Source organism: Cyclopterus lumpus, chromosome 13, assembly GCF_009769545.1.
Source record: "Cyclopterus lumpus isolate fCycLum1 chromosome 13, fCycLum1.pri, whole genome shotgun sequence".
Lineage (NCBI taxonomy): Eukaryota > Metazoa > Chordata > Actinopteri > Perciformes > Cyclopteridae > Cyclopterus > Cyclopterus lumpus.
The window spans coordinates 7,967,517-8,025,167 of NC_046978.1; the positions used below are offsets into that span (position 1 = coordinate 7,967,517).

The 57,651-nt window shown below is 42.5% G+C and overlaps 4 protein-coding genes and 1 long non-coding RNA gene across 7 annotated transcripts in view; 3 read left to right on the forward strand and 2 right to left on the reverse strand.

Annotated features, from left to right (window-relative positions):
* The window catches only part of serpinf2b (serpin peptidase inhibitor, clade F (alpha-2 antiplasmin, pigment epithelium derived factor), member 2b), a 2,346-nt gene extending 964 nt beyond the window's left edge, over positions 1-1,382 (reverse strand). The window contains exons 1-6 of the mRNA XM_034548748.1: positions 1,329-1,382; positions 1,136-1,210; positions 737-1,022; positions 486-629; positions 197-385; positions 1-5 (exon numbers count right to left, since the gene is read on the reverse strand). The exon at positions 1-5 is cut by the window's left edge and continues 138 nt beyond it. Of these exons, the coding sequence (XP_034404639.1) occupies positions 1-5; positions 197-385; positions 486-629; positions 737-1,022; positions 1,136-1,210; positions 1,329-1,382 (753 nt within the window). The remainder of the gene's footprint in view (positions 6-196; positions 386-485; positions 630-736; positions 1,023-1,135; positions 1,211-1,328) is intronic.
* A 1,478-nt stretch (positions 1,383-2,860) lies between these two features.
* On the reverse strand, positions 2,861-15,709 carry wdr81 (WD repeat domain 81). 2 transcript variants are annotated; one of them, XM_034547936.1, is made up of 12 exons: positions 15,406-15,709; positions 14,162-14,661; positions 9,916-13,469; positions 9,726-9,833; positions 9,395-9,594; positions 9,075-9,256; positions 8,631-8,796; positions 8,227-8,392; positions 7,238-8,050; positions 6,988-7,133; positions 6,690-6,872; positions 2,861-4,346 (listed from the first exon to the last, which is right to left on the reverse strand). In XM_034547936.1, exons 2-12 carry the CDS (start codon positions 14,521-14,523, stop codon positions 4,020-4,022), a joined length of 6,207 nt encoding a protein of 2,068 aa, XP_034403827.1. In that variant the 5' UTR covers positions 14,524-14,661; positions 15,406-15,709; the 3' UTR covers positions 2,861-4,019. The 2 variants fall into 2 exon arrangements, with proteins under 2 accessions (XP_034403827.1, XP_034403828.1); XM_034547937.1 differs by having other exon boundaries at positions 15,506-15,688.
* Positions 15,710-21,865: 6,156 nt separating this feature from the next.
* Positions 21,866-27,450, forward strand: slc13a5b (solute carrier family 13 member 5b). The gene is made up of 12 exons (XM_034548548.1): positions 21,866-21,996; positions 22,863-22,991; positions 23,079-23,215; positions 23,488-23,696; positions 23,812-23,992; positions 24,093-24,215; positions 24,344-24,556; positions 24,671-24,777; positions 24,893-25,014; positions 25,556-25,717; positions 26,758-26,895; positions 27,325-27,450. Exons 1-12 carry the CDS (start codon positions 21,898-21,900, stop codon positions 27,448-27,450), a joined length of 1,746 nt encoding a protein of 581 aa, XP_034404439.1. The 5' UTR covers positions 21,866-21,897.
* A 6,627-nt stretch (positions 27,451-34,077) lies between these two features.
* On the forward strand, positions 34,078-46,403 carry slc47a3 (solute carrier family 47 member 3). Of its 2 annotated transcripts, XM_034548743.1 has the most exons (17): positions 34,078-34,283; positions 34,513-34,614; positions 34,707-34,775; positions 34,851-34,999; positions 35,100-35,142; positions 35,233-35,277; positions 36,146-36,243; positions 36,326-36,423; positions 41,127-41,240; positions 41,308-41,375; positions 41,482-41,590; positions 42,323-42,398; positions 42,735-42,804; positions 42,915-43,047; positions 43,189-43,283; positions 43,365-43,407; positions 43,502-46,403. In XM_034548743.1, the coding sequence occupies exons 1-17, from the start codon at positions 34,152-34,154 to the stop codon at positions 43,702-43,704; spliced, it is 1,647 nt and encodes a 548-aa protein (XP_034404634.1). In that variant the 5' UTR covers positions 34,078-34,151; the 3' UTR covers positions 43,705-46,403. The 2 variants fall into 2 exon arrangements, with proteins under 2 accessions (XP_034404634.1, XP_034404635.1); XM_034548744.1 differs by lacking the exon at positions 41,127-41,240.
* An 18-nt stretch (positions 46,404-46,421) lies between these two features.
* On the forward strand, positions 46,422-47,897 carry LOC117741605. The gene is made up of 5 exons (XR_004610751.1): positions 46,422-46,747; positions 46,888-46,974; positions 47,232-47,351; positions 47,525-47,611; positions 47,726-47,897. It is a non-coding gene; the product is annotated as an uncharacterized LOC117741605 (long non-coding RNA).
* Positions 47,898-57,651: the final 9,754 nt, after the last annotated feature.

Genomic DNA, 57,651 nt, shown 5'->3' on the forward strand with positions numbered 1-57,651 from the left:
CTCTCCTGGAGGTAACATGGGTCTCAGTTTAAGTCAGCAGCATAATTCAAACATACAGTAGCTTATGAAAAGGAAAACTTACAAACATTGGGAGATTTCATTGGTTATTTCCACTGTTTTTTTGAGACATGATTATTCTCAACACAAATTATTCTTTAGAAAAGAAGCTAATGACATGACTATGGTGACATTTCACCTTTGAAGTGGACAGCATTGATGAGCATGAGGAGCAGATTTGGTGGTAAAGCAGACAGGAAGTCGGTCATCTTTCCATTTGTAGCATTCTCTACCCAGTTGTTTATCTGCTGCAGGCTCTCCAATACTGCTGGTTCAGAGTCATATAACCTCCGGGATTCAAAGACAAATTCTTGCTTTGGCTCAAACCCTGCATCACATAATAAGCATTAATACATGAATGTTTCTGCAAAAAGCAGCTGTGTAGTCTCAACTTTTAGTATGGTGCAACATTATTTCCAGGGAGTAACCTTGGCGCAGGAAGATGCGTGTGGCAATTTGCAGGTCATTGTTTCTGAGCTGCGCTAAGACGTTATGCAGCGACTGGTGGTAGCACGGGAGAGTGTTTTCATGTAGATGATGCATCAGCAGCTCCTCTGTCTCATTTACTGCGCCTGAAAAGAATAAACAATTCATCACATGTAGTAATGGCATACACGAAGAGAGCTAGTAGTTTTGCTCCAGTGTGCATCATGTAAATGCTGCAGCAGGACATGCGTACCCAAAGCCAGTTGGGAGAGCGCTAATGATATGCTCAGAGGAGATATGATGACATTTGGCTGCTCTGGCGTTGTCTCCAGGTTATGCAGCAGCTGCACACCCAGTCTCTGAATGGCTGCAGCGATGGCCTCCCTTGACTGTTGGCTCCGGCCGACAGACAGACAATCTTCGTCATGTTCTTCCTCTGATGAGCTCCTGTTTGGCCCAATAGTTATGGCTGTTGCAAGTTCAGGTGCTTCTGTGGTATGCACGTGTCCTGGTTGTGCTGTACTTTCATTTTCTACTTTCTAAAGGCAGGAATAGTACAAGGACATATTTTCAAAATTGTGAAATGACCAGAACACAGTGACAAGCACAATGAGAGAGAAAAAAACCTCTCAAACTCTGGTTTGCCTCTAACCTCTCTGTGGTGGCTGGGCATCAAGGGAATAAGAGGCACCAGAGGAATTGACTCATTTTCTGCCACTTGAGCATTCTGTTGAGAAGGAAGTTAGTGTAAAACAACAATCTATACAACTGTTACATATTCAGCACAGATTAAAATGATCGAGCATGATCTTTTGAGTGAAAAATAAGTAATTCCAATGCTTTACAGTGACTCCTGGGCTGCAGAGAGCGATCAACAGGAGTGTCAGACGAAGGTCCATATCCTTAAAATGGAACTGGGAGAGACAGAAATGATGTTGGCTTAAAAAAAAAAAATGGTGGCTTGGTCACTTTTATGAAAAAACAACAAATATATGGTATATGTTTAAGCCTCTTGAACTCAACACTCTTTACCTTTTTTCACTTTGTGTGTATAGTTTCTTAGCTGTATTGTCTGCAGGTTTCCAACACTTCTACTTAGTCGCCCTTTCTTTTAAAAGGAACCCAGAGCATCTGGAAATATACCTGAAGCATGAAAGACACACAAAAGATCTTTGAAGACCCTGCACCAAGATTTCCACATAGAAAGTGCAACATGTGTGCTTTCAGCAGCTATCCAAGCTGTCTCCAATCACATGCGAATACAGCTGATTTTTGGTTTAGTAAAAAGCAGTTACAGGTTTATACTTTGAGGGACCAACAATCTACTTGTCGTCGCAGAAACAATCTTGAGTATCAATGCATTGTGGTGTCTAGACATTCTGTATTCATAATAACATGTCGAAATGTAAAAGAAAATTATTAAAAAGTGGAGTACCACATTTGCAGACCTTACACAAACATGAAAACCATGAATAACTAAGCAGGATTTAGCATATTCCAACAAGTCATCAAATGTACAATATTATCCCAGTAACTTGTTCTTAAAATAAGTTTAATCTTACCTTAAATTTAAATTAGAAAACAAATGTGCTGCTTTGTCCAAAAAAAGAGCGACTGAGTGAACAGAATTCCTGAGAGTCAAAGATTGGCACTTGCTCAGCAAACAGTTAAACATCAACTTAGATTGATTGGGGCCTCACTTATGCCACTACTTGTTTGTAGTTGTAGCTACTGAGACCCATCCAGGGTTAAATATTAAAGACCCAGATGCTTAGCTACTTTGCATATCAATGGGCAGGTGACAATATCATGACAACCTAATCTTGGACAGAAAATATGTCATATTAGTTGCAAAAGTGTGGTAAATCCAACACTGTGTGTGCAAACAAACACAGCTTGCTCCCACTACAGCCCACATTTCCCAGAAACCTCTGGCTGGTTACCAACTTCACAGAAAAGACATGATTGTTCTGCTAAGTCTAGAAACTGAGGCTACATGGAAATAATGATTCAAGACTAGGGGGAAAAAATGAACACAAGAGGAATCACACACAACTGAAACACAAACACAAAACATGGCAGCAATTATTTTATTAATCCAGTTAATAAATAAGCGTTTTCAAAGACTTTTCTTAAATGGTTCAAATAGATTCTGGAGCTATCGTAATCAATTATCAATACGCGACTACAATTTTTATTTCCAAAACAAAGTTTGTCGTTTTATGATCATTGAGCTTTCACTTACAAAAAAACACAAAATATCAAACGGGGTGGTATACTTGTCAGAGCAGTTCGAGCTTTGGGCAAATCATTAGAAAAGTAGGAACGTGATCAACTCATAGAAAGGGGAGAGCTTTGTGATGTGATGCTAATGGCCTTTGAAGTCTTTGATAGATTTATTTAAATTGTGTGGGCATACATCTATACTGCATATTCATTTGCATTACACCCTAGGGAGCAACTTAAAAACACATTCTTATTGAATTACAACTTTTCTCTCAACATATTCATATGCAGTTACATATAAATGATTACATACAAAACAGTGCATCTTGGCATTGACTGTTCTTATGTCAGCTTTTGTAATGAGCAATTAGAAAGTGGTGAGTCTAATAACTGGCATACCCAGCCAAAGTGGCACCTGCTTAGATACACTCAGTGTAATGTTGCTACAGGGTCTGGCCGCTAAATCAAGAATCTCTAAACATGGTTTAAAAATCCCAAAGCAACTTCAAGTAATTTATTAGTGGATAAAAACATTCAATCTTTAAAATCTGGGTGAGAATCTAAAAGTTACAATTTAGGCCATACTTGTGCAGTAGGGTAAAGGCTGTGCATCGGTGAGTGACAACAACTGAAGCGCCTCGACGCTGACAAGATGCACCAAGACTGCCGACGAAACAGCGAATGTTCTTTTATTGTTCATGGCGCATAAACAATCTACTGTGAAACAACTCTTATGAAACACGCTTACACAAACAAATTATTTGATCTACAAATACTGCATAGTTTAATCAGTGCATTTGGGTACTCATGTATTCTAACAGTGAGGTCAATGTTTTTTTTGGTGTTTTTATGCATCTATTTGGAAAGTGTAAACACTACATGAGAACCGTGTCTGGTTCCACCTTCCTGAGTGCGACTTCAGATTCATTCTTTTGAACAGAATAACTGACCTAGTCAAAATATGAAGTTCCCATTATATACTTTTTCTATACATCTATAGGCTTTTTTTTTTAAAAACAAACATGGTGTTCATTGTACATGACAAATGTTAACTGTGGGACACACATGTCTTGGTCATCAAATTCAGTGCCAACAGCCAGAGTGGCAAGATTTGGTTGCCATGAAGCTTATCCGTACAAAGCCTTTACTTGTGCTGCTTCATTCAAACAGCGACTTTGAGAAAATGCCCTACCAATACAGTTGACCTCAAGCACAGGACAGGGGACAGGGGACAGCGAGAGCTCAGACATCGGGTGTCTTCAGGAACAACGTGAAGAGTGTTTAGCGTAGCTGCGAGCCAATGCTCATCTCTAAGCTAGTAACCGGATGGCCCCGTTCTCAGAGCCCAGCAGCAGCAGCCTCTTGGTGGGCAGGACTGCCAGGCTGGTCAGAGTGCCACGGAAGTTCTCCGAGCTCAGCTTTGTGCTGCTAACAGGACTCAAGGAGATATCTGCCATGGAGTACACCCCGATCTTGTTCGCCACTGTTCCGGTCACAATCTCAGAACCGTAAAGGTCAAAGGCATGGATGGGGTCGGACTGCGACTTGTACTGGCGGAGAGGCTTGTGCTCCAGATCTTTCCACACGGCGATTGTGTAGTCAGTGGAGGAGCTGACCACCAAGTTTCCTTCTGCAGCCTGAAAAGTAAAACACAAGAAAGGAAGTCACTGACTGTTGATGTCACATACTTATTAGTTAAGGCATGATATACTCACAATAGGTTGATTGTTTCATTATAAATAGCCCCAAAAGTAACTTCTTATGATAACCTTATTTATGAAATGGTTCATTAAAAATGGTGTGTTCCATCTATAAAGCAATACAAATATGTAAGGTAACCAAATGCAAGGTAAAACAATTGTAGTAAGTTTTATAGCCATTCCAGGAGTTTTAAGCATTATTTGATGATTATTGGGATAGTATTTGAAATCACAATCACTTTTCAAATTATATTGACTCATGAGTCTGGAATAAAAGAAAATATATATGTATTGTCCTGAAATAAAATGTTCATATCATCCCGTGCCAACTATTCATATCCATTTCCCACTCCTATTTCTACAGTTACTGACAGAACCTCTAAAACACATCGCTTCAGATTTAATTAAAATGACTAAAATATGAATAGTAGTGTTCCTGCACCCACAACCATTTACATTTATTTGAGTATCTTTTTCACACACACACACACACACACACACACACACACACACACACACACACACACACACACACACACACACACACACACACACACACACACACACACACACACACACACACACACACACACACACACACACACAACTGTGGTCTTTCTAATGAGTAACCTATGTCCATATTTGCCTAAACCTCTGCCTTTAAAACTAGAGATACAATCCTTGACCTAATTTGGGGTTAAATAAAGTTTGCTCATGCTTGCGCACTGTTGACAACAGACTGGCTGGGTACAACTTTCACCATCTCTGCACCACTCAGTATCACTACCTTTGGGAAATGTACAATCAAAAGTCCCTTGGCTGATCATCTTCTGGAATATTTATCATCCAAGAGTAGAGCCACACCTTCTAGCCTGAGTGTGTGTTGTGGTCAAGGAAAACAACCCATAACACTTATCTAGACAACCAATCAGGAGGTCTGAGTCAGGCAGAGGGACGTAATGTGGGTCACTCAGAAAAAAAAAGAAAAAAAAAAAAGAGTCAAGACAAGTGACAAGAGATTAACTGACTGATCCAAAAGTTTCCACCATTTACCCCGAAGCCTGATTGCGATTTATTACCCACCAGATTCTGAGGCTGATGCACCAAAACCTCCTAACGGAAGACAATATAAACACTCCACTCCTCTGGCTCTCCCATCTTGTTGCTCAAAAGACATTTTGTAAAAACACATCATCCACATATACTGGTTTATAAGTCTTAAGTAAACCACAACAAAACAGAAAGAAATGACCTTCCTTCCAGTAAAAGCCTACAGGCCTGTTGTATTTGATTGTATACTGATGATGCAACCCCCTTAAAATGCAACCCCTATTATTTCAGAAAATCACACCATGCTGACAACTCAACAAAATCATGGAGTCACTATAGCTATAGCTGTTCACTTGTTTGGCTACAAGTTTATCGGGCAGAAAACAAAGTTGGACTACAGCATAGAGAGTGACCGCCCACGTATGTGACACACTGAATCACAATCCACGTCTTGAGTCAACAACTTGACCGTTAATCCTACACATCAGCCCGTGGTTGGAAACACAAAGTGGTGCAACATGGGTTCAAGTTAGTTTGTGGCCATTATTTGATCCAACTATCATTTTCTTGAGCAAAAACAGTAACTTGTTCCTCCTTCACATCCAGGAAATCAGATAATTCTGTTTTGCCTCCCGAGCTGAACAATCATACAAGTATTTAGTATACACCAACTTGGAGTTTTAAATTGTTTAGTCTGTTGGCGAATCGAACACTATAAATGGCCCAATCACATGTTTGTTTTTTTATACCATTCTGAAACCACTCATGTACTTATGCATTGAATAAATATATTGTAACTAATATAACCTCTCGCAGGTAGTAATACATTTTAAAAATAAAAATCATTTGCATTATGTCTTCAAATAGTTGAAAGAACAGTTTTAAATGAATCCTGTAATAAGAAATGCTCTTGAGGGCTGCCCTGCGACTCATGTAGTTGAAACATCCCACTTTAGGTCTTGGCAGGTTGTTGCATGTCATCCTTACTCTCTATCCCTCATTTCTTGTCTGCCATTTAAAGGCCAAGATGCCCAAATACAAAAGAACTTCACTTGTTATACATAACGATCCAGTCAACAGCCAAACGTTCATGGAATCCATTTTATTCAATTTTTCCTTCCAAAAAAAGCTGACCACCCATTTATTGTCCCTTCACTGACTACTGACAAAGATGTCACCCAGAGGCAGCTCTATTCAGTGATCTAGACGTAAGGTAAAGAAAAAGTATACCTTCATTTGGAGGATATCTCCCTCATGAGCCGGCCAGCCCTTCAGAACGAGTCCGGTGCGTGCATCGAGCAGAACAATGAAGCCAGATGAGAAACCTGCAGCCACGGTGCGCCCTGAAGGGCTCACTGCCAGGTAGCGGATGAGGCCAGCATTCACATTGCTGTATGCCAGACGAAATTCATGCTGGGGACATAGGAAAATGTGTCACTGTCTAGTCTGGAATAACTCTATTGCGGAGACATTTTACTATGTTGAAAACACTCTGATAATTGGAGGATGGTGTACGGCAGATTGCTACCTGCAATCCAGGTTTGCGAGGATCGATGAAGCGGAGAATAGAATCTGCACTGCCAAACACAACGCTGGAGTGTGGTGCTGGCATGGTGGTGACAGCTGTGATGGGATTCTTCCCATCCACTGCCTCATATGAGCGGATCTGTTTGCCTAAGGAAAATAGATTGAGTGTAGTTACACAGAATAGTAGTAGTTATTTCATTCCACGCATTTGTGACTAAGCACTTTATGATGCATAGTTCTATTCATCTTACCTGTATACTGGTCCCACAGGTGCACAGTTCCATCGCAGCTGACGACCTCCTGCGACGCCTCTAGCTGTCCAACATAGAAGATTGACTTTCGATGGTCGTTATACGTCACACTAGGCTCCACCTCCTGTGTTCCATCGCCATGGTTATAGAGGGGCCAAAGCTTTACAGTCTTGTCTTTACTTCCAGAGAGGAAGTAATCCTCTCCTGCCAGAGGTGCCAAACACTTTATGGTGCCAGAGTGACCCAGGAAACTCTGCAGACGTATCTGGTGGAAGTGAAAATGTGGATCCTGTTGGTTGAGGCCAATCTCGTACTGCCAGTAGGCCAGCCAGTTGCCCTGCAGAGAACGGCCACTGCGAGGGAGCTCCTGCTTTAGCGCACTGTCCTCTGGGGTAGGGCCGGTCATCCAGGAGGAGAAGGAAGCCGTGCCAAAGGATGGAGTGGTGAAGCTGGAGGCCGTGGTGATGATGGGGGGGGTACGGTTGGAGCGTCCCCAAGAGTTGGCCAAGCCCAGATTCCGGCTACTGTCATAATCAGTGTCCCGGAACACTTGGATACGGTTTCCTACCAGGTGGCTCCCAAACGTTCCCGACTCAATGAGGGAGTCTCCCATCATGGTGGAGTTAGTCTCAGGTGCAGGGAATGGGCTGCAACCAATGCGTCTGCCAAAACTGGAGGAAACACCCGTGGAGGACGGGGGTAGCTCCACCTTCGACATCTCTGAACTCCCCTGATGCAAACTCTGGTGGTAGGACTGGGCCAACTGCCAGACCAGCTCGTGGTTGGGAACCAGTTTCCGTATTGCCATGTCACCTACCGAAATCACAACACAGAACTGATTTATAGTGTAAAAAAAAAAAATTATATATATATATATATATATATATATATATATATATATATATATATATATATATATATATAGCACAGAATATACAGCCTCCTTCCGGCTATATTTTTAATTTGGCAGAAGATGAGCGATTTTCTACCTATGAGGCAGTAGAAGGGGATGTAGGAGGCATGGGCCATCTCAGGGTTAAATACAGTCTGTAGCTCCTCCAATACACCCAACTCATATGTCACATTTGTCTTTTCAGGTGTGCAGACTTCCACAACCGTGACTTCTCCCACAACTCTGCAAGGGGCGCTGTCCAGCTACATTAGAAATGAGACAATCACCACATCAAAAAAGACATAACTACATGAAGAAAACAACCATCCTCCCTCTGTCTGTTTGTATTCAACGTTTCCGTCTCATTTCTATTTATATCTGCCTTACTGTCATTTTTGTAAAGCTCTTTCTGATAGATGTGCTTGTTGAAAGCATTCTAGAAAACAACTTGACATCACGTTTGTCAGTCTTGTCATTTGTGCGTGCGTGTGTGCGTCATACCTGAGGCTGCAAAAAATGCAGCAGAGAGAAAACTGCAAAGAACCGACGCAGAGTGTCAGCCATATGCTGTTGCACCATCTCCCTCCCGATGCGCAGGCAGATGAGAGCCATCAGGCTGAGTGTCTTGAGACAGACGGCAGTGCGTGTCTGCACCCCGCTGGGGAACCTGAGTACAGCAGAATGCTTACAACCAAGCAGAGGACTAATGACAGACCTTTTGTAGCATTATTCTGATTATACTCTAATTTAACACAAAAGTTATAAAGACATTGCACTTCCAAAAATATGAACAGTTCATAAAATGGCAAATTAATGTTTGTAATGTTGTACAATCCTTTGCCCTTCTATTTGGCATGCAGTGTTTGAATATGTGAACAACACTATCATGGGTTGTATCTCAACATACATCTAGAGTATGTGCATGGATGAATGTGTGTTATTTACCCCATGCGGGGGGTGGTGAGCAAGTCCAGTAGTGGGAGGAGCACATCCTGGTTGATCTTCATAAGCATGTCCATTAGAGTGGTGTCAGAGAGAAAGACAATGATCTTCTGTGTAAGTGCAACCGCTCCAAGCAGACTTGCCTCCTTACGCGTGTTAAGACGCTGCGAAGAAGGTGGAGAAACCTGGAAACATACATATTTGTTATCTTACCTTGAAAAGTAATTTGGTGCAAATGTCTTTTCCCCACAAAAAAAACGTGAGTGAAGCTTAATGAGCCAAATGTTTTTTGTTGTTGTGTGTGTTACTGTAATTTGCCTTACCAGATACCCTATATAAGGCAGGTACTGGTAAGTTAGTACAGGCTCTCCATAAAGTTGAGCTATGTAGATGAGACAGTCCAGCACAGGTCCAGCCGTCTGGTCACCAACAACAGGTTTCTTCTCATACACACTGCCCATTCCCACACTCTCCAGACCGCTCTCCTCCGATGCAACGGCCACAAACTGGTGTTTCTCCAGCCCTGCAGGCAGACAGCACAATGAGGAAAAAGAAAGAAGCAGTCACCCTCTTGGCTTTTGTCAATATTGCTAAATATAAAAAAGTATTAATGAGTTAATTAAACTTTTTATGTTATGTTCTGCATGTACGTACCAATGTAACAATTTGTGAGCAATCGCAGCAAATTTTTGGCGACGTATCGAGAAGTCACTGTTGGTCCAAGCTTTGCCGACAGCCACCGAACTGTTTTGCAGACTGTATCTGTGTGGAGAGATTAGTGAAATCATTAGAAGTTATCAATTATTAAACAAATGATTTACATAAACCTCAATCATTCCCTCACCTAGAAGAATCTTTTGCTCTTTCTCCCCAGACTCATCAGATGCATCATGGTCATCCTCCTCCTGCTCTCCCACGATGCCTTTCTCAGTCTGTTCCAGTGCCATTCCATTCACAAACTCACCCTCCAGAGTAGCAACTGTAACTCCTGAGGCTTCTGTGCAACCAGAAAGCGTTAGCTCCAGGTTGGCAGCAGTAGGGTCATCTGTCCCCTCTTGACCCTCAGTAGTCTCAGTCAACTCCTCTTCCTCCAGCTCTCCTCCCTCTTCTCCCTCACTAGCCTGTTTCAGGTCCTGGCTGCTGTCAGCTGATTTGAGACTGACTCGATCTCGCATTGAGTCTCCATCACCCAGTGAGAGCTCACTTGTGCTGCTTTTGTCACTTAGTTTACCCACACTTTGGGACTCCTGGTCTTGATCCTTAACTGCAGAGTTCTGGCTCTGCTGTTTCCCAGCAGCCACCCCTGCTCCATTGTCATAGAACCCATTCTGAAAGTCCTCTGCCTCTGACAGAAACACTTGATCACTGAGACTGATGCCAGAGGAGTAATCGACCATCCCTGTCTCTCCCACTCCCCCGACTCCTCCACTGGCCCCACTGCCACCTCCCATATTCCCGCTAACAGACCCAGAAGATGGCCGCACCTCGCCGCACTGAAAGTCCTCTTCCTCTTCAAGGTTACATGTGCCACCCCTTAGCCCTTTGCAAGCCTCCCCGCTCGAGCCTGAGATGCAGCTCTCAAAACCAGTGATGACCTGCAGCACATGAGGGAGTAGGCTGGATAAAAAGGCCTGCAGGCCGAGCCTCACTATCAGCTGCAGTATGAAACAGTCTGTGTAGAGATAGAAACGTCCACGCAGGTAGTGAGGGTTTTCATAAACAGTGATCAGTGGCTTCAGCAAGTACTTGCTTGCATTTCTGGGACCCAGTACTCGGGAGATGGGCTCAAAAAGGTACCAGGCAGCATAGACGGCAGTGGACTCCTCAAGCATGAGGGCTAGGATGAAGGGCAAGAGAATCTCGAGGCCCTCGGCTGTGATGTTACCCCGCAGCAGTGTCTCAAGCTGCTGCCACAGGTGAAAGACAACATCTCTTCCTTGAAGACTACATGTGGTCTCCATCTTGGCTTGGTAGGAAAAGATAAACCGATGAAGTGGTGCAAAATAGGAAGGGAAGGGAAAGGGCGAGATGATCGAGTTCAATAACTGGCAGGGGTTTGGGGGAGGAAGACCGTCGCAGATGGGTTCATATTTAAAAAGCAGTGGGCGAGGGCAATCTGGTTCTTCGCTTTGTGCTAATCCAGAGTGCTTCTCTAGTAGCAGCAGTGTCTTAAGAGCATAATGCAAAGATAGTGGCACATCACGTAGGCTGGCAGAGCATAGCTTGATAACGGCTTGGAAACGCTGTCTCAGGGGGGTGCCTGGTTTCATTCTTCTCAGTTTAGAGGGGTAGAATATCTCAACGATGAGAACACCGAAGGCCTGCATGTCTCTTTGATAGAGCTGTGTAAGAGAGGGTAGAGATTCAATTATGACACCGTCTCTCGTGCAGTCAGGATGCCCCACTTCAGCGTACAGACTCTTTACCAGGAAATTGTTCAACTTCTCCAACTCATCCAAAGGCTGCAGCGGGTTGAAGCCTTCAGGGAGGAGGATCTTGATTTCCTCTGCATTGGCAGTGGTCACAGTCCCCTCCACATGTTTTTTGTTCGTTGGCCCACCTCTTTGTAACAAGGCACTGCGTAAACCAGGGCCGAAGCCGCTTGTGAATTCACCAGGGAATGAACTCGGGGACTGCGATACAATAAGTGCTGTGTGCTCTCCTCCCATCTTCCCTCCTGCCGTACTGATGCTCGGCACTGGCACAGAGCCGGAAGCAGAGCTGGATGAGCCAGTGGATGCTAATGAGTCCAGCGCTTCCATACCTTGTTCAAGCTCTTCCTCTCTGTCTACCATGGTCCAGCCACTGGACTCACACCCTGTTGACTCTGGCACCAGTCCATCCACAGTGTCAGCCACAGAGTCGATTTGAGGGATGTGTAGCGAAGGCACATTAAGAGCAGCAAGGCCAAGGAGGGGAGGTTCTGCTGGGGCGTACTGGGAAGGAGATAAACGTGGCGGGTGAGGCTGTTCAAACAGCTGAACTACACCATAGGTAGTCAGATTAGTGTGGTTGTCCACCAGGTGCAGGCACACGTTCTTGGCCTTGACAGCTTCTTTACCGGAAAGCTTATACCCAAATGTGAGATCTATCCAGTGATGCAAGTATTGGGACACGTCTCTGCTCTCCAGAAGGCGCCGATGGACCTCAATAAACTCCTCACAGGACTTGCACCAGGAAGGCACATCCAGGTCTGGCATGTCGGGGTGGATTGAGCGGAAAATGGAGGGATCTGTGTAGAACTCTGGAATGCACTCATCGGGGGTCCAGCTCTGCATGCGCTCCATGCTCGCTGGGTATTCATTCGGCTCCCACTGGGATCTAACATGGCTGCACAACACTGACTTGGGTGTCTTTCGCGCTTTGTAGACATAGTAGGTTATGTCCGAGAGCACATCGGATATGTGATGAGGTACATGGAGATGGTCAGACGGTCCAGCACCACCTGCACCTACAGAGCCACCAAGGTCCCCACCTACACCACCTCCACCAACCCCATTACCCACTGCAGCAGCCAAAGCCTCTTTGGTCATCTCATATGTGAAGTCCAGCTGCTTATCCCCTTTGTTCAGCCTGAACTTCGACCTCCTGAGGTCTCGGAATTTTCCAAATGGCACAGTGAAATCAACCACCCATGGCAGCACTGGGTGATAATTAGGGTCTCCTTCTCGCCGTCCTGCTAACTTGTTCAGTTCCATCAAGTAGTGGAAGTTACTGACTCGTCCATGGACCCAGTCCAGAACCAACTTCTTAAGCTCATCAAAGCAGTCTTTGCAAAGTCTTTTGTTTTCTTGGCTCACACATGAGTTGTTCCTTGGCAGAACACTTTTTGGCACTAGTTTGCCAGTAACATCGCTGTTGGCATCCCCTTCTGGCCCCAGTTCCTCATAATGGGCTAGGTTGAGCTTGAGACGACTGCAGAGCTGCTCATCTACAGCGATGTCCTGCAGGGAGAGCTCTCCACAAGACAGACCTGCTGCATGACATCCCTGTAGGGCAATTAGTAACTGGTAGAGAATGAACAACACTTTGGCGTGGCTGTTAGCGAGCTTGGCTGGGCTAAAGGAGACAATATCATGGAGTGAATACTGAGTATAAGGTAGAATAACATAGAGCATCTCTGCCGTCTCCAGCAGACAATCTGCAGGCAGAACATTGGGACACAGATGGTCTGACTGGGACTTGGAAAAGCAAGATGAACTGGATGGCAAGTAGTTTTCTTTCTCCTTCTCTCTAGCTGGAGAAAGAGATGGTGACATTCTGTCAGCTGAGATGAATGTGGAATTGAAGAGCTTCTGTAAAGCCTGACGCACTGCATCTACAGCTGCAACATGCATCTGCTCATTGGCTCCCAAATATGCTTGCACAAGTTTGGAATGAGCGTCACGCCACAGATTCCTGAAAAGGGGAAAAGACAGACTCAGATTGAGTTTACCATCTCAAATATATTCAACTCAATGGCTGCATTTATTATTCACCATTTCTATATTTTAAACTTATATATTACACGTGTTAACTTTTAATTCACAACAAACAAGACACTAAACAGACATTTATCATGATAATTCAATTAACAAGCTAAATAGTTAAGTTTCTGACAATAGCAACCTTCCAAAAACTAAAAGCAAGAGTAAACCGCCCACTGTCATTAAGAGTGCACGATCGAGCGAAGTTAATAATGCAATTAAATAAAACTCATTTAGATTAAAAAACAACCTACACAAACATTAAATATTCCACAAAGCCAAGTCGGTTCAATTGAACTTCTAGGTCCACTGATATTAGGGTTCAAACTTCTGATTAATATATCCATTATTTTTGTTATCAATAATTTATTATTAAAAATCACTTATAAAAATTATTGTAGATTCAAGATCTGCCAATCAACTTAGCAATAAATTAATTGTTTCAGCTCTACCTAATATCATTACAGAAATCTTCTTTAAACTCTTTGGATGAATTACAGTAAATTGTCATGGGAATAGCATCTTTTTTTAAAGGGATATTTTTACTTGTACAAATGTATACTGACATGCAGTCACATTTTACAAAATAGATTGAATAAAAGTATATCAAAGTGTGTATCTTACCTGACATTATGTTGCGACACATACTGCATGCTTTTGACATAAGAATCTTGTGACGTGCACTCTATTTGTTGATGGCATGGGTCTCTGGCCAATCTGTAGCTCAGCTTGCTTTTTCTCAGACCCTGAATGCACACTCGTGTCCAGCCTGGGGGCAACTTTGCCTGGGAACACTGAAGGTAGGTGCGAATTTCTGGCTCACTGACGCTGTCAAAGCGGGCACAGCGCATGATCCTCCTCTCCCTCAGACCCATCACCCAGCGCATAGGAACAAGGGCAGTGAGCTCCCTGGGACGGGGACCCGGGCCTTGCTGCCGCCGGTCAACCCCCAAGTCTTTCTCAACAGCACGCATCAGCCAATCCATGGTGAGTCTCCGATGCTTGTTAAGAGTCAAACAATGTCCCGCTGCATACACCTTGCTGTCTCCCACAAGGACGCCTTTCAGATATTCATGAAGGATGGCATCAAAGTCATCAGGGGCAGACCTAATCTCCTCTTCCCCCTTTGAGGAAATAATCAAAAAGCATAAATGGACATTAGATTAGCTTTTTTATTAATAGTAGCTTCAACAGTGATATTGCTGTGCAACGCTGTGATGACAGATTGTTTTCGACAGGGGTGAGAAGTGGGTTGCTTGCTGCAATAAAAGGAGTGATGTGATGTTGGTGATTGCACAGCACTGAAGTCTAGCCCAGCTCACATGACCGCCTCCTGCTGCTTCCGCCCCACGGACACGTCGAACGTCATACCCGAGTGACAAGTTTACTAAAGAGCCTCAAAGTGCAGTGATTTAAGCTGCAACTTTACCAATCAAACCTACGTAGTGTCGTACTAGCCAGTACCGGAAGTTAATAGTTTTAATGGATTTTCGTTAGCTGTCTGGAAGGGAAACCGTCCAAGAAAAACAATAATACTCATTTAAACCGAAACTATCAATACTGTCAGCTTCAAACGACACATGTACATGTTATTTATCTAGCTAATGCCAACATCTTACGCGTTATATGTAGGAACGGCGAAAGTGAGTTTAACTCTTGAAGACTAGCTAACGTTATATGGGGAAGTAACGTTAACTTAACGCGACCAGCTAACGTTAGCTCGCTAACGTCACGACACCTCACCTACACACCGTGAGGCGGGTTACCGACACACCGACTTGGAGCTGAACAAGAGCAGCTACACTGGTTACATGTAACTCCGGTGTGAATACAGCACGACAACATAAACTGTTCAATCGTTAGCTCACCTCTTCCCACTTGTAGCAGTTGACAGCTAGCTAGCGGTGGCCCGCGGACTTTACGCATGATCGGTTTGTGCGACAGTAACGTGACGACACGAGGACGTACAGCGGGGCGACGTTCACTTCCACCATGCTCCCCCGAGGTTCACTGATGCGTGTCAGCAGACGGACGACAGTCAATCAGCGGATGTTTGGTTCTAGCTGCTAGCTGCAGCCATGTTGAAGAGGAGACACCTCACGTGACACAACACCGGCCTCATCTCATGTGATCACTGCTGCTGAAGCTGCGAGGACGCGCCTCTTCTTCTGTGACGCGTGAAGGCAATTCAATCCAATTCAGTATATTTTGTATAGCCCGAAATCACAAATTACAAATTTGCCTCAGAGGGAAAAAAGGGAAGAAACCTTCAGGAGAGCAGCAGAGGAGGATCCCTCTCCCCGGATGGACAGATGCAATAGATGTCATGAGTACAGATGAACAGAGTTACAGAGTTACATAAACACATTACATGAATATGACAGACATATGAATAATTAGTAGTAGGCATGGACCACGATCCAGACCTCCACAATCCATGAAACCAGGAAGAAGTGAGGAGGGGGCATCAGCAGGGGGCAGGACCACGGAGGCAGGAGGCCGACCCACCAGGCAGGAGGCATCGTGAAAGAGGCCGGACCAATGAGGCCAGGCCCTTGAGGCAGGAGGCACAAAGAAGGAGGCAGGGCCATTGGGAGGGAGGCCAGGCCCAGATCAGGGGCTGGATGCAGGAAGCAGGGGCAAGGAGTCAGGACCCAGGAGCCAGGACTAGCTTCAGACACAGCCAGGTCCAATGGACCCTATGAGGCAAGAAGGTACAAAGACTCCGGGGAAGAAGTAGAGTTAGTAATGTGCAATTAAGAGACGTACGTTCCTCCATAAGGAGAGAGAGAAGAAGAGAGAGGCACTCAGTGTATCCTAAAACGTCCCCCAGCCGCCTATAAGCCTATAGCAGCATATCTAAGAGCTGGACCAGGGCAAACTAAAGTTAGCACAGGAGTCCTTCGTCATATTGAGACATGGTATTGAATCAAATGCAGAATAAATGTAGCTACAGCACTGTCAGTTAGACATCTGGTGTAGAAACTTTTGACTAACGTTGTATACTCCGGTAGCATAAACTCAAAAGTTATGAGGTAATGGTCTGACAGAAGAGGGTTCTGTGGGAAGACCTCCAAATGCTCAATGTCAATGCCATATGCAAGAACAAGGTCGAGGGTGTGGCCAAAGCAGTGAGTGGGTTTCTGTACTCTCTGACAGAAGCCAATCAAGTCCAACAATGAGATAAATGCAGCACTAAGGCAATCATTATCAATATCCACATGAATATTAAAATCTCCTACAATAATAACCTTATCAGTTTTAAGGACTAAACTTGATAGAAACTCTGAAAATTCAGATAGAAATTCAGAATATGGACCTGGTGGCCGGTACAGTATAACAAATAAAATTGGCTGTAATGTTTTCCAGGCAGCTGGCATCCGCGATGTTGCATTACTGCCATCCTCTGGAGTTAGCCAGCTCCTGCAGTGTCCAGTTTGTCAGACGTTTCCCATCAGCCCTGCTCCGAAATAATAAAAATAAATCATATCGTTTTTTATTAATTGAACAATTTCACCTGTACAATTTCATAAATTGTCAATAAGAAACAGCTAAATACATCCATTCAAACTAATATGCAACTGCAGAGTATACAAAATATAGACAGAAATGAAAACAAATGTAAATAGAGAAACGTAAATAAATTATATAAAGAGAAAAAGCAGACACTAGGCACACACTGATTGTGTAATTAGATACATATATCACAGGCAATGCTTGCCATTACTGTTCATATGGCCTTTTTGTTGTTACAGCATTTAATAGTTTTTTAAATACAGTTTAAACTATTTGTAAAAAACACAAAAAATATGTCTTTGGCTTGTAAACTAAGACTTGTGTATATAGAATTTGGCAAGGATATAAATAGATTTGTGATGTACGCCCTTTCCTCAAATGTTCTGTCATTGGTAAAGAATCCAAATATAACATGTTCATAACATAGTGTCAAATATGTGTACAAAACATTGCTAATAAATGTTTAAACATTTCCCCATAAGCCATTTCTCCAAAATAGACTGACCAAACAACTTCTGCCTTGTCTTTATCCACCACTCTGCTGCACACTGTGCTTTTTAATCTCGTTAATCCTAATCTTTTAATTTCTTCCATCGTGTCCTTTTTCTCTGAACTTCTCCGCAACCAGCGGTCTCACAATGTGTCCCACTCTAATTTGAATTTAATTTAGATCTTGCTCCTCTTTTCTCCTCAGGGCCATTTCCCCAAAGTCCTGCAAATAACGTTGGATTAATACCAGAAATTATTTGTGTGGACACTTGACAGAGCAGATAGATAGTGTGACAACCACAGTGGCAAAATAGATATTTCTGTGTTAGAGGTTTCCTTTCATTTTATTTAATTGAATTCATTGTTACGGTAATGTAGTAAGCAAAGGGCTGACCATCCTCCTGGCAAACACATAGATGAGCTAATGTAGTGAATGAAATTAACATGTTTCTTTTAAGGTACCGTAAAAAAAAAAAAAAAAAAAAAATATATATATATATATATATATATATATTATTTTTAAAACCCCATCATAGACCATTTCCCAAATTAACAATATCTCAAGGTCACAACATCTCTATTGTGTCTATTATTGTGTCTAATACCTGACTGGGGGTGCCGTCAGAGTCGTCTCCACAAGGTGGCGGTATTATGTCTGTAATTTCATAGATACATCCTTCAGCAGTGTTGTCCAGACACATACAGTTTGTAGATTCAGTCTTTCTTACATAGTATGTTTAATGATCATGCCTGATTCCTCTTTGACATTACTACTATATTTAATGTTTTTTTTCCCACAAACTCACTCCAAATCTGACAACTTGCAGTGATTTTAAATTGGACCCTGAATGTAAAAACGGGCTTTATCAGAGACTGACTAGGAATGTGTTATGGTCTGTTTATCAGAAGAACAGTGTAGACAGGAATTGTCTGTGACAGAAAATGTTATATTGTTGATATTTAAATTCCAATATATTCTCTGAGATGGTTATGAATACGCTTGAAGGGAGATTATACTTTATATGTTGCCGTTGCAAACTTGACAGGTATGTGATTTAATAATTGTGAAGCTTTTAAGAATGCAATAACCTGCTTATGAGTCCATCAGTTGTCAGCACATGCGAACGCACTCATGTGAGGGCAACCAATCTTACTTTATAAACAAACTTGATATATTTGAAGTCAAAAATAGTTATCAAAACTGATGAAACAATTGATAAAGCAAAGAGACAGAATTAAGACAGTTGGTCATGTAGTCCAGATAGATTATAACAAAAATGGTCTTTAAAATCTGTAAAAATGAGTCACGGCATGAACTTTAAAATCCCACACTGTGTAGACAATTACAGGGGCACAAATTAAAAGCTTCTCTCATCTCAGCATTCCACCTTTGCCGCATAATTACTGTAAGCATTGCTGAAAAGATAAAGAACATGACATTCCTTGGCTCAGCATTTTGTTCTCCTCTTATAGAACTGACAAGCATAATGGTTTTATGTCCAGAAGCAGGCTTTTGTTTTTGGATTAAAGCACATTCTCTGCAAATGGCCTGAAATTTCAGTACATGAAAAGAGGGAGGACAATGCACTACAGGATCCTTGCAATAAATAATATTTGTACTTTTTTATTGTGTCACATCACTCAAAATAATTTGACTGTCATTTTTATAAAAGAACATTTCCATAAAGAGATAAAAAGTTGTTTCTGCTGCCAACAGGGTGGTTTTTTGTAGGTTTGATGGTCTTTAAGTTATATAGTTGGATGTCTAGAAAAACTGATTTCCAATTCCCTGTTTCTCCTCTTTACTTGCAGTTGTGTCACAAGAATCCTCTCACTCACCGGCTAAATGCAGAAATGTTAACCACAGAGCAAAATGTATCTTTGCGAAGAAATGAAAACCATGTGACTTACACAATACAAAAATCCAAATTGCGGGCATGTCGAAATACAAAGACTGCTGATAAAGAAATAATGTATATATAGTTTATTAATGTACGTTTGAGGTTGTTTGGCTGATCTTTCAGCAGGAAATTGATGCAAACAAAGTTCTGCTTTAATTGATTGAAACACACAGTTGAAGTCAATCTAATCTGCTAAAACAATTTCCCTTTTATTATTATTGTGACAATCCCTTTCACAGTTTAGTGGCCTCGTTCTTACGTCTGATTGAAAGGAACAAACTCGCCGTGAGTTTACGTGTTCTGTGAAATACAGGCATGTGAAAGGCTTTCAAGAAGGCTTTTTATTTTGGTGAAGGGTAGATGTGCTAAAGTATTCAGGTCAGTAGAAAAACACAGAAGAATGTGTAATTACTTGATTTAGGGGACAGAATAAGCAATTTGGCATGGCAGCTACTTGGCTGCAACACATTTTTCAGGTGGGTGCTCCTGGCTCTCAGGCAACAACATGCTGTCTAAAGAGGAGACTGTCACCTTATCTCCCAGCATCCATTGCATTTCTTTTTACTCCTGTGTGTCTTGTGTGTGTTTAGGTAACATAATAGAGAGTTGATAAACACCTGTCCGTAGCCAATAGCCTACAATGCTTGACACCAACTGATTGATGGTGATATTTTTAGTCCAACTACTTTTTTTTAGACATTTCAATTTTCAATACATTTGTTATTTTTACGCCAGAATTGCATCAGTGTCAGTGTTTGAAACAGCATTAACACCATAAGAAAGATTTAATTTTCAGGAACGTTTTTTAAGTTAATAATAATAATAATATTATTATATTAATAATACGAATGCTACGCAACACCTGAAACACATTGTCTTGAGAAGACATGAGAGCTGAACAAAATGACATGTTTTCTATTAACAATTACAATGTATTTTCATTTAAAAAATGATAGGAGCGAAAAATGCCATATAATAAACAACTTACTAACCTCGACCGTTTGGTCATGTCGGGAAATATCAAACTTCTTTAAAATCATTAAAGCCTCAGTCTGATATTTCCCAGCATGACCTCACTCTCGGTTAGTAAGTAGTTACTACAAGTGTTGTTTTTTCTTGCGTTTACTCTTTTCACACTCTGCAATTACAAGATTGATCGTTGTAAAACTGGAACAGAACAAACAAAGAGACACATACCATATAAAACAATGTGGCACAAGGATAGACCTCGAGAGCTAGCACCGCTATTTTCTAGCTGTGAATTCTCGTGACATTTATAAACATAAATTTCTAAAATTATCTAAATGGCATTTATACACACTAAACATGACGTGTGTCATGTTTAGTGAAGCTGGACGAGGCTTTGAAATCACGAATTTCGTGAGTTTTTTGTTTGTTTATTTACAGCTAATGTTGTGGTTAATTTATCACCAAACAACGTCGGGGGATTGCACAAACACCCGGAGTTTAACGCCCCATAAGAGGAGGAGGGGGGCGCGGAGGGGGCTCGTGAGCGCCGCGGAGCATGTCGGGAAGAAACTCTCACAAGAACTCAAATAAATGCCCCGTCAGATATCAAAACACATTTGAGGGGAATTGATGACAGAGAGAGTAATTTATATTCTTAAATAATGATGAATGAAGAAAGAATTGGTCTCCAGCAGAAGGGGCACTTTTCTCACCCAGGGCAAAAGGGCAGGTGCTGGAGCACCACTAGGGGTCTATCTGTGCACGTGCCTGCGGAAGGTTTCTCAGCTGTGCAGTGTGTCACTGTAATCTGGACTCGTGGCCTCAGTATTCATCAAATTCATGCTACTGTCTGGCTACCATCATTAAGGTTTTCTGACAGAAAAGCAGCGGTGTCCAAAATAACGAGCGAGGCAGCAATGAATCAAATCACCGCCCCTGATTCACCTTCACGCGGAACTTTACTGCATTAGTGCCTCTGGAGGAAACCGTGAGACACCGCTCTTGACACGGGGATCTGCAGATCTTGTCCTGACCAACATGTGACAAACTCTGCTCTGATGCGAGGTCTATAGTTATTCATCTTATCTCCCTTCAAACACGAACAATAAAAAAATATTGCAATTACTGACAGCCTCTTTAACAGTCACAATTTACAACATCCGAGGTTATGGCCCCTGTTGATAACTGTCAATATAGATGAACCTCAAGTTTTTGTTTCTTCTATCAAGTTCACTCATTATGGCAGTTCAGCCAGTATTGGTAATGGACGTCATTATTTGGGAAGTGTGCTAATTATCTGGAAGAACATGTGTGTTCATTCGGAGAATAATCAATCAGTCAGTCAGCCCCCCCCCCCCCCACCCCCCCCCCCCCCCTCGCTCTCTCTCCTTTATGTGCCGTGGGACTCCCCCCTCCTCCTGTCGCCTGCTAGTGAAAAGCGGGATCCGTAGTGCGAAAGCCTCCCATTCTCCGTTTTCCTTCAGGATGGGATTCTTCAAATATCTCCTCTCGGTTAAGAATGAGGTTATCCTTTTCACAGCTCCGTTCCTCTTCCTCCCGCTGCCTTTAGTGATCGGGACATCGGTGAGTAACTATTTCATTTCAAATGCAGCATTGCCAAATGATCAAAAGTGGAGGAATGGCAGTGTCGGATATCAGATGGCAAAACACCGGCTGTTCCCCTCGGAGTTCTTTCATTTAGTTTAATAAAGGAGGCATTTCACTTCGCGTGCATGTGCAGTTTGACACATTGAACTAAATTCATCCGCAAACTGCAGCGCGACAGGGACACGTCCTCGTCCTCCTGAACCTCCAGACGCCGTTCAAATGAATGGATCCGATTTGCACTGGTTCTCTCCTGCACCTGTTGATGCGCTTGTGGGCAACTTGCACGAGAACTGCCCGGTGTTGCCTAAGGCGCGAGCGCTCCGAAGTCTGGTTGTTTTAACTCATTGTTGTGAACATGGAGGTGTCGTGTCCCAGCGTGGGAACGCAGAGTCAGATCCGTCCACGTTGCTGGCGCTCCGTGTGACATGGAGACGCGCGCACGAGCGCATGGGCCGATCGTGTTGTGATGGACGTCCACTTCATGACTCCGCCACGTGAACAACAATGGCACAGAGAGAGGAGGGTGGCCGAGTATTGGCCTATGAACTCTCAATCTGAAAGAAAAGTTTAGGAAATATTTGCTCACTTTTTTTTTTTACACAAATCAAAGCCCCCGAGGCTGAAAAACAATGTTGTATGACCATAAATCATGAACAAATGGATATGAGGTAATAATAAATGGAGGGGTGTTCATCTCAGAAGTGTACATGCAGGTGACCAGAAACATTCTAACAAAAAGCACACTTATCTTTAACCTTTGAAACATAATAACGTCCCATTCAGAATTACGTAACACTCAGCCTTTACTTTACCGGTATACGTGATTACATGTTTTTGTGCAGGAGGCAGAATGCGCCTATGTGATAGCCCTGATGGCGGTGTACTGGTGCACAGAAGTCCTACCACTGGCCATAACAGCTCTGCTCCCAGCCATCCTTTTCCCCGTGTTTGGCATCATGCAATCCAAAGATGTAAGTGAAAATAACTGCAACAGTGTGTGGAAGTGGCTCCGCAGGGATGGATTTCTGTTCACGCACATCTCCCTCTGTGTGACGCAGGTGTGTATGCAGTACCTGAAGGACACAAACCTGTTGTTTTTGGGGGGACTGTTGGTCGCAGTAGCCGTGGAGCACTGGAATCTGCACAAGCGCATCGCCTTGAGGGTGCTGCTCGTCGTTGGTGTGCGTCCAGCGCTGTGAGTGGCTCAGATGTTCGCCCCCGCAACAGTTTCTCTGTTTGGCTTTTCATCTTTAAGAACATTTCCGAAGCGTATCTAATCAACTATGATATATAAACACCCAATGTTGATAAGGGAACTATGTTCAAGTTGATTATTGGCATCATAAAAGGAATTTTCTCTTTCTTTTTTATTATTGATTGTTGTAAAACACTCTTGGCGGCCCCTTACAATCCAAGGCCACTGCCAGTGTTAAAGGTTCTTCTGTTTTTTTTTCATCTTCCTGTCAGTTTGATGTTGGGCTTCATGGGTGTGACAGCCTTCTTGTCCATGTGGATCAGTAACACAGCTACCACAGCCATGATGGTGCCTATTGTCCAAGCAGTGCTGCAGCAGCTCAACAACAGTGAGGCAGAGATACCTCAGATCCTCAGCTCAGAGGAGCAGGTCCAGACATCAGAGACTGACAGTAAACAGGCTCCTCAGAGCGAGGTCCAAGGTGAGCCATGGTTGTCTTCACATGCTGTGTTCTGTTTGGCCAAGCAAAATAAGCTTTTACTGCCTACAATTAGGTTATTTTGGAGCTCTTTTCAAAACTCGCTCTTTGTTTGAAGGCCCAGTGGTGGTGACCTTCTTGGATGGGGCAGTGGAGGCTGCCATGCAAAAAGAGGCAGCAGAAAAGCTTAAAATGTGTAAAGGGATGACCCTGTGTGTTTGTTACGCTGCCAGCATCGGAGGCACCGCCACGCTGACAGGAACCGGTCCCAATCTGGTGCTCAAGGGCCAGATGAACCAGTGAGTGTTCACTCAAAGCTTTGTTTTCTCATGTCCTATTAGTTTCAACCGTGTTCTATCAAATGTTTCGATTGAATAAAACTTTCTTTGTTTTCCTTAGACTCTTTCCCCAAAACGGGGATGTGATTAACTTTGCCTCCTGGTTCGGCTTTGCCTTCCCTAACATGATCCTCATGCTCACACTGGCCTGGCTTTGGCTGCAGTTCGTCTTCATGGGATTTGAGTGAGTTTGGTGACGGTTAAAGCCTAATTACAGAGACATAGACTTGTATCAACACCTTTGCCGCATCAGGAGTGTGATTGAGTGTGAAGGTGACACAAAGGTGTTCTTTCCCCTTGTGATCCCTCTAGCTTTAAGAAGACGTGGGGCTGTGGGGCCGTGAAGACAGAGAAGGAGATTGCTGCCTATAATGTGATCCGTGAGGAGCATCGCCGGCTGGGGCCCATGTCCTTCGGAGAGATCAGTGTCCTGTGTCTCTTTATTCTGCTGGTGGTGATGTGGTTCACAAGGGACCCGGGCTTTGTCGACGGCTGGGCGACATATATCTTCAACTCCAAAGCAGAGTTTGTAAACAATAAGAAACCTCATGTTTCACTCACACGTTAATCTTGTTTAGGACCTTTGTTTTATTTATTTATATCTGAGTTTGTTTATTCCCTCATCACTCCACTTCCCAGGTATGTGACAGATGCCACAGTGGCGATCTTCATTGCCGTCCTTCTCTTTGTCCTGCCCTCTAAACCCCCGCGTTTCTGTTCGCGTAGGACTCAAAGTTTCGAATCAGGTGAGCCATCATTCTGGAAGTATGTATGTTACGTATCATACAGCTATATCCAAGTCTTGAGAGCTGGAGACTGTGCAATGACTCAATACTGACACTGAATGTATTGGATCTGTAGCACCCCATGAAACTGATGGCCCAACTCCACCTCTGCTCACCTGGAAAGTTGCCCAAAAGAAGGTACCGTGGGGCATCGTGCTTCTTCTTGGCGGAGGTTTTGCTCTGGCCAAGGGCAGTGAAGTAAGTGTCGGCTGGGTTTCAAGTTGTAAAAGATATTGATGAAATCAAACCCCTTTTTTTATGCTATTGATTGTTGAGATTTTTCTTTAGCAATATGTATTCAATATATTTCCATTATGTAAAACCCTCTGCAGTGTTTTTTTATTGTTGGCATTCCCACACTGGAGCCAAATGGCCTTCTTTTGCACAAGGGATTCACAGGAAATGGAGCAGCAATGTAATCAAAAATTACTGTTTTAATTTGTATCCAAATCAGTCTCGCTATTTACAGCATATACTTCTAATGCTGTTTTAGGTTACAACTATGTAAACTGAAAATGTCCTACTGCTGCTAGATCAAATGTTCCCTCTGGGTGCGGTGCTTTAGTTTGATTTATTTTGCTTATTTATGCTGCAGATACCCCTGAGTAATATTCTGAAGGAAGCTGTATATGAGGCACAAACCTGAATTAGAATTTAATCACAGTAAATGATCAAATGTTGACTCCGATCAAAACTATTTTCTTTCCAGAAAAGATTTTTTAAATATTTCTCTCTTTAGGAATCAGGACTCTCAAAGTGGTTGGGACATCAAATGACTCCCCTGCAAAACATCCCTCCCTGGGCAATTGCTATCATCTTATGCCTGCTGATTGCTACCTTCACAGAGTGCACCAGTAATGTGGCCACTGCGACGCTCTTCCTACCTGTCTTAGCCTCAATGGTAAGTTATCCGGGAGAATGTGAAATGTGTTAAAAAGAATGTAAAAAGGCAGAAGCAGAGGCAGGACCTCAGTCTGCAGGAGACAGACAATTATGTTAGGTTCAGTAAGGTGTAAAGTGCTACATAGTGTAATTTCTTTTGAACCGATTTCCCCAATTGGAGTCCAGCATTGCAACTACTCCCAGTGGGAGCCGGCCTATTTTTCCTTGTTTGGTCGCCCATCTAGTTGGTGAGGCTAAATGTGTTTGGTCCCCTTCCTCGGGCCCCTCCTCCCATTAATAACCTGCCAAACACACCAATGCATCCCAGTGCTTTGTAAAACTGCCCACCCCGCTGCTGCTGAAGAATGGCATCACTGTGCCCGCTGGTCCAGAACGCCAAGGCTGGGTTGCGAAAGCCAGTGCCAAGCCGGGGTATTCAGAAAGATATTTATTGATGGTGAAGCCCAGAAGGGTGCACGGGGGTGTCCAACCCTAGTGTGAAAACAGAGATAGAAAGAAACCAGTATGGGATCAGCTGACAGTGAGGAGATGATGCTTTATGGCAATCATGGCTTGTGGTATGTCCCTTTATGTGCCATCCTGTCATGGGATTATGCATATTTGATTTAAACAAAAAACATCGGACAAGACTAAATACTGTCATCGTGGTGACCTGATATACAGCCGGTGGTTTAAAAAACTAGAAAATAACCTTTGTTTATTTTAAATGCCAGAAATCACTGTGCACTTGGAAGCTACCGTGCTGCAGCATATGTAATTCAGAAGCAAATTCCACAGAGTGATGTTTTCTGCAACTTAGTAATGTGCCATTATCGTCACACACGTAGAGCGTTTCTATTGTAGATGTCATGACTCAGCCCTGAGCTTGCAGGATTTACATCTTAATTACACCCACCTCATGAGAGTTCTCATTCCACAAATAATTACACACATTTTACTCTTACTCATGAGTCAGTGATTACGGTTGCAGAAAAAGGGGTGGAGGATCTCAAGATGATGGCTGTTTGACTATTGAAGCTTTCTATGTGATTATTGCAGTCTCAGTCCATTGGGATCAACCCACTGTACGTCATGGTGCCTTGTACTCTGAGTGCCTCGTTTGCCTTCATGCTGCCTGTTGCTACGCCTCCGAACGCGATAGTCTTCTCTTATGGATACCTCAAGGTTCTTGACATGGTGAGTAGCGGTTTGTTGTGTTTGTTCACTCAATGAGATTTTGAACGTGGAAAGTTGTCAGTTTCGGGCCACAGTTACCCATTAAGGAGGATGGCTGAACTTATGTATACTCACTTGCAGCTGTGATCTGAAACTGTTAAAGGAATAACTCTTCATTTTGGTAAAAAACACCTTTTTGCTTTCTTGCTAAAAGTCAGATGAGAAGATCAATACCTTTCTGAAGGTGTAAAAATGTCACCGCTGGACCGATTGCTAACCAGTTTGTGGCTGCATAGCTTCCTAATTAACGGAATGATACAAGAGTGGTATTGATCTCATCTAACTCTCAGCACGAACGTGAACAAGCGAAGTTCTCCAAATGTCCATCTATCGCTTTAAATTTATATAGCGCTTTTCGTGGTACTCAAAGACACTCTTCTCCTCCATCAGGCTAGGACAGGAATAGTCATGAACATCATTGGCATCCTTTGTATCACACTGGCCGTCAACAGCTGGGGCAAGGCCATGTTTGACCTGGACACCTTCCCGGCCTGGGCCAACGTCACCAAGGTGTGAGCCTGGTACTGCCACAGGAGAGGATCCACGCACCCTCTGCCCTCCCTATCCACAGGTGCCCGATAAAGACCTCTGGTCAGAGCGACAGCACAGGACCGCACGGTGGACCGCCTGGTGGACCGCCGGCGTCCGATTGTGTCTAGAATGCAAGGCCCTCAAGGCTTGTTTTCATTGACACCTGAGTATTGGTTGTGAAAGAAAGTGGTGAGGAATATGATTGAAGAGTGGTTGGGGAATGAAATTAAAAACTTCTCTTTATTTACAGTGCATCATGATTAAGTTACAGCTACACTCATAAAACAGTATCTATACTCTCAAATAGTGAGATTTTATAATCCACTGAAGCAGCTATGGGAAGGCTATTAATAAAGCACTTTACAAGTGTTGAGAGTCAAAATAATCACATTATAGAAGATAAAATAGAACAAAAAAAAGGATGAAATAGAAAATATATAACATGCATAAGACATAAGACGGAAAATAAAACTAATAATATTACAATCAGTCTTCTCTATTCTTTTTTATCTACATCTGGGGTGGAGATTATAACGTTTGGACATTTTTTTTAGAAATGTTTTACATATTCACATGCAGTGACATCTAAATAGCAATAAGCCATATAGTAAAATATAAGAAGGTAACTTTGCACAATTACTCAATTACTGCACTTAACTAGAATGTTGAGGTACTTTATTTAAGGATTTACCTCTTGTGCTGCTTCTGCTTTTACTCTACTACATTTCAAGTGAAAATATTTCCTTTTTTACTCTAGTACATTTATTTGAGAGCTGTAGTTACTAGTCATTTTTGAATATCAATGTAATATGAAATATTATTAGAGATTAAACTACACATAAAATAGCCCCATCTCAACCAGACACAACATTATTTGTTAATGCATTAGTATCATCCAATAACATTAACATCTCACTGAAAAGGGTAATTCAGCTGCCTAATCAGTAATTTTACAATTTGATACATTTTTGTGTCACAAATCTATACTTTTCATTTAAACAGTAAAATGTTGAATTCAGGACTAATCCACTGTTTTTACATGATGGTCTTGTTATTTCTACTAGTAGATCGACCTAATTAAGTAAAAAATACTTTTTGACCTTACTGCTACCAAGAGCTGAGGGGTTTGCAAGCACATCTTTCTAAATAGATTTAAGGTAACGAATGCTGTTGGTATATACAGATAATGGGCTAATATGAACAGTATGTCAAAAACTTGACAATAAGTAAACTTGTACTTTGGACCCCTATGTTCAGGCTATATCTGGATGTATGGTGGTTTGTTTTAGTTCCAGTTGAACTTTGAAATGCATCAATGCAAAAACACATGGGCCTTGTGTCGTTTTCGGCCTTCCTCAGGAGAGCTCCCTCTGCCTTGAGGACCGTCAACAGAATTGAGCCGAATCGATGGTTTCAGTTACAGTAAAAATGATTTGTGTAAAAAGTAAAGCAAACACATTGAATCACACTAGGAAATACATGAAATATATCCCATGGGACAGAGATCCAGCGCCCGCCCCGGGCAGACCAGCGTAGATCGGTTACCTGCCCGGCAGTTGGCACAAGATCTGCTGATGTTCAGACTGTCAGGCTCCCCTCCATCTGGTCAGCACCTCTTCCAGCCCTATGATTGGACAATACCTTGTTCTGTTCTTCCTTATCACTCTTGTGGTCTTAGTTTACGATCAACAACATTCCTCAGCCATCAGGTCAAGCAAACTCCCTCTTTCTCCAAAATCTACACCTCTTCGTGTGTAAAACATTTCCCAGCCAAAAGTCATTGTTCCTTTCACAGTCGTTGCCTGAGGTCTTCCACAATCGCATAACACATTCAGTGTTATTCATTTAATAACATTGCATAATACCGTCAGTATATTTGATTTGACTTGACCATTCAACATGTAAATACATTATAATACACAATAGCTATCACTAGGAGCGCTATTAAGCATAGCTTTCTCACACTTGTACAAACACTTTGATCAATGCAGTATGCAAAGACATTGGGAAAATTCTCAGTACAATAATGAATTATGACAATGCAATAAAGTGGTATTTAAGCTATGTATCTTTTTTTCTCTTTAATTTCAAGACTTTTGTACCTGGGAAATAATTAATAAAGAATATTCTCTGCCGAAATAGCCAATGGGCTGAAGATACAATATTTCATTGGTCTGTGACAAACTCTAAAAATAAAAGACATACGTTTCAATATAGTGAGTTTTAATTTGTCTTTCTTGTTGCATTGACTACATACACAGTGCTTTGATAACATTTTCAAAACCTCATTCCTTTTCCATATACAATGTTATTTCAGTTGTTCATGCACACAATATTTCTAAATTCTACAGAACATTTTAGTTTAAAATGTAAGCCACTGATTTCCCAGCAAGATCTTAACAGTTACCATTAATGGCCGATGTTAATAAAGCGGGTGGAAATAAAACAATCATCCAAAACAAAATGATCCCACTTTCATCACCGGTCGTCTCTTTCTCAACTACGCATGACTATTAGCCGTGTTTCTCCGCCTCTCGCCTAGGGACCTCTTGTCTCGTGCATAAAGCTGATATAATCCTGTAAACACAGTGCGCAAAACCACAGTAATCTTGCACTGAAAGGCCACACCTTTGAAGACAACAGCTCTGTGTCACTGTCCTCTTGCCGAGACGTTGCGTGAGCCAAGGGTCAAAGTGGTGATGTGGTCCAGCGTCATAAACAGTATGAGCTCAAAGAAGACATTTAACATGTCTCCATTTAAATACCGCAAAAGCACTTTATTACAACACTACCCCGAACACCATGATGAGAACTGTGTTTTACAGCGAGACAAAAGATCATCAATCCCGTGACTCTACGTACACGGCAGCAGCAAACCATGTTGGTGGGGCCGTGTGACAGAAGGAAAACATGTTGTACGGCAGCAAAGGTAGCAGGGGGAAATAGATGCAAAATCTCAGTTCTGTTGGACAATTAACGTTAGACGGTTTGAAAGTGGTTAACAAGCGGTCGGGTGCATATAGAGAAGACAAGATCACTATGATCTTAGGTCCCAATGGGGAAAAGAGTTTATGTAATTATAGTGCCTTTTTTCCCTTTGCTGCCTCTCAGCCACCCACTCATTATCCAGTTGAAACACATCCTCACGTATATAGCCTCTATTATTGACTATATATACATGTAAGGCTTCAGTAGGAAATTGAACCTGCAAGTTGTTCTCTTTGCCCGGTTTCATGCACACGCAAGACCTCCTCCGGTAACCTCAAAAACACATTTCTATTAGGTCATGTATAGGCATCAGTGCTACACCAAGACTCTTTCACAAGCGGTTAAAGGTTCCTTGAATGGCCGAAGCGAAGAAGTGAAAACGTGAATCGCCCTATGTAGAGCCAGAGTTTTCTTCTACATACCAAGGCCTCATTCATTCTTAGGGAACAAAAACACGATTTCCATTTTCAGGGGATTATACACTAAAGAATACTAACCTATTAATATCATATTCTATTTCTGCCAAAAGAATCTATGCACTGTTCCTTTAAATTGTTATGAATAAGCCTTCTGGTTGCACAGAAAGGAAGTCATATTGATACATTTCTGCCAGTTTGAAATTACGATTCATTTTTTCAGAGACACAATAGGTCAAAAAGCAGATTTGGGGACTTGTCCACCTGATGAATATAAGAGCATTTTGTGGATGGGATGTCTTTTTAAAGCCACATTGGCCTTCCACCTTTTCTGTATCAGTTACACATGAGGACAATATGCAGCCTGTTTGATACAATCAATCCTTCCTGGCACATAAAGACTTGTGTGTAGAGTTGGTTTCAGTTAGTAATGTATCCAATTAACTTGTGGACAAGAGCCCAGGCTAAAAGCTAAAAGATCTAGAAAGGACAGAGGGCCTTTCTTTGCACTCTTTGGCCAAAGTACATTCAAGCTGACTAGGCTAAACAGTGCCTTTACAATCAATACATTAATTCCCTTCATATTGGGCTTACAATGTTCATATATCTGAATTAATTTAGTCCAATTACTGTAACATGGAGCCATGTCATTTTCCAGCATAGGAAGCAATACTAGGAGTTGGGTCGGCCCAAACAGCAAATTCTAAATCCGTGCCACTTAGCAGGTTAATCCGGCCGTGCGTATCAAATAATTGTCATGCCTATTAGATCAGTCAGGGACCCCTGTAGATGGAGGTCTTGTCATCCAGAAGGGCTGCGCTCATTACATAATCTTACAGAGTCGCTTCATGCTTACTGGTTCTTGTTTATTCTGTGAGATTCTTGCCCGAAAATGCAACAGGGAACATACTCCTTTCAGACACTTGTTTTGCGTGTACTATACATGGTAAAAAAATAGGGTGAAGGGTGACTCATTGGACAGTATGACCACAGTTCATGTGTTCTGTGCACCGCTTTACTCGCAAATAGATCATTTTTAGGTGTAATAAGAGGCTAAAGCCGTGCAAACCCTACTATTGTGTCCCTCTCGGCAGTTCTCAATAGCCAGTTTTGATAAAACTGTCTCAAATTGACATTAGCAGTGAACTGATTCGAGGTTGCCCATCGGGCCAAGGTCAAAATCTCCAGATGCTGAGATTGTTTGATTGTTAGATGTCTTCTCTTAAAACCATGTTTTCATGCCATGGTGGCCTGTAACTGACAACTGAATCCACCACATGATGTCATGATGAAGTTACAGTATTTTTCAATAGTTTCACCTGTGTGAAACCAATTACCTGCAAAGTGCTTTATTCCCTTAATTTACATTACATGGGAAGTACATTTGTGGATAAAGAATCTGACACACTGTTACGTATACAAACAACATTTTAAAGATTTAAATTGTAATTGAGTTATTTGGCAAATGCTTATCCCACAGTGACATGTATTGCCCCTTAGATTATATATAAACCCTCTTGCAAATAGATAATGGGGCTTAACATGGCATAGGAGTATATTAACCCCGAATTTAAGGGAGGTCGAAACGTAAAACAAACTTAATCTCAATACCCCATATGTCTCAATTTAATAAAGGGGCTTGTAATCTTTGCAAAAAGTTGCAAAGAAATGTCTTTCATTTAAAATGAATACCTTTACAAAGGACTTTGTACTTTAAATTATCAACTTGGGTCATTTGATGTGTTCAGCATGAAGCCAACACATTCAATTCTACGTTTAAAAATGTTTTTTAATGGCATTTAATCAATAATTGTCTAATAATGATTTGATCGTGAAAGATAAAACATTTAGAGAAAAACAACATGTTTTAGTATAGACCAACTTATATCTTCAGTATAAAGGTTTATTGCTCTATAATTAATATTGTATTATTTGTGATGTGATACGTTAATATGAAGACCTAGGGAAATGGCTCCATCTGTTGGTACTATTCAGCTCTAACAACAACGTCTCAGGACTTCACTGTAGGGTTATTGAAGGACAGACGTTGTGTTATTGCTGTGTGGCATGACTTGCCACATGTGGACACATTTCCAAATACAATATAAGGATAATAGTTACATATTATAGTATGAAAAGGATTACAACATATCTCATAAATACCTGCAACTGAATTTTAGATTCTGAATATGTAATCCAATCTTCACATGCTACTTTAAACATACAAAACCCTTTTATTTATTTATTAATGTTGTGTCTATTTTGAGGCAGTAGTTTGATTTCACTGTTTACTGTTATAATTTAAATGTTACTCTTAGATGTTTTGTTCATCCGCTGTCTACTCGCCGTGTGATCGGCTCCGACCAATCCTCGGTCTTGGTGAAACTGAAAGTCAATGGGCCAGTCCCAACGTCCCCCCTAAGGCCTCAAACCCTGCACCCTCAGGGATTTACTGCATGACGTCACCTGTTAAGTGGTTGAATGTGAGAGGCTGTGAGGGCTTGAAACGGTGTAGATACTATTGGGACAGCACTTTACTGCAACATATCATGTTAATCATGACAACGTCAAAAAATATGATGTGCAATTGTTTGTTTTTATGATTTTACTTCCTGATTTGAACATCTTCCAGTCTCCTTTCCTCACAATATGAGGGGTCAATTCAAATAATCTATGAACTCGTTTTTGTCAAAACAGATTAAATGACTGAATAAATAAAACGGTGTAATATATATATATATATATATATATATATATATATATATATGTAATATATATATATATATATATATGTATATGTAATCTATATATAATATATATTATAGTCTCTGCTTGCATTCCCCTGATTCCATGTGTCTTTATGTCCCATAATGTTATTGCTGTGCCCTCCATGCTTCCACTGGTATTGGCCTGTTTAATGGCACATTGCAGTGAATTGTGGGTAATTCAGTTGGGCAAAGTCTGCATCTGATAAAGGGCTCAAAATGCCTGTGAGAGACACTCGAGAGCGGGAGCGCGCACTCAAAGTGCGTGCGTGTTTGAGATTGGGCCTACATGCTGTATTTGTGTCTGGTTTGAGCTCGAGGAATCACATGCGCGAGGCCGCGACAGCCGCTCGGTAGTGTGACTGCCGACTGACTCACCGGAAATGACTATCAGGCGCTGACTTTCACGAGTTCACGACACCTTTCATCATTCAACACACTGACAGAGACTCCCGGCCAAGTCGCAGGCGCCCCGGCAGCAGCACGCAGCCGCGTACGGAGCAGGAACTGCTGCATCATGGAGGGCAGCTCGCCCAGCGCACCGCTTGCTTCATGGAGGGAAGGTTTTGTACTGAAGCGGATCCGCATGTTGGTCCCTGTTGGCTTCAAGACTGAAATAAGAGAGTCGTCTAAACTGGCAGGGCCAGTGGTAAGTAGCCTGTATTTAATGCACTCTCTCACTGCTGATCTCCAAGATGATCTCCAATGAAACAAGTTCAATTAACAATTCATACTTTGACTGGTAATTACATTATTTAATAATGAAGCTTTGTACCATTTAGTGTAGGCTACAGGCCAGGTTGAAGTACAAGAAATAGGCCCACACCACTAATTGTCAGTTACTTATCTGTCCATTAATTTTGATTTGATCTCATCAGGTTATTGCCCAGCTCATGGTGTTTGCAGTGAGTTTTGTCAGCACTATTTTCTGTGGCCATCTGGGGAGGACTGAGCTGGCAGGGGTGTCTTTGGCGATAGCAGTAAGTCCAGGATCAGAAGGTTCTCACAGTGAAAGACATGCCATTAAAGCAACAGAACATACTCCATCAATGTGTGTGTGTTGTATCCTCAGGTTATTAATGTCACAGGTGTATCTATTGGATCTGGTTTGGCTTCAGCATGTGATACTCTGATTTCTCAGGTATGAGCCTCACACACTATTTTCCATTTGTTAAGACGAGTACCGACAAAATAAGAAAATGCTCTTTGGTTTTAGACATTTGGGAGCAATAACCTCCTGAGAGTTGGGGTCATTCTTCAGCGGGCAATTCTCATTTTGTTACTGGCGTGTTTCCCCTGTTGGGCGATCCTCGTTAACACAGAGCCCATTCTGTTGGCTGTCAGACAGGAGCCCGAGGTGGCCAGGTATGTCGTCTTCCGCTTTATTTATTCATTTAATATATGTATCTATTTTTAAAGAAAGTGTGTGTTTTTTGTTAATGTTGATGGAAAATCTTCTTTTTAGGTTGTCTCAGATGTACGTGAATATCTTTATGCCAGCTCTTCCAGTAAGTATTTCAAAATAGGAATAAGCCATTCTAAAAAATGTACAAAAAAAGTATTTATTGATATTGTTCTTTTTTTCTTGTTCTGTTTAGGCTACATTCATGTATTCATTACTAGCAAGATATCTGCAAAACCAGGTAAGGCCCGTTATTATTCAACATTACGTAACTGATGAGTTGAAATAAGGACAGCGCAGGATGATTATATGAAAGAGTTGCCTTGTAGCCCATGAATTGCTTCCTCATATCCACACAAGGATAAAAGTACAGTAACATGCTATTAATCAGGCTTCTATTTATTTGTTTACAGTGTTGCTGTTTATTGCAACATTAGAGATAAGAGCTGTCCAAATTCAGTCAGTCAGTCAGTCAAATGTTTTGATTCCGTTTTGCATTTGTAAATCAGTTTGCAAAATGTTGTGGAAATTTATCATATTGTTCTTTTTAGATGTAACGCGTATCGCTTAAGACTAAGCATGGGAGACGGCTAACCCTGACCTCACAAACCCAGATAACAAATGTATCTTATGTCTGACTTGCTGACCCTCTTCCTTGAAGACATTAATGTGCATATAGACTCTGTTGAACTGTTCTTGTGGTTGACCCCTAATCCATCTGTGGGGAAAGGGCTCTATTCCTTCAGCTGAATTATGCCAAGTGTCTGTTTTTAAATGAATACTTAAAGACATTTAAGAGTTTTCATGTCACAGTGGTTTCTCCCAAGGAAATTAAAAAGGTTGTTGTCCACCACACAAAACGCGTGCACTTCTTTCCTGTCGAGGTGCTGAATCTCAAAATGGTACCATACACTCTGTAAATGTATCCCAAGGACAGACCGACACTATAGAATGGTCCATTTACATTTTTATTTAATTTGATTAGGCCCTTTATCTGGTATAGAGGTATCTAATCATATGTCTTTTGTCTGTTGATGTCCTCCATTCATTCCCTATGGTCATCTTTGGGCTCTGTCTAATCTGAATTATATGTGTCTCTCCTCTTTTAGGGCATCATATGGCCGCAGGTATTCACAGGCCTTGTGGTCAATCTTCTTAACGCCCTCATCAACTACATCTTCCTTTACGTATTAGACCTGGGAGTAGCGTGAGTATTGCCTGTTGACTCAGTAACACAAGTATTGCTTGTATCACATAACCAATATCATGCAACAAAATACTTTTTACAGAGGCTCTGCTGTTGCCAACACCATTTCCCAGTTCTCATTGGCTTCATTTCTCTATGCTTACATCATGTGGAAAGGTCTTCACAAGGCCACCTGGGGAGGTGAGAACCACATTTGCATTGGAGGACCGTGAGCCTGCATAAAGCTCAAACAAACCTCTAAGTAATTGTGTTGAAGGAGTTTCAATAACACTTTACACCTATCTTCAGAGACAAACTCCTATCCATTCAAGACCATGTGCAATCTGTCAGTAATACCTGCAACAACCACAATACAGTGAAGGCTTTGTGTGGCTCCTTAACTCAGTAGTTCTCAATCTTTTTTCAGTGATGTACCCTAACCAGCACAAAGTAATACACAGCGCTGTGCCATCAGTGTCTGGTTTAATATAGAATATATAACATTCTGTGTATTAACTTGCACTTGTATCTTATGAAGTTTTCTGAAATAACTATTTTCAAAATGTTTTAATTTTAATTAACCCCCATTTGAGAACTACTGCTTTAACTTATGGAGAAAAGTTTCCATTATACAGTAATATAAAACATCTTCCATATTTGACATGCTGAGGGCACACACAATGGTTCAGTTCAGAACCTGAGGCTTTGGTCACTACAAACACAAATACAAGCTTTGTCATTCACTTCCTTGCTTCCCTGTTTGTTTAGGACATTTATCAATGTTGTGGTAGATCTAATCATGAGCCTGTTCTGCCGATGATAAGTTCCCAGCAGAGCTCCTGGAGTCGGACACATGTGATTGCTGAGACAAGGCACTGGGCTCTATTTCTCGTACCTGGCTAATGTGGTTAGCAGGATAATTTCCGGATGAGATTATACAAGTCAGGTTTTCGGGTTCCTCGAAGCAAGTTTGGCAAAATCACCATAGCAACACATAACAAAAATTTGAACCTGCTCCAGCGCAAGCTCATTCAGTCTAGCTCAGTGGTTCCCAAACTTTTTCTGTCGCGCCCCACTTCGGAGGAAGAAAAATGTTCGTAATAAGTGCAACGTAATTGTAACTAAATGGTCTATGTTGAATTTTTATTTAAATAACAACTTTTGTGGACTCCTCCATCTGTGCTTTTTCAAATAATAGAATAAAGACAATTGCAATCATTTAATTAAACAAATTGCTCCATCAGACAAAAACAAATAAAAAAGTGCAATCACTTTGTTAGAACAATGCCAAAAAAGAACTAATATTTGGCGAATAGCTTATTGTGGCTGCATTTACATGTTTGGCACTGAATATATTTTCAAGATAATAACAATAAGTGCAACCTGTGAAAAACTAAACAAAACAAGTTTACGACTGCGCTGTTCATGCGGGCGGCGGACTTCACGCTGCCGTGACCCACCACCCGCCCCACCGCCAGACTGCAGTCCTCCACCGAATACGGCGCAACTCTCAAGCAGTGTCTCCGCGTCAACCAGCTGAGGTCCATAGCGGCGTGTAGCACGCAGCTAATGTGCGCCGGCCAGCTGTGCCAACACGCACACAAAAAAACCCTCGTGCACACAGTAACCACACACAACACTACCACATACACTACAACATACACCGCTCTCTGTCGACCACTTTCAAGAAAAAGACAAAAAACACCATTTACTCACAAAACACCGCTCTCAGCTCACAACCTCTGTGCTCACGCTCAGAGAGAGAGAGATTTTTTGATTTTTACAAAACCTTTATTTACATAAAAACAATACGAACAAACAGACACATTGTAATCCAGAGACCCCATTCAGTTCAAGCCTTCGTGGAGTCGGGAGCTTCTCCTCTTCCATCCCACCATCTCGTCTCGTCCTTCTCCTCCTGCAGCATTTCCGTCTCGTCCTCGTCCTCACGAGCAGGGAAGCCACCGCCGACACGCCTCCCAGTCCAGGACCGGCCACCTCCGTCAGTCTCCGCAGGGTCGCTCCTCTGGAACTCGGTCCTTGCGTGTCAAAAACGCCTCATACTCCTCTAGCACTTTACTAACAGTATGAGCTATCTTCCTCAACCTATAGCCCTCCGATCAGTAAAAACTTTTCACGGCCTTATTGGCCATGTGGAGCCGAATGGACCTAACAAGCCTCGGCAAGTCAGAGAAGTGATTCTCTATCCAGATCCTCTGGTTCTTAGTCCTACCTAGAAACCCCTTTATTCTGTCCACACTGTACAACCTGGACGCTCCTCACCGTCATCAGAGGAATCACCTTTATCATCAGAAAAGGAGTCCTCCTCCATACTGGACTCAAACTCAGACCCACCGTCCCCTTTGCCGAAGCTCCCTTCTTGGCCCGTGAGCTTTCCCCTTCCTCCCTGCTCTTCCTCTTCAGACGGTGAGCCTGACTCTTCTCCTCATCCTCCTCGATGTCAACCTCACCATCCGTCCACTCGACATCCGCCTCCTGCCCACATCTTTCCTCCCTGCCCCCTCTTCCACCTGCTGAGACACTCCAGCCCTCTCCTCCTCCACTTCCTGGACCACCTCTGTCCCCCTATCCCCCACCTCTGCCCTCTCTTCCTCCATTCCTGGGCCACCTCATCCCTCCCTTTACCTGCTGAGCCCCACCCAGCCCCTCCTGACCCATCTCCTCACACTGCTGGGCCCCACCCTGCCCCTCCTGAGGCCCCTCTTCGCCCTGTTGGGTACCACCCGTCTCCCCCTGTGCTCCTGCGCCTCCTGCCAGTCCCCTCCGACCCCTCAGGACCCTTCTAGTTCTGTCCCTCAGCAGCCGCTTCACTAGAAGCGTCCCGCTCAGCTGACCTCTTGTTTGGGCACTCCCTGGCCTGATGCCCCTCTCGTTCACACCTGAAACACTTCCGGTTTTCAGAGGTCACATACAACACGTATTCAAAGCCCTCGACTCTGGTCCTGATGACGAGGTTGAGCTCCTCACTCCTGTTATTCAGGACCATGAGGAGCTGCCTCCTCTGAGACGAAAGTGTTTCTGCAGGGGAGACCTTCCTCATCTGCGAAACCACCCTCCCATGTTCTCCAGCTCTCCGAGCAAAACCTCATCCCTAATAAAAGGGGGCACGTTGTCCACCGTGACTCTGACCACCGGTGTTACCAGCGGCAGAACCGGCACCACCATGCCCTTCACCACCATGCCTTTAGCCGGCACCGTGCTCACCTTCTCCACGATGTCGAGAAAAATCACGACCACGCTGTTCATGCGGGCGGCGGACTTCACGCTGCCGTGACCCACCACAAGCCCCACCGCCAGACTGCAGTCCTCCACCGAGCACGCGAAGACCGGCGCGACTCTCAAGCCATGTCTCCGTGTTAACCAGCTGAGGTCCATGACGCCGTTAGCACGATGCTAACGCGAGCCGGACGGCTGCGCTAACAGGCACACAGAACCCACTAAACCCCCTTGTGCACCCAGTAACACCACACAACACTACCACATACACTACAACATACACTGCTCTCTGTCGACCACTTTCAACAAGACAAAAAAGACAAAAACCACCATATACTCACAAAACTTTTCGTGAGTGGGGTGTAATGTCTTTTTAATTTGTTGGGCTTCATACTGTCCGCTGCCAGAGTTTTCAGACATAAAAACACAGACTGGTCTCCTCATCTGCATCGCCTGCGGTTGATTTATTTTCCCTCCTGTCAAATGTCTCTTCATTGTGCACACTACTAAGCTACACGTGAGTCTTATGCTGCGTTCAAACCAAACGAATATTCGCAACGCGTTTGGTTTGAACGCAGCATTAAAGGATCTTGGACGTCGCGATCGTGCATGCGCAAGCCTGTTAACGCCGTAACCGTAACGTAAACATTTACACGTACTCTTGTAATACGTGAAGTTCTCCGCACTGACCCTCGCGCCCCACCTGTAATACCTCGGTGCCCCACTTGAGGGGCGCGCCCCACAGTTTGAGAACCACTGGTCCAGCTGGATAAACTGGCCACGCCCCCTGAAGAAAGTGGCAGCTCACTTCCTCATTGATGAAGGAGCGATATTATTTAGATTAATGTTTTATAGGGAGAGAGTTCTTCCAGATTGCCAAGATCCGTTATCACGTGATGATGACTTCCTGTACAAGCGCTATCCATTCTGCCCACAAGGAATCATTTATTAAAGACCTTCTGGAGCCGTACATTGAACACCACACGCTGCAGCCGGACATTGACTGTCTCACAGACTGTTTGCAGAGCCTTGTGGTAGAGTGTGGAACATTGTGGTACATTGTTGTAGAGTGTGGTACATTGTTGTACATTGTGGTACATTGTTGTAGAGTGTTGTACATTGTGGTACATTGTTGTAGAGTTGTACATTGTGGTACATTGTGTAGATGTTTGTATTTGTTTTTGTGTGTGTACGTTTTTGTATATTGTGGTGCATTGTTGTACACTGTTGTACAGTGTGGTACATTGTTCTACAGTGTTGGTGATGCAGAACATCTGGAAAGCCGCTGTATGCTGTGGTGTTCGTAAAGTTTATTTAGCGCCTAAGAGACTCATGGATGTGTTCATTACGTTCCCTGTTCATGTCCGAGTAAATGCAATAAAAGTTCTATATGGTCATCTTCATAAGCCGACTGCCAGCAGGCACATTTAAAGAATGAGGCACTTAAAATTAGCCGATACATTTTCCCAACACTCTGGTTCAAATTAACTAGATAGTTTGAGTGCGGATCAGCCTTTGAGAAACCGGGATAGCCTGCTTTCAATCATCGTGTTAATTTAAGCTGGCTAATGGGACATTTGAGCCACGTACGATAAATAGGGCCCAGATCTGATCTAACCTATATTTTATGTGTGAGTGATAAAATGATTCATTGTTTGACCACGCAGGCTGGTCTAAAGAGTGCCTCCAGGACTGGGGCTCATACATCAACTTGGCCATCCCCAGCATGATCATGATGTGTGTTGAGTGGTGGACGTATGAGATTGGAGGCTTTCTGGCAGGTAATGTCCATGGGCTTGGTTGTTTAAAGCATTTCTGGGGTGAAATCTAACTGTTTGTCCTTCACAGGTCTAATAAGTGAGGTGGAGCTTGGAGCTCAAGCGGTTGTATATGAACTTGCTACTGTTGCATACATGGTAATCTTTCCCCGACCAAAATTAATATAGTTAAAATTGTCATGTCACATGAATCACCTATTTGTACATGCAGTACAGCATGTTAATATTGCATTGTTGTCCTTAGTTCCCTCTGGGTTTCAGTATAGCAGGCAACGTAAGAGTTGGAAGTGCTTTGGGAGCCGGAGACACGGAGCAGGCTAAGCTGTCCGCTAAGCTGACTATGTTCTGTGCAGGTCAGTAAACACCATTTCTATGCCATGTCTTAATATAGTATCAAAATAACATGTATTGGAAGGTGAGTTAATACTTTTGAGGATTGTTAAATAATTATATTTTCACTCAAGAAGCTAATTCAGGAGTAGCTTGGAGCTTAAAGAACCAATAAGTTCTAGACCTGCTCCTGCAGAGCTTCTCATTGGCCAATTAGTTCAATCAGGAGAGACTTGTTTAGCCTTTAACAATAATTTATTACAATTGCATATATTTGCAAAGTCTTTGGCGATTGGATTCCATCCTGTGACTTAAGGGTAGTGATGCTTTAACCCGATGATGAATGACGAGCCGGACTGACTGCTGATTGGAGGAGCCTGGGGTGGAGCGGGGTCACATCGGTTTAAGCTGAAATGACAACTGACCACAGCAAAGAGGAGAACATATTTTAAAAGTTTGACAATAATGAAGTGATTGGCTTACAGAAACTGCATCAAATCTCATTGGTTCATTCAACGTACACGCCCCCAAACAGCTGATGGAGTAATCACTGTGAGACTTGGAGAGTGTAAAGAGTGTCTTCCTTACAGAACTTCGGCTTGAGCTTCATGAGACTGTGGTTGTCCTTTGTGTGAATATGTCAGTTTACAAAGAAATGAACAAATTCAGCACCTTTTGTATGTTATCTGTGAAAAATAATAATAATGCATTTAATTTATATAGCGCTTTTGAAAATCTGCTACTCTTTACCACAGTGTCGGTCTCCATATGTTTGTCCATTGTCATTGGGGGCCTGCACAACCATATCTCCTATATCTTTACATATGATGAGTGAGTATATCTTTAACATGGGTTTTTCTAACCGTGTGTTTGTGTGTGTGCGTTGTGGTTAACATATACTTGGACAGTGTCAAGCCTGCGAGAGAGCATCTGTCTTAAGTGATCTTTCACCATGACATTCATTACAGTGAACTTGGGCAACAAATTATTTTAAACATTAACTTGAAGGAAATGCTACGCTCAGCACCACTGTAATGTTTGTCAACTGATTTCTCATTGGTCCACAATCATAGGTGTTGCAATATATAACACACAAATCTCATGACATAACTTTTTTAACCTCTCTTACTGTGTAAAACTGTTAATTTTGAGTCTCTTTTCTGTTAGACAAATACGGCAAAGGGTTTCTGATGTGATAGCTTTATATGCAGCATTCGTCATCCTGGATGCAATAGCAGTAAGTATCTCTGAAATTCACATCCAAACAAGATCCCTTAATACACTAACAAATTATTGCATTTGCAAAATACAAGTCTAATCACCGCTTTATTGTGTTTGCGTGACCAGGCGGCCTCGGGAGGCATTATAAGAGGAACTGGTAAACAGAAGATTGGTGCGATCTGCAACATTTTGGGATATTATGGTGTCGGTTTTCCCATTGGAGTGTCACTGATGTTTGCAGCCAAAATGGGAATCAAGGGTACGATTTACTGCATGTTCGTTAGCCTTAAGCTGTCTTAACTGATCATTTTTATGTTTTGTCCCCATGCTTTTTAGTAAGAGACACGGCATCACTTGCTACACTCAAAGCTAAATATGTCAAACTCGTTATTACCCTCAGGTCTTTGGTCGGGCTTGTTTATCTGCGTGTTTCTGCAGTCTTCATTCATGATTTTCTACCTCTTAAGAATGAACTGGGTGAAGGCTACAGTCGAGGTCAGTATTCAGAGGTACCGGTACATCTTCCCATTGTAAACTTCTTCATGAATACAATTTCACACATTGTTTTTCATCCAGGCTCAGATCAGAGCGGGAGTGCCTGAGAGGTTCACAGACACAAGTAAGTACAACTTTTTATCATATATATATATATATATATATATATATATATATATATATATATATATATTTTAATATACAATGTATGTATCTAGGTCCCCAACTAGATGATCCAGGGAACTCCCCAGGACAAACGGACACTACGAACCTGGTTCTCCCAAAGGCGGAACCAGTAGTGGAGGACGAGCTCTCTTTCAGGGCTCTGGTTCTGCATAGAGGCCTCATTCTGGCTCTCATGTTTTTAATCCTGGCTGCTGGGATCATTTTTAACCTGCTGATCACTAACTTGATAACATGAGCAAAGTCTATTGTATTAAGTGAAGTAACTCCTTAGCCGCAAGTGCACAATAAGATGCAGCTGTTTGCATTGCAGGGTGTCAAAGCACGTCATGTAGAAGGAATGCACACATGCAGACAGTAGACAGAGCACAGGGAGTTAAATTGTGTATGCTTAATGAATTACTGTCAAACCAATAATTCCCAAGATCTTCCAGTGAATCTGCAGTGTTTGTCTCACAACCACATTCTGTCAAAGTGAATGAGTCATAGCAAAGACAGTTTAACAACTTTTGTATTTAATGCATTACATTGTGGTTATTTTTGGTTTCTTGAAGGAACAACAACATATCTACTGTATTAAATCATAAAAAGGAGGGTAACTATTGAGAGAGCTCAGAGGATTTAAAAACGGATGCAGAGTTGGGTTTTATTTCTCCTGAGCGGTAAATGTTGAGCTTGTATTAGCTATGTATCACGCCTTGTGGTCGGACTACTGAAAAGAGTCCCTTTTAATGGGGCCTGGAAAGTAGTGAGTGAATAACCATTTCTATTTACAATCAACACTTGAAATGATAAAGGCACTAACATAGCCAACCACACATCTAGTGACCTGAAAGATTTAAAACAAATCCACATAAGCTGGTTTATAATTTGCAGACAATAAATACATTACAAATGCATTAGATAGGGGAGATTTCTTTTTAGCAGCAGCAAATAAGGTTACAATACACTAAAATGGCAGAGCAGGACATATTAAAATTAAAGAATATCAACGAAAAAATAATATGCTAAGTATATACAGTGTATATAAGTGAGTATAAAGTGAAGCGGTGCAAGGGTTATTGATGTTGATTCAATTTGAGGAGGATCTGGCCAGAGGTGATTTATTATAGTAATATTATTATAGTCTAAAAGCAGTTGGCAGGAATGTTAGTTGATCAATTTACTTGTTGTACTTGTAAATGCACTCGTCTTCTATGACAGTTCAGTGTCCTGAACTTCGAATCTGGGTAATAAGGGCAAAATATTGTTACTTTAAGGTCAATCATTCATTTGGAACCAGTGCAGTGGAAAGAATTTGATGAGTATATGTTGTGTTGGTCCAGTCCAAAGTAAAGTTGGCCTCTGAAGACCTCACAGCCAGAAGTCCAACTGCTGCAAACGCAATGAGGCCTCGCCTGAGGATCAGCTGGGTAGTGGAGAGACAGCCAGGCCACCCTTCTGCTGGACCACATGTCCACCCTGTGTCTCTGTGTTCCCGTCAGTGCCCACAGACATATAGCCATCCACTGACTTGGGAGACAGAAATTGACCATTACTTTATTTATCAAAAACCTAATAATAGAAAAATATAAATGTCAATTGACAACAAGATGAAACAAGCTATGGGACTATATTTAGATATTGTTGCTAATGTTTAGTTTAGCAGGTCCCGCAGCGTCTGAGAGGGCCGCTGTGCTCATCATGGGATTGTTTTTCTGTGCTCGGTTTTAAGCCTGCAAACGGAAACTAAACCACCTAATTTCTCAGAGCCTTACATGCAACACATACCTTTCCAAAGTCCAGATTCTGAGGCCCTGCTGTCATTCTCTCCCAGTTCAGCTTGAAGATGTAACTGATGTAGACGGTGCATAGTAAAATGACACCAACGAGCAGTCCCAGCAAAAAAACTGCAATTATACAGTTAAGTGCAAAGCAGGCTTTCCATGAAGAAATGAAATGAAAAATGACATGTCACTTTATATAATTACCTACAATTCTCAGTTTTGTAACAAAAGTTAAAGTGACGCTCAGTGGAAGTCAAATGCAGTAGTATCCAATAATATTGCCCACAGCTGGTATCTTCTGTTTGCACGTGCCCACAAAGATGCCTGAGCACACAGACTAGAATGTAAAGAGACATATCTCTAATTATTATGCAGTCTCACTCCATTGGTCACCAATTTACTAATTATTGTCTAGTTATATTTTATTATATTTGGCTCATTCAACTCACACATATATACTCAAGAAGAACTGTTACACTCACCATAAGAGCATCAAAGAACTGAAGGAAACAGTAGACAAGTGTGAAACCAGACTTATGATCTTCCTGAAAGGATTGTAAAATGAACATTTATGTTTAGGCCAATCTTAGCAATTATAGTTACTAAAAGAAAGTGCAGCTGCAGAGACTCACTCGTCAGCAATAAGGATGAAGCCAATCACTGATTTAATGGAGCCGAGCACAAGACCTTCAACAATGGCAATTATCCCGGGAGAACAGTGGATGTAAAGAAATGTATTGATTTAGGTTACATCAACAGAACATGTTCAGAACTGACCTGCGAGAGCGAATGACATCTTGCAGGTGAGGATGGCGCTGGAAGTGTCTCCTGCACCGAGAGCATTGCCCACACGGGCGCATGCTGCAGCTTGAATACCAAGAGGGAACTGTGGATTCATCGTTTTGTAGAAAAAGTATGAAAAAGAGTCAGCTCCGAGACGGTTAACGAGTAAAATGACTCAAGGTGGACAATCCTTGAGTTTAATATGTTTAGAGAAAGATTTTAACGGGAGAATATAACACTCTTGGTTAGTGCCATGTAAGTTTGTTTATGAAAGCCGTACTACAAGAATTTTAGAGTTGTAAAATTAACTGCTGGCTGCATCCAGAGTATTTTTCCTCGGCATAACGAACGCACATCAAACCCACGGGACCTCTGTTTCCCTGCACTTCCTGTCCCTGTGATTGTCTGCCATGTCCCTGATTGTTTCTTCCTCTGTCTAATCACCTGCACCAGCCCTGTGTATTTAAACCCTGTTTGTGTATTTCCCCTTTGTCAGTTTGTCTTGTTTGATCATTGTAGATCACGGGTGTGAGTCGGTCGCTTGTATTTTTCCTGCGTGGAATATTTTGTCTCGTGAGCAATAAAGTTGCCTTTTTCCCCAAGTTGTCGGTGTTTTGGTCCTGTTCTTGCGGCTACTTCAGTGACATACAGAATTAAAATCATCGACTTCGGCCTGGCCCATGAGGTGTCCTCTGCAACCCGGGGCGCCTACATTCAGACCCGTCCGTACAGGTGAGTGACTGAAACCATGTTGGATCTGTCGGGGGTTTCCTTGCAGTCATATGAGAGGCCATATGCTTCAAGTTGTAAATAATACAAATTAGTGGACATTGTCATCATGGATAGTGTGATCATGGTTGTTTTTTCCTCAGGTCTCCAGAGATTATTTTGGTCTGTGGGCTACTGCTTACCTCTACCTCGGATTCTTCCTCTACCCCGGCACGAGTGAATATGACATGGTAAGTACTACGGGAAGTTTAATCATCAGATTTACGTGTCTGTGTGCGTGTGTGTGTGTGTGTGTGTGTGTGTGTAGTAAATGTAAACTATATTTTAAACCTCTTTTTTATGACATAGTTATTAATTTCCCCCCTGTTGTTGCTAAAGGTTAGGTTGTTTTAATTGGAGCAATTGCTCTGGTGGTCATGAAAATGTATATAGAAATGAATCGGTTAAAACTCGCTGACCCCATTGTGACGTTGTGTTGTATCTTCAGATGAGGTACATAGTGCAGACTCAGGGTCAGCCACCAGACACCCTGCTCACACTCTGACACAAAACTGGCTTTTTTTCCCAACAAGACGGCAACTCCACAAACAGTTCCTGGGAACCCAAGGTACCTGCCACTTCACCACTACTCTGACCTTGCTGACTTTCTCTTTGACCTAGGATGTGTCTGGTTAATTCTGTCTATCTTGCATTTGTAACATATTGTAGAATATATGGGTCTGTCTGCCTGTTTGTCCATGTTTACTGCACTCAAAATGTCATTGATAACAATCTCTTCAGACACCAGAACAGTTCTATCTCGAGACTAGGAATCAGTCGATGGAGACCAGGTGTGGGGAATTCAGCTCGCTGTATGATCTCTTGCATGTAGGTGTTGTTGTTTTTGTATTCACGTAAAAAAAAATAATAATTCTGAAGCATTCACTTTTGGACGTGACTTAAGATATTCCTGACCGCTGTTATTGGTTCTTCATTTTACAGATCCAGCTCATAAGGAGAAAAAAGACTGCTGATAAAGTTTCAGAATCGAATGACAGGCTTCTCTTTGGGGACATCCTCAGAGGGATGCTTGAGCTCGATGCTGCAAAGAGACTCACACCCCGTCAGGTGCTCCAGCATCAATTCACCACATGGTCAGCAGATACCATCTCAGCTCCTAGTAAGTCGATGTTGAGATTTCAGTTATTAAACTTGTATTGATGTGTGTAGAAGAAAACACTTCATCTATCTTACTTTATCTGAATGTGGAAGTTTATTCATGTAATTTGTTTGCAGTGTACGGTCTTGTTTTGAGACAATGGACCTCGGTCAGAACCGGACTACTGACAGTGGGAAAAGTTGTGGGTGGGTCTCTGCAGCAGTCATCCTCAGGGAACCCCCATCCCATCCAGCAGAACCTTCCTTCTGCTTCTGCTGAGAGGCACCCTTAGCCAGCCACAAGACATCAACCCTCATCCCTGCTCTACTACCCAGACCTCGGGTTCAGTCAATTCAGGGGTGAAAAGTTCATGATGATAATGAGACCCCTCATCTGTCAAAAAGGGTCCAGTATGGATGGCTCAGGTAGGCTCGCCACCAAAACAAGTAAAAACAACAACAAAAAGTAAAGAAGGGGGTCTGGTTTGCTCTGTCCTCTTAAAAAACTTGATAAATCCTGATAACCATTCAAGCAATCTTTTTCTTGTGTTATCGTTAACGTGTAAAGACTGTCCATTTCGCCCACGTCTCACGACACTGCTCCTCTTGAGCTCTTATTCTGTGAGTTGACCATGACATATGGTAGTGGGTTTATTGTCTGTGTAGATGGTGAAGTGGGGCGCATAAAACAGTCCCTGACATTCTCACAAATGGCCCATTTCAAAGCGAGAAACTCAAGCTTTCCAGAGTGAAGCCTGTAGTTCTTCTCGGCCGGAGACAAAGTCCTTGAACCATAGGCGATGACTCAGTCTTCCTTCCTGGCTCTGGTAGAGCACTGCACCTAACCCTTGCTCTGAGGCATCAGTGTGTATGGTAAAGGGCAGGTCAAAGTCAGGGTATGCTAGTACAGGTGGGTTGGTAAGCGCGTCAATGAGTTGGTGGAGGATACCTTGGTGCTCTATAGTCCACTGGACTGGGGACTTTGATGAAAGCTGGGCATCTTTCCCTCTCTTCAGTATCCTCGATCGGTTTTCTGCTGCATTTCCTTTTATCTGCAGCAATTCATAGATGGGTTTAGCGATGCGAGAGAAGTAGGACATCTCCTACTGTGTTGGGCGTCTTCTCCCTCAAAGCTAAAACAGCATCCAGGTCCTTTGGGTCTATCCGTACTCCCTCTGCAGAGACCAGCCTTCCCACATACCTGACTTCGGGCTTGAATAATTCACATTTTGTTGGTCTAAGCTTCACACCATGTCGCTGCAGAGCTTGCAGGACCCGCCTTACCCCCTCAAGGTGATCTTCAAAGGATTTGCCATAACAAAGGACATCGTCCAGGTAGGGGAAACAGCATTCATCCCGCAGACTGTCAAGCATTTCCTCCATGCTTCTCTGAATGGCGGCTGGAGCATTAGAGAGGCCAAATGGGATCCTCACCCATTTATATAGGCCCCAGGGTGTGACAAATGCTGTCATGTGACGAGATCCCTCAGCGATGTAGCCCTGATGATAGGCCTTTCCTTGGTCCAGAATGGTGAACCAGCTGTAACCTCCAAGGGTGTTAATTAGGTCTTGAATGCGAGGTTGAGTAGTCTGTTATCAATGCACAGTCTGAGTGTTTCATCTTTCTTCCTTACACAGACAACTGGAGCAGCAAATGGTGATTTCGACTTTTATTATCCATCCTTTAGCAAGCAGAACCTGCATATTTCTTGACCTCCTTGTAGAGTGGCTTGGGAATAGATGTATAAGTTTGCTGGACAGGAATATCATCCTTAAGGTTGATGCTCATTTGGAGACTGGGGATGCATCCGATATCATCATCATCATCCTGAGCAAAAGCTTCAGATTCTTCAAAAGGCATTTGGTTGACTTCTTTCTGCTGTTCCTCTGTTAGATGGCTTATGTCAACGGGAGGGTGCCACAGTGGAGTTGAGTTGCCATTGTTTAACTGAGGAGTTGGTGCAGAGTCTGCACCATTTACTAGTTTTTTTCATGTTTCGTGTGACTCTGGCGCTGTTACTTCTGTTATTTTCCCAACAAGCTCAATACTGCCAATCACTGTCTTGCTGGGCAGTATCACATCCTGCTCTGTGTGGCTCCCTATAGGCACTTCAACGTAGGGCCTGTCAGACTGACGTACTTTTACCAAGCCCACACCCATGTTTCTCTAATGGCAAGCTGTTGAATTTGGGTTAAAATAACACCAATGAGTCAGAGGAATGAAAATTGTCTAGGATTTGACATAGGCAACTTCTCCAGGACGGATGATAGCCCCTTTCAGACAGATCTTCACAGCAGTATGTTCTTCCTCTGGTCTTTGGGTCTGCACAAAACTCACTATTGCTTCCGCTTTGACACTGTCAATTTTCATGGCTCCAGCAAGGAGATTGGCGAGGATAGACAGAACTTTGGGTCTACTTTGTTGTCCCCGAATGAGCTCCTGAATGACATTAAATCCAATCAATGGTCTTTCTATCTTTAAACGACTCACTAGGAACAGCACTCGAATAGACGATCTGGGTCATTGTTCCCTTTTAGGTTAACTAATACCTCAACCCATCCGTCGTAGGGTACTTTGTCTCCTGTGATGGCTAGCACATCCAGTTCCTTGTCAATGAGCTCACTGAGGGGTCTAGTATCTTGACAGGGTAAGTATTTCTCTTTCCAGGTACAATCAATGATGCTCACATTTGCTCCAGTATCTAACAGAACGGTGACAGCATAGCCTGCCATGCTGCATCTTAGCAGGGATCTGCGTCCTATGAGTGAAGCTACTTTGTCTGTGACTGTTTTGTTGGACAGCTGAGGGGAAGTGCCTGAACTGACATCAACAGTTTCGGATGCCAGAACATCACTGCAATGGGACTTGGTCTTGAATGCGGTCACAGGTCGTCCCTGTTCCGTGACTGAGGCCCGTTTCCCGGCGGCTTTGGTTTCTTCAGGCAACCTACAGCACGGTGACCTTCACCTCCACAAGCGAAACAATGGCTACAGTTAGGTAGACCATGTTCTACACACTGAGGGCATCCAAAGTTTTTTTTTTCCCTATGTGACATAGCTTTGTCAGTGGTGTATCTATACACAGGTGAGTATGGCTGTTCAGACGCCTGAGTTTGTGTTCTAAGTTGCTTCAATTAATCTATGGTCTGGTTTAAGGCTTCGACCTGAGCCGTTAGTCTTTGAATTGTCTTTATTGTCAGTTTCAGTATTCTTGTCACCTTTGTTCGTCTTTTCCGGTTCAGCACAGGTACTGTGAGCCTGAGTCAGTTTGATTGTCTGGATGTGAACATTATCTTCTGCTTTAGTCCAATTGTCCTGTATAAGAACTGCTGAGGTGTCTAATGTTCATGTTGTTTTGCACACATCAGTTCTTGAAATAACTCTGTGCTGCCCCTCTCTCCAAGATGAGATTGGAGGAAACTTTTCAGCTGAGTCATTTCTTCTTTGTTCGTGACCATATCTCTGAAGTTTCCAGGTTTAATTATACGCAGGACTCCGTTGATGATCTCATTCTTTGTGTGTCGCACCCTCAGTCCCTCTTCTACTTGTTTGCAGATGCTGTTATAGCTCATGTCTGATGCAGTGTCCTCGATTTGCCCTCCATGTATTTTAAATTCCCTACGTTGTAGCAGTGGGAGATCTCTTAAGGCTATCATAGTTTCACTTGCACGAGTGGGCTGCTCTGTTCTGAACTGAGGTATGTAGTGAGGTGAGTGATCAATGTGTAGCCTACTGGATTTGGTGGGCCGTTTCTCGGTGCTGGAGTTAGGTAAACATGGGGGTGAGTGTAGTGTTTAACCTGCTAGGCGGGTTACGGTTCCTCAAACTAGGTACCTGCTTGTCTGCCGTGTGTGTGGTAAGTGGGACATTAACTGGAGGAGTTTGCTGTCTCCTCATAACTGGACAGTAACTTTTGCATATCAGGTTCATGGGTGTGCGTGTGTGTGTGTGTACTCCAGTCACTTCATTTAGCATTAATCCAGAATAATCATTAGCATTACCTCTGAGTATTTAACTGTTGAGTATCTGGACTCTTGCTATGGCATTCAATGATCTGATCTACTTCATCTTTTAGATCCAGTAACCATGACCTTTCGTTGTCAGACATGCTGCACGTTGTTGATGCCCTGGGACTGTTGAGTTGCGTTCTCTTGGCTTGGAATCCACTCTGCTGGTTCCCTCACCCTGGCAGTCGCACACAAGAGCTCAAGAGGATCACTAGATCAGCAGTTTGCGGACCTCCGTAGCACTGCCGATCCCGGACGAGCCCCCAAAGATCTGTTACAGGTCTCAGATTGAGAGCCTGATGACATACTTGTGCCTGAGAAAACAGGAATGAGACAGGCACATTGTTAAGCTTCTCTATTCAGTGTCTTCTCAAGTTATTTTATTTCACAAGTAAAACAATCATCTCTTCATGTTGGTCCATTTCTACATGACAAAAAAAACAATTACATTACTGTGTATAGTCAACACATTTGTTGTAACCTGGGGTTTAAACCCTTCTTTATTTCACCTTGGCAATGTGCCCAGTCACTGCGGCGCACGTGACGAAGACTTTACCGATGATGGCGGCGTTGCATCACTAGTACAGCGAATCGTTTACAAATACTAATACACATTTCAAACACTTATATACACATTTCAGTCACATTAATTAACATACTGTATGTAGTCTGAATTGACCTACCAGAACATCAATAATGCATTCATTTAATTATTTAGAAACAATGTAAAGTGTATAGGAGCCGGATAAAACACGAGAGGTTACACAGGGCTAATCTCCGCCTAGCTAGCACTTGACAGTAAATCTTCTAAAACAGCTTAGCTACCAAACACAACGTAATCTTCTAACAATGTTTACTAAACATTGGTACACAATTCTCAGGTTATATTTGGGTGTACTTGACCAGTTTACTGACCTGAGAAAACAGGAATAAATGAGACTGTTCGGCTTCTCTATTCAGCGTCTTCTCAAGTTATGAGACGGCGCTGGTCGCGCACATACAATTCGAGACCACAGCGCTGCACTGTCAACTACTGGACACAGTTGGTAGTACATATCACAGAAATGTGTTAATTCTAATCTTCAATAAATAAAACAACAATGTGACCATACATTTTGTGTGCGTCACACGAATGGCGCGAATGAAGCACCGCAAATGAAGCACCGCGAATATAGTGCGAATGAAACTTTGTCCCTAGCGTCAAGTTTGTTTAGTGCCAATCCCGTGAATCTGACGTATACAGAGTATTGAGTCATAATTCTCGCGGTACCTACGGTTCCTGAAGGCAACGTAGTTGAGGCAGGTCGTCAGCCTTCTCTGTTACGCTGTCGCTCATGATACCACGTCCCTGTAGTTGATACCACGCCCTCCATGCCAGACGTCCCGGACAAAAGTCTGAACCTGAAAAAATTTATCTGGAAGTGTAAAAAAGAACTGAACCTGAAAAAATAAGATTAAAAGATCTGCTACTGAAAAATGTAAAAAAATAACTGAATCAATATTATATTCAACCCAACAAAACCTTTCATACACTTAACTTCTTTCGAATACATTGTTGACTCGTTCAAAATTCAAGACCAAAACATGAATTTTCAATTTAAAATCTTTTCTTCAAAAGAACTAAACGACTGGCCTGGATTAGACTCCATGCTTCTTCCCCTCCTATCCTCCTCTATCACACTGCAGACCTGAGTCCTGAGTGTGACCGGCTCTCAGTCTTATTGCTGTTTGAAGTGTGCACGGTGGAGGTGATGCTCAGAGGGGACGCTGCTCCGATACGGTGGGTGGAGCTGCAGATTTATTTCTAACCCTCTTTCTCTTATGATGGGACAACTGGTGGTTGTCAGTCATCATCAGCCATCATTCTTTTGACGCTTGGTGAGAACCAACTGCTGCTGCTTGAGGTGGACGGAGCTGCATGGTTTCTCCGGATCCTGTTTCTTTCATCATCTTGATGATGAGCACAGTGTCCTCTATAATTTAATGAATAGGAGGTTAACATAAAAATATTTTGGCAAATATACCTGCTGCAAGGCAAAATATACCTGCTGCCAGGAACTCAAAGCTGAGAGGAATGCAGATGTGGAAAACAACATTTAGTCACAATATAACAGCAACATTTTTAATGGAAGTTATGATGCGAGAACAACCAGCAAAGTAAAGATACTTACCGAGTTTGGCCGATGTCGTCACTGGGATTTGTTGGGTTCTGTTGGGATTTTCTCTGCCAAATGTTGGAAATATATGCGTGTATATCACAAGTTCGGACGGATACGAGTTGGTTGAAGATTTAAAATGCAAAAGTGAAGGTTTCGAGGTTGAGGTATCTCTTGTTGTTCTCTCTGTGGTTTTCTGAAGGCACTGATCACAACATTGGGTCACTCCAGCTTGAGTGTTCTACGTTCCGTTCTATGACCCACGTCGGTTCCGTGATACAATTCATTCAATTCCATTTCACAGAACCCCATTCTAAACTCACCTTTGATCAGAATTGGGCTCTGAATGAACCATAATGGTTAAATAAAAGGTTATTATGATATAAAAACACATCTTTTTCGACTATACCTTGAATAGGGAAGGTAGAGCCGTAGTAGCACTCTAGTAGCACTTAAATGTCCCTTACCGATAGCACTTTGTTGTTTAGCACTTTAGTAGCACTTAAATGGCACTTACGGATAGTACTCTGTAGTTTAACGTTATTGAAGAAATTGTACTTGCTTGATTCTTGTTGTTCTGAGTTTGGACTCATGGTTTAATGCACGTATTGTAAGTCGCTTTGGATAAAAGCGTCAGCTAAATGACATGTCATGTAATGTAATAATATTCATTGTATTATAAGCCAGACTTGGTGGATGTAACCCTTTACTCGTACAGAACACACACATTTTAGTACCATGATATCTGACTCAATTCTTTGACAAAAACAATAATACTTGTAGAATATCTGCATTATGGAGACAATCAGATATACACATACTATACATATCTTTAATGTATGAAAAGGCCTCAAATGTACCACAATTATCAATTTAAGGGCCTCCAAATTAACATTGTTGTGGCGCATTAACCTGAGATTTTATCTCAACTGCACTAAAAGCAGCAGAAACGTCACTTGAAGTTTCCACTTAGGGGCAGCAGAATTTGTGAAACCAATATTAACATAGCACCACCTTTTAGTTGTTAGCGATCTTGTAAACAAACAGTTGGCTCTTTAGACATCCAGCAGAGAGTGACATTTTAATTTTTTTCGGGTCTTCAACCTCCCGAAATGTACCCACACTACTCCGCTCCTCCGCGACCTTCACTGGTTACCGGTGGCCGCTTTCATCCGCTTCAAAACATTGGTACTTGCGTACCGTGCTGCGAACAGATCGGGTCCAGTCTACATCCAGGACATGGTCTAACCTCACACCCCAGCCCGTTCACTTTGCTCGGCTTCTGCCAATCGGCTTGAAGCTCCTTCACTTCGAGCTAAACACTCAACAAAATCACGACTGTTTGCTGTGCTGGCTCCTCATTGGTGGAACGAGCTTCCCATTGACATCAGGACAGCAGAAAGTCTCTACACCTTCAGTCTTTTTCGACTATACCTTGAATAGGGAAGGTAGCACTTTGGTAGCACTTAAATGTCTCTTACTGATAGTACTTTGTAGTTTAACACTTTGGTAGCACTTAAATGTCTCTTACTGATAGTACTTTGTAGTTTAACACTTTAGTAGCACTTAAATGGCTCTTACTGATGGCACTTTGTAGTTTAACGTTATTGAAGAAATTGTACTTGCTTGATTCTTGTTGTTCTGAGTTTTGACTCATGGTTTAATGCACTTATTGTAAGTCGCTTTGGATAAAAGCGTCAGCTAAATGACATGTAATGTAATGTAATTAATATTATTAATTATATATATATATATATTCTTATATTATATTTACTTTTTTAGCTCCGTTTTGGGTCGAACTCTTAAAGGAAACACCTGACTTTTTAGCTGCTAAATGCAGCACTATGCTCACCTGCTTATTTCCAACTGAACTGTCTGACCCAAACCCAATGTCTACACTCACATACTCACTTTAAGGCACGCTCTTGCAAAGTTCATGAGGGTCAGAGGAATGTAAAGATTGTCTATGTTAGACCTGGTTTTCTTCATCAACCGTTTCTTTTCATTTTGCTTATTAAAGCTCTTTCAATAAAAATGCAGTGGCTCCCCGGGCGCTTCACTGCAGCCCACTGCTCCTTAATAACTAAGGATGGGTCAAATGCAGAGAATAATTTCCCCAAGGGGATAAATAAAAGTGTACATTTCTTTTTCTTCTTTCCATCCACATACAGCTCCAAATCAGCATTCAGAAAGGGTGTGTCTTTGGGATCGGGTCTCGGTGTTCAGACCTGTTCAAGAGAAACAACACAATGATGTGGCTCCCCCTCTGCTGCAGTGGGGAAAAGAGTTGCAGGATTAAGGGTAGTGCATCGTTTAACAATAATATTAGGCAGATCTAACAAGGTTGTGTGATACCTCAGCCAGCGCTGTGCTGAAAAGTGAGAAGTTCTTTGAGTGTACAGGATATGTGAAACTGCATGAGGAACCATCAGTGTGACCTCATAATGTCACGTGATGCCACTACTGCCTTCTTTGTAGCAGCAGCACACAGACACAGATGGAGACCAGCTGCTACAGGATCTAGTTTAGTAGAAAAATAAGCAACAAGTCTTTGTTTCAGCCGATGCTCCGGAGTCAAAACTGATGTCATGTAACTGTCTCTTTGGCGCAGAAAGATGTTTACCATGAATCATTGAAGAGAGGGGTGCCTCTCTTTCTGAGTATTTCGGTATCCATTGTCTACAAAATGACGTTGTTCCTAAAAAGCTCATCTGCTTCTTAGTTTGTGGTTTAGGCACAGCTTGAATTGCTGGTATTCTCTTGGGAGAGAGGGTTTTGCCCTGCGCTGTGATCACATGTCCCAAATATGTAGCTTTAGGGAGAGCGAATTGCAATTTAGATAGGCTCGCCTTGTGACCATTTGCAGCCAAAAACTTAAGTAGAACAACTGTATCTAACTTGCATGCTTCTTCTGTGGGGCTGCAACTCATGTCATCAACAAGGCAGAATCATTTGGTAAGTATACATCAGCTAAATTGTCTCTCAAAGCACTGTGAAATACACCAGGGCTCTCTGAATATATCCCTGTGGACACCTGGTCCATGTGTAGCCTCTTCCTTTTAAATGAAAAAGCAAACCACAATTGACTGTCCTTGTCCACTACAGAAAAAAATGCATAGAGAAAAATATGTTGTTCCTGGAGGAATGAGTGACAGAATCATGTGTGGATTAGAGACTTGAGGTGCTCGCGGATACACCGAAAATTTTACTGCTTGTAAATCTTGGACAAATCGCCACTCAGTTGGTTCCCCCTAATCAAAAATTTTCTTTACCGGAAAGATTGGGGTGCATACCGGTAAATCATTACAATTGACTATTACACCGATCTTCAATAAAGACTCAAACAGATGTAATACCACCGATGGCCTTCTGATTAAGTGGATATTGCTTCATGCATGGCCTAAGAAATGTCCACCACACTGTAGACCACAGTCTTTGTAGTGTATTTTTCTTCCACTCTTCACGTGGAGCTCATTTAAATTCCAAGCCATCTACATTGCTTACAAGTATTTAGAGCCACTGTAAGTAACATATAAGCATTTAGTGTGACAATGGGAACACTTACACACAAGATAAGAAAAGATTACTTACTGGTAATATTCCTATT

Coding starts and splice junctions, on each gene's coding strand:
- slc47a3 (XM_034548743.1), top strand. CDS start 34,152: ATGGAGGGCAGCTCGCCCAGCGCACCGCTTGCTTCATGGAGGGAAGGT. Junction 34,615..34,706: donor GGGTGTCTTTGGCGATAGCA/GTAAGTCCAGGA, acceptor TTGTATCCTCAG/GTTATTAATGTCACAGGTGT. Junction 42,399..42,734: donor TATATCTTTACATATGATGA/GTGAGTATATCT, acceptor CTTTTCTGTTAG/ACAAATACGGCAAAGGGTTT.
- slc13a5b (XM_034548548.1), top strand. CDS start 21,898: ATGGGATTCTTCAAATATCTCCTCTCGGTTAAGAATGAGGTTATCCTT. Junction 21,997..22,862: donor CTTTAGTGATCGGGACATCG/GTGAGTAACTAT, acceptor GTTTTTGTGCAG/GAGGCAGAATGCGCCTATGT. Junction 24,778..24,892: donor GACTCAAAGTTTCGAATCAG/GTGAGCCATCAT, acceptor TTGGATCTGTAG/CACCCCATGAAACTGATGGC.
- wdr81 (XM_034547936.1), bottom strand. CDS start 14,523: ATGGATTGGCTGATGCGTGCTGTTGAGAAAGACTTGGGGGTTGACCGG. Junction 9,595..9,725: donor GCTCACAAATTGTTACATTG/GTACGTACATGC, acceptor GTCTGCCTGCAG/GGCTGGAGAAACACCAGTTT. Junction 8,393..8,630: donor TGCATTTTTTGCAGCCTCAG/GTATGACGCACA, acceptor TTTCTAATGTAG/CTGGACAGCGCCCCTTGCAG.